General features: G+C 37.6%; 1 protein-coding gene across 2 annotated transcripts; it reads right to left on the bottom strand.

Annotated features, from left to right (window-relative positions):
* Positions 1-3,112: 3,112 nt before the first annotated feature.
* Positions 3,113-55,028, bottom strand: acvr2aa (activin A receptor type 2Aa). 2 transcript variants are annotated; one of them, XM_079617564.1, is made up of 11 exons: positions 53,830-55,028; positions 32,263-32,473; positions 30,316-30,467; positions 21,670-21,824; positions 11,257-11,400; positions 10,523-10,666; positions 9,644-9,789; positions 9,222-9,336; positions 6,355-6,493; positions 3,855-3,985; positions 3,113-3,766 (listed from the first exon to the last, which is right to left on the bottom strand). In XM_079617564.1, exons 1-11 carry the CDS (start codon positions 53,882-53,884, stop codon positions 3,572-3,574), a joined length of 1,587 nt encoding a protein of 528 aa, XP_079473690.1. In that variant the 5' UTR covers positions 53,885-55,028; the 3' UTR covers positions 3,113-3,571. The 2 variants fall into 2 exon arrangements, with proteins under 2 accessions (XP_079473690.1, XP_079473691.1); XM_079617565.1 differs by having other exon boundaries at positions 30,358-30,467; positions 53,830-55,025.
* Between the last annotated feature and the right edge of the window lie 1,683 nt (positions 55,029-56,711).

Raw genomic sequence — 56,711 nt, 5'->3', positions numbered from 1 at the left:
TTACAATCAGTAACACAAAGCAAAATATATTTTTTTTAGATCCAGTGTTTGCTTAAACATTTATCAGTGGAACTCTTCACTTCTGTCTTTAAAACAGACTGAAATACGCATGACTATTTTCAGATCAGTTGAGTAATTGAGACACAGTACACATTTGAGAGCAGTCACTATACTTTATTTGAGGGGAGTAGTAGCATAAAATTTAATCTGTACATTATGTAACAATTACGTCTGATCAGGCCCTGAATGCGTTAAATACTCGAGAGTAAGGTGGACAAAAATGGCATGTCCAGCACAACAGTAATACAGCTGCTCGCACCTAAAATAGAGTTTTGGTAAAGTGGAGACATTCACTCAATGAGAAGAAACATTGTCACTGAAGTGTGTCTGAGAGAAAAGACAAAGAGAAGCTGCTGGTCGAATCCCAGGAGCAATTTTTGCAACGCTGCACCATGTTGTCAGTCGCGCTACACTGTTTGTTCAATCTTTTGAACGCTGTGAGTGGAAGTCTGAGGTAAAGGATTGATTCTTTTGTAGTGTTTTATCTGACCAGTTTTAAAAACAGAGAAAGCATCACTTCTCATTTATCCAGAAAAGAAGAATGACAGTTGGGCCATGATATAAATTAATAAAACTAAGATACAGATGTACAAAATTAACATTAAAATATTTAATAATAATAATAATAATATCAATAAAGGATTTCTTTCTTTGTGACATAAAAAAACCTCATGCTCTTTTCACAATCTTAAACAACATTCATATGTACATACGGTGCATTTTAAATTGAGTCTTCTACTAAACAGGGGGCTTTTTTTTCTTTTTTAGTTTGGCTTTTCATCTTATTCAACCTTCTTCCCAGATTCCCCAAATAAAACACCAAAAAACAGACAAGGGTACAGGACAGCACCTGGTGAAAACACTCTACAGGCCAGCAGCAGTCACTCAGGCTTAGTGAATCTTCTGTAGTGTTTACAGTCAAAAAGTCAAATTGCAAGAACCTCACAGGAGACGCTCTCAGACCAAGAGCACTCGTCCTCCTAACCCTAACCTGCAAAGAACTTTAGTTTGGGCTTATAACCACCTGGCCTTCAATTTTGCACCTACAGAGTCCAACAGAAGGCCTTTGAAAGATGGCATGGGCCCTTATTACTTTACCATTCTGACAGCAGTCAGATGAAGTACAACAGAATGAGCTGGCTGAGAATGCTACAGTAGAGAGATAGAAAGCTTTCATTGAAAGGGCTTGATTGCATACGGTTGTATGAACCTGAACATTGTCAAATGCATCACATGGGGTATCACGAAAGGTAATGAACCAAAATGGCAGAATTTGTTCAGACAAGCAACAGAAATCCGATTTTGTATCATACTCGAATCCGTTTAGATATTCGTAGTGTGAATGGGTGAAAAAAAAAAAAAAACGCAATGTTTACAAACCGGATTCGAACCACATCCACGTGTCTGAAAGTCTGAATGGTCAGATCAGATCTCAATAAATATTTTCACCATTCAGGATTTGACGCGATTAATATCAAAAGCCAAATGAACAAAGTCACTGAGCCACTGAATCATATGTCAGGTTTTTTTCAGACAGCCGAAATCTGAATTGGTGTCCGACTCAAATCAGTTTAGTTTGTAGTCTCAACGGGAAAAACAACCCCACATAAAAAAATTTTTTTACAAGCCTGATTCAAATCAGACCCGAATGTGGTTTGAAATTAGATTAAAATCAGTTAAATTGTGAACAGATTTCAGGCAGACTTTTCATCATCTGTGATGCAATGTGATAGTAATGAATGACTGATATTGGGACAGATATTGACTACACTGTCTGAACAAATGGATCAGATTTCTTGCAAAATGACAGTTGATTCTAAAAATTGGATTTGAAAATCAAAATGGATTTAAGTGCAGTGTGAACAAAGCCTAAGAGCAGCAGCAGAGAAGCTGTTCATTTGAAAGACTGTCGGCCAGTCGGCAGAGAGTTACTGCATGTGTTCGGTCCCCATTACAGCATATTATTATCTTAATACTCTCAGACAACCGGGCATCATAACATATGCATAGCATGTCGTAAGCTTGACGTCAACTTTAGTTCATGATGTACATTATGGTTTAAGCAATCAGCTAGGCGCTTATATTTTTACCACACTGGAAGTGGCCTGTGAGCTGTGAAACAGTCCCTGCTTAGGATGTTATTGCACATAATATGACCACACTAATAAGGTGTTATATATCAAGGGCCCTTGCATACATAATACAACAAGGGTAACCAGAATGGCACCAGAGGGCACAAAGCAAAGGGAAACGCTTCCTGAGACATACTGAGATACAGTTCTTGTAGAAGTGTGTAGAAGGTCGCCTGGCTGCTGATCTGAAACCAGTTTGACGTGACAGACAGTGATCACAGAAGACCAGGATTGGAGGATTCCAAATGAAAATGGAAATGAGTGATGCCCCGAAGACAGGAAATACTTCAGATTAACGAATAATGAAGGGGTTTCCATGACTGCTAAAGGGATCTCATGCACAAGCTCCATGTTATAACAAAGGTTTGAAAAACAAAGGGGAAAAAAAGAAAAAAGAAAAGAACACGAGGCATGCACATACGTCAATGTTGTGAGGACACCGCAAACCTATATTGGTAAGTGCTTCTGTATTATTTTCACAAAATTCATATTTTCAGGGATTTTTTTCTTCTCAACAGGTCTCGATAAAGGTCAAAACGGTCACAATGCTAAAAAAAAACAAAAACAAAAGTATCACATTTTAAACAGCAGGGCAACACAGAGAACGACTAAAAGAAAGAAGGCAGAACACTGGTTTATGAATGGCCATCGTTTCTTGGCATAATCTGTCATATAAAAAAAACTTTTCCCCGTATTTAAAAAGCTTCCGTGCCAAATGGAGGTCATCGAAAAGCCTCTTTTTTTTATATCATATAGTGTTACAAAACAAACGTATTATTAGGATGAGAAACTGAGGTATACCTTGTCGAGAGGTTGGTGGTTATCTGACAGAAACTCTGAAAGCTTTCAGAGAAAACACGTGTTGATTTGGGTTGTATCGTCACCCTTTCTGTTGATATCTGTACAGCAGCGTCACACTACACATTCAAAAAGCTGTTTCTTATTGGCATTACAATAGTCATTCATATGAACACATTAAATGTGTTTTTTTACATGGACGTTGCCCTTTTTTATACTGAAATGACACTAGCGCCGTGCGGCGGAGTCTCGTTTACTCCTTGAACGGGAAAGTTTCTTCTCCAAGCAGAGAAACGACAACAACGTTTTTGATGCCGGCTTATAATCTTCCGTCCTTGCCGGAGCGCCCCATGGTACTAGTTTATATATACACACACATACATTAACGTAGCTGGCTCCAGGTGTACCTGTATTAAACCCAGATTCGGCGCAAAATGTATAGTCTGCATTTGCTCCAGCCGAAAGTACAGGACAATCATCCAGCATGTCTGAAGCCGGCTGTCAAAACAGCTGTCGACCACCATTCCCGACGCGTGTTTTCTGTTCGGTCAGCCCGCAATTCACATGCTTATATCCTCTAGTCATAGACTGGACTCCTTAGGGGGATAGTCCACGTTGGTCACCATGGTTACGACGGTGACTATTTCCTCTGGGGCAGAGATGCTGGTCTGCCGCTGCATTTGGACCACACGTTCCTCGACACATCCCGCGGAGAGACGCGCCTCGGCCTCGTGGTCCCAACACTCCTCTATAGTCTCGCACAGCATGGCCAGACCCTGTGAGACAAATCAATGCGTTTTATATCAAGCATAATATTCACTCAATTAACATTTTTGGTGAGGTTTTAGGATTGACGTTATGTACCGGATGTTTCTGCCAGCACTCCCTGAGAGTGGGCCGAAGCTTTTTGTGGACCACCACCTCCTGCATGTCCTCTAGAGAGGGATGTTGGCCCACCTCCTCCTCAAACGGAAGCATGTACTCGTCAACTGGACCTTCAGAAAAAATGAACAAACATCTGCTCAGATCAGGAAGTCCAAACTTGGTTCAGGGAGCTACAAGGGGTACACAGAAAATGTGCAAGACAAAAACAAAAAGTGAATTTTTTAGGTATATGGACCTAAAACATCTGTTTGGTTTTGATTATTATCATCTCTATCGCGGTCACGCTCACGTGACATTGCAGTTCTTCATCATCATGAATGTTTATTAACTGCATGCATTTAAACTCCATATCAGTCTAAGCATCTGATGTGGTTTTCTGAGCGCACACATCCGAAGCACAAGCAGACAGATGGATGTCAGACGGCGCATCACGCAAGAATTAAACTGAGTTCTCTTTCACGTCTTATTGCGCTTAAACTGTCAAATACACACAAGGTTATGCCAAAAAACACAAAGTTCACATAACGCAGTCGGTTATGTCTGTGAACGTAAACAGCAAGTGAAGAAATCACATGTGTATATTAGATCTGTGTATTTTAGGCTGCGTTTACACTAGCACAAAAAATCCGGCATGGTGCAGCAGTGGTTTCATGGGGGGCGGAGTCACACATGGAAATGGGCTGGCAGATCGCAAGTCACACATGCACACGCGAGCACAGCAGGCTTCATTTTTAGGCTCTCCAACATTTTATTTCTCCATTTAATAAACAAACTATTCAGTCAGATAGGTATTTGTTGTGAAAGAAATGGTTACAATTCAAGCATTTTCAAGGATTTCAAGCACCCGTATGAACCCTGTTAATAGCACGGCCATTCAAAATCAGGGTCTATCATGTGCGTAGTAAAAAGATAATCGAAAATAATTTTGGGCGGGAATTAATGTAAACACAGATATCGGATACCAGTCCTGTCTATAGTTTTGTGATTTGTGCATTAAGACTTGCAGTGTAAATGCAGCCATAGTGATACTGTACAGTACCTACTGCTATGTATGCTGTTAATATGAATCAAACAACAAAAGAAAAACAGAAAATCACTCACTGCTCTTGATTGAATAACTTAGCTTAAAAAGAAGCTTTAATAAGAATGCATTTCTTACTTGAATGCTGCTGTTTAATGCTCTGGCGATAAGACAAACATTGCAGACTGTGTGCAGATCACTGAAGGCGGGGTCTATGCTAATAGAGCAGAGTTCATCCGCAATAGTGGGCGGGGCCTAACCATATGTGACGTCACTGCTAGAATCTGCAAACGGCTTATTCTGAGACACTGCTTATGATTTATGGGGATTTTTAAAAAAATGTGGGTGGACCATTTACCACAATACCGGCATACATTTATGTTTGGTTTTACTACATTTACAACATTATGTGTTTCGTCTCTGGTGAGACGAAAGTATTATAATATTAAATCAACATTCTTTTGTGTTATCCACAGAAACGCAAAATAAACAAAGGGAAGAGAAGCTTTGGAGAAGAGGAAGTTGAACAGAAAGACGTTTAACCACCTGATCTGCCATCACACACTATCATCCATTCAATCCCATCATGCACTGAACTCAATCTGGTGTCACAACAGTCTGCTTCACCGTCCACACCTAATCAATACTGTTCCATTAGACCAGACAGAGATAATCAATAATGGCGAGCATACTGCACATACAATGACAGGCTTATTCAGGAGCTCGAGTGGCAGTAAAACATACAGGAAATGTGTGTGTGTGTGTGTGTGTGTGTGTGTGTGGTGTGTGTGTGAGAGATCAGGGAGTGGTGCCAGACTGTTACAACTCTAATATCAATGAAATTTCTACTATACAAGTAAGGGATAATACACAGCTAGGTGTGCATTACAAGATTTTAATGGAGGCAAAGACCTGTCTGGAAGTGTAAAAATTATGGTTATTTTCGTCAGTTATGATTCGTTAAATCTAGCGTTTTGCACAGACACGGAGAGAAAATAATGCAGTAAGATCACATTTATTTGAATGAAATATAACATTTATTTGAAAGAACTATTATAGCAAGAGAAAGAGACTGCGTTTGTGAATTTCCTGTGTCTGTGCAACGTCTTTCTACTAATAGTGAAACTTTGAGTTTAATTACTTCTAAAACAGCGATGTTACCATAACCATACCACTTTGTTGCTGATTAAAATAATGCAGCGATTCAGTCGCAAAACTAACTTATTAATAAAAGTCACAGGCCAGTATTGACAACAAATTTCTGTGCACCTGAATGTTTCTGTGTGTGTGCTGCGATATCTCCAATCTCTGTTCGAGTGTGTTTGCATGCTTCAATGAAGGCAGCATGTTAATACAGAATGTGATTAAACTGTCTAGAACAACCTGTGCATTACATGGTTTGAATGCACACTTTCCTGCCAATAAGAATTGAGTATTCAAAAAGATTGGCATTCGTACCATCAGATGCAGTGCAGCGGGCCGCCAGCTCCCACAGCACCAGCCCGACGGCATACATGTCTATCCTGAGGAAAGAGTCTCGCTGGAAGTTGATGGCCCCCTCCAACACCTCCGGGGCCATGTAACGCCTGGTTCCCACCTGGAGCGCACAGAGAGACCACCTTCTGATTAGCACAACAATAAAAACGATACATGTAAATGCATATAGTCTGCCTTACAGCATAAGGGAATTATGGGCTAGGATGCAACTGCCAGAGCAAATTTTACTTTAAAGTATGTGAGAATGTTTGAATGATCTAGATGCTTAAACATACCCAGGGTGCGATTTGCCGGGGGGGATGCGTGGGATTTCCCCCTTTCTGGTCAATGTATCCCTGCCTCTGCTTAATTATTTGTATCCCCGGTGGGGATAAATTTACCCCCCCCTCAAAGTGATCAGTGCTACTACACTAACGGCGAGACGGATCACAAAACTTATCACGGATCCGTGGTTTTATTTTAAAATGATTACTCACTCACTCCTGAGCGTCTGGCGCGAGTGATTTCAATGTTAAGTCAATGTAAAGACGCGTTTACGCACGTCTAGAGGTCCTGCGGCGCGAATGAGACGTTTAGCGCGGCGCGGGGCTTATAGCCTCATTTGCGCGTCCAGTTCACGCAAATGAGGCGAATTGCTAACAGATAATGCATCTGTCTTTTCTATCATTTCACTGTAGCTCAGCATCACGATGTAAAGTTAACGTTATTGCATGATCACAGTTCTGTCTAGTGCTGGGCGGTTTGACCAAAAATGTATATCACGTTTTTTTCCAAAATTATGCCGGTTTTCCCTTTATGACGTTTTTTTTTTTCACGCATAATCAGGTGTTCAATGCATTTTCTACTGGTTAAGAGAGGAATTACTGCAGTAAATTGACTTAGGATGGTCTATTTTACTGTCATTAGTGAATATTGTAGAATAATTCCACACTAGTAATACAGGTTTGCATGGCCCCAGAAAATTATGCTGTTGTTTACAAATAAGAGCTAGTCATGATTCTAATGAAGTGAGGAATCAGAATGCAAAGACAATTGCAGTCAAAATACGGAACTTTTACTGTGCAAATTTCACAAAAATATTTTTTATGCAAATGTGATATACACATAAAAATAAACAAATCTTTTTATAAATAATTTATTTAAACTTCGTTTTTTCTTTATTTAAATTTCGTTTTTCTTTATTTAAATTTCGTTTTTCTTTATTTAAATTTCGTTTTTTCTTTATTTAAATGTCGTTTTTTCTTTATTTAAATGTCGTTTTTCTTAATTTAAATGTCGTTTTTCTTAATTTAAAATTCGTTTTTTCTTTATCTAAATTTCGTTTTTCTTAATTTTAAATTCGTTTTTTCTTTATTTAAAATTCGTTTTTTCTTTATCTACATTTCATTTTTCTTAATTTTAAATTAGTTTTTTCTTTATTTAAATTTCGTTTTCTTTATTTAAAATTCGTTTTTCTTTATTTAAATCTACCCTTTACTGTGTCAGTAATTTGTTAGTCAGAAAAATATTAGATTACCTTAAGTTAAAAGTATTGCTTAATTTAACAGACCTGTGTGTGTGCGTTTTATATCACTAGTGCAGTGTCCGTTCTCGGAGCATATAAGCCCTGCCCGCTTGAGGTGCGCCGCTTCCCGCTCGCGCTGTTCTGTAGTTTACTAAAAGTTGATTAATTCTGAATGTGTCTGAATTCTGAATGTTGCGTCTCGCGTGTCCATTTATATTGCACCAAATGCGACACTGCACTCCCTTGTAAAGTCAATTGGATGAACAGTTCTCGAAACCGTTTTTTTTTTTTTTCAAAAACAACAGCCCAGGCTCCTCTTTTTGGCACAAGTTCTTCTGTGTCATGTTCTACTAGTTCTGCAGCATCCATCTTCCCTGTAACGTATCACCAGAGCACTGCTGTGTTTACCCTCACCACGCCTCGCAACATTGTAAAGGGTCTGTCTGAAACAGTGTCGCGCAGCGTAAAGTTCTTTCCGAACGTTGTGTAATTAAATACATCGGTATGGCGGTATATAAAAAATTAATATCGTAACGAAAATATACACCGGTTTTCGGTATGAACCGGTATACCGCCCACCACTAGTTCTGTGGAAAGATTGTGGGGAAAGATAAGCTATTTGAGTAAACATATTGCGTTAGGCTACTTCATGAGTTAATAAGAAAAAAGATTTTACAATTCCTGCAAATGCAGTGATAAAGTTCATGTTGCATGATTTATTTTTATGAATAAAAATGTTTCAAAACATCCTCCCCTCTGTTTTTTCCACAAATCGCACCCTGAACATACCTATAATAAAATTATGTATATGTAGAGGGGGAACTAACTACACTTCGGTACCGGCAAGTCGCTACAATAAAAACAGTATTGCTACAAGTCCTTCTACAATCTTTTCTATTGTAATCTTTTCTTTTCTAATGATTTTCTATAGTTTTTAATTGTTCTATTTGTCATGATTTTATTACCACTTGTTTACTTGAATAATTTCTAGGAAAAACTTCAAGATGTGTTTACTTCATCGAGAAACACTCCTGCTAAATGCCATGTTATAATTGAATGTGTTATCATTTATATTAACATTTATATTATAATTTAACTTTTTACATAAAAGAGTGTGTTCAATGTTGTGGCATTGATAATGAAATTTCACTGTTCATTCGATATTGACTACTGACATTTTGGTCTATTCTGTCTATTATGTGGACAGCTGAGATGCAGCCTCTGATACACCTCCACAGAATCATATTCATATTTAAACACCCTTCACACAGCCAACCCTCGCACGAAGGGCGGCACTTCAATCAGCACCGGCTCCAACACTTACCTGCCCATGCGTGTCCCCAGCTGACTTCCCTGCCTCAAACTTCAGAGCCAGACCAAAATCAGCTATACAAGCCGTCAGGTTTGTCTTCAGCAGAATGTTCTTGCTCTTAATATCCCTGTGCATGTATAATACAAGTTTAAATATGTAAAAATTGCTTAAATTGATCACAAACAAAGATATTTTTAAGACTGCTTCAGCAGTTTGTGTCTATACAATGAAAGTCAATGGGGTCCAAAACAACACTGGACCTCATTGACTTTCACTTTATGGACAAAAAAAACACAGAGACCCAATTCAGAAAAATATTTGTGCAAGTAAGTCATACAGGTTTGAAACAACATGCGAGACAAGATTTAAACCAAATGTCCACCGTTCAATATATCTAAGAACGACAATGTTTTTTTCAGTTGTATATTTCTAACCTGTGTGCGATGGCCGGTTTGTGGCCATCTCTGTGTCCTGGGAAGTCTGAGTGCAAGTAAGCCAGTCCTCGAGCCATGGTCTGAGCGATGTGACACAGCTCGTTCCACGTCACCACGTTGGCCTTCAGGTAGTCTGTCAGGGAGCCCTGCACACAGACAGCAGAGACGTGTGGATCAATCATGGCTGTGCTTCAGCCTGCAGTATCAACAACTAAAACATTTTAACTCGCAATAAAAAGTATAAACTCAGCAATAACACAAAGACTGACTGCTGATAAAGTAACTCACTTTGAGCACTATTGTAGCACATATTGTCTAAAAAATATTGAATCATCTTTTTATGAAAATTATTTATTTTGTATAATTGGATCCTACCGGGATCCATTCATCAACATGACATATGAAAAACGTTTCCTTTGTAATGAATCTTTTGTCATTTCATTCTTTCTGCCCCTTAAGAACATCTCAAGCAGAAGACCTTCATAACAAAATCTTTTATAGACACAGTAAATTTACCACATCAATGGTGTTAAAAAAAATAGCCATGCAATGTGATGTACCGTATTAATTATCTTTCTCATTTATCACTCTTTTTTTGTCATGTTTATTTGAGTGTTCAGCTACTGGGATTGGTAATTTCAATAAGCAAAACTCAGGTCTTTAGTCTAAAGTTAAAAGTCTTAATAAAAATGTATACATCAAATAAATAAAAGACTTTAAATTTCATTAGCAACACTACAAAACAAGAATATAACGTAATCCCTGCTGATAATGATGGCAGAGAGATTTGTAAACTTTGAGAAACTAAAATATGGATCTAGAAATGTTCCTCCTTTTAAATGCAAGCCAATGCTGTCCAGCCCTCATTCAGTTTCAGACCTTTTCATGGTAAGCTGTGATGAGCCACAATTCAATGTCCAGGTTGCTCCCTCTCTTCTCGGCCCCGATGAAATGCAGAACGTTTTCATGCCTCATGCCAGGGAGATTGTAAATGTCATACTCATTCTGCCAAGACAGCTTGTCCTGAGAAAGACACAAAGTACACAGTTATTAAAGCATACTGGCATGATGGGCAAACCCCTAAACGCTGCTAACTAACCATCAAAACAATTGACATATCGAGTCTTAGCTGACATTCACAATCAACTCAGATTATTTAAGTAAGTAGTCATTTACAAGAGCAAATTATTACATGAGTGACTGATAGATGAAACATGATTTAAACTCTAAGCTGTAACTCTAAGAGAGAGACAGGTCCCGTTAGGTGTGTTTCAAGAAATATATATTTAATCTTTATATAATTTGTATATGTATTGTGATTTAATTAATGCATATTTAACTTTTCTATTGGAATATATTGTAAAAATGTATTTTTTTCCTGTGAATTTTCAGCAGTCCTTTCTTCAGTGTCACATCCTTCAGAAATCATTTGAATATGCCCAATTTTTCTTTTATTATTTGAAATAGAAATGCTTTGCAACAATGTAATGTTTGTGTGCTTCACAGGCTGACACATGGCTCAGCTCCACGTTTGGCTGTGTAATTGGTTAAGCAGGTTAGATTAACTCATCAGCTTTAGAAGCTGATTCCCTGGCCTTGGGTCCACGTGGTACCTGAATGGGGAATATCTTCACTGCCACATAGTCATTAAGCAGCTGAGCCTTCCACACACAGCCAAAGCGCCCTCTAGCTTTGATTTCCAACAACTGCAGTGGCTTCTGAACCAGGGTGGGAGACGGCGGCATGGGTCCAGGGTCCTATAAAGACAACAAATGAGGAAGTGTAAGCTATAGGGTTGGTTAAACAGACCATCTGTAGGTGTGATAACTGCTGTATACTTCATCACTATGGTGACCATCCTCAAACAGCATGTTTCACATCGACTCTCTAAATAACACTCTGGCTGTGCTGATTTCTAAACACCCTATGTAGGGTTATTAGAGTGACATCATTAACCACCAAGGTCATTTCAATAAGATGTGTGTACAGGGAAGGGCCGTTCAAAATGACCTTTACAGATGGACACTGTCCGGAATTCAGACCCTGAAATTAACCCATGACTCTTATCTAAAACATCATCTCCGTTTTGTTGATTACTGGTTCCACAGGTGAATTGTGATCCCCACTTTAAAAGGAGTTCAGGGTCGGTTCATGCTAGATTTTATTTTCTATTTTATGTACATGCAAACGCAAGAGAATGGGTACACAAGCACATGCAAAGAATTTGTCTTCACTAAACCCTGACCTGTGAATAAGCATAGAGAAAATCTGTATGAGAAATATAGGATCAAAACATCCAGATTGAACTCTTGGTTTAAAATCAAGCACGGAGGAAACTCTAATTTTGGTAGTTTCAGGTCATTTTTTACATACATTACCATCCGAACGTTTGGGGTCGGTTATATTTTTTTAAATGCTTTTGAAAGTAGTATCTTATGCTCATCAAAACTCACATTTTTTATACATACCGGTACTTTAAAAAATAGGTAATATTTTGAAAATGCTTTAAAAAACAATGAATTCCTCTTATGGTAAAAGCTAAACCTTTGATCAATTTACTGTGTCCTTCCTTAATAAAAGTATTACTTTCTTTCAAAAATAGATACAATCTTACCAACCCTGAACCTTTTAATGTTTGTGTAAGAGAAGTGAAGACCACAAGCTACAGTTCAGAAGAGAAACTGCATAAATTTAAAGTTCTAAAGCCAGTAATCACCAATACATTTTTAATCGAATCGTGAGATTCCAAAAGATTCCCACCCATACTATTGTGCCAGATACCATATATGAAATAACACATGCAAATAATAATACTAGCTGACTGTGGTGATGTGGTGGGGTAAAGGTGGACCCATGTCAAGCAGCTGAGCTGCATAAAGCTTTGACAGAAGGGGCTTATGGGAGTTGAAGTTCAGAGCTTGTTAAACATAATCCACAGCTTCTGTAAGTGGACCACAGATGTGATAATCAGCTGACCTAGTTTGTGGGTGCTGTGAAATGCACTGGCATGCCATTACACCTAGAAGGATTGAACCTTTCTGAATATGCCTTATGCAGGCAGAGACCATTTAGCAGTTCATCTAAATGCATGAGTGTGTGCTGTCTACACCCAACATGACCTTTTCTGACCAATTATTCTTTGTCAGCAAAACACAATAGGCTGTTTCCCGCTTATCAAATAAGCTAATCCCAGTTATTCAAGTGTATCAGTGTAGGAAAGCAATATAGATGGCATCTGTAGACACGAACCCAAACCCTGCCGCTGTGCTGGCTGAGCCTGCCATACTGCTCACCTAATTCCCAACAAATTTCACACTGAAAATATTTTACAAAATATAAATATAAAGACAATACATTTAAAAACAATAACAAAACATAACTGATTAAATAATGACATAAATATAATTTTACTGTAAGATATAATTTTTTTTTTAGCAATGATTATTTTCGCAATAACTTAAATGTTGCAATGCAAACATACAGCCTCAATATAAGCAACATTTTTTTTATATATACTAGGAATAAAAAAATTATCCAGGTACATTATTTACAGGTCATCAGAACTTTTCCACTGTCGGGCCAGTGCGAGCCAAGGCCGGGCTGGGCTAATAGCACCGACCCCAAAACCACGCTGCGTTTTCCACCGTCAGGCCAGAAGCTCCGCAGCGCTTCACTAAAACCCGCCCATAACACGCCTCTCTGGAAAAAACGTCACACAAACCCATCATTTCACCAACAAATGGACGTTTTATCAGAAAACGAATAAAAAAGAAATCACTGGAAACTAGCGAGATTGCAAAACGATCATGATAAAAGCGACAGTTTGTCTGCATTTTTGTTGTTGACTTAAAGATTTAAAACCCAAGCATCGATGTTTTACCACATTTTTACAATAATAAGCGATACGTTGATCATTAGGAATTAATTTGCCAAGATTGCACATTAGTCACACAGAAAATAAAGTGGTATTTACCGTTATCACAAAAGAAAGAGGACAAACGTACTTAGTCGCGTCTCTTTCTGTTTATTTGTAGTCACAGGACATGTTTACATCACATTCAGAAAGAATGATAATTTCTACAAATTTTCCACCAAAAATATGACCTGAGGAACTTTAGCACTCTCTCCAGTGACAGTCCCAATACAGTTATATTTTCAGTCAGAGAAAGAGAGGAAGCTCCTGAATAAAAGGAGTTGCTTTATGTTATGACATAACTGGAGCTAAATATGGATCAGAGAGTCCGGTATAAAGAGACGAGACGTGCTGCTGACAGATACACGATTGTGATAGCCTATATGATATGTCTTGATTTCTTCAAGCGTTTCTATTTACCATGTTTACTATGGTAATTGTTAGTGTGCATAGTCTTTTGCATCGCATATAAATATTTCTGTCTTATACGGTGATCAGAATCCACATCGGATCACAAACAGAAGTTATTTCAAACACTCGCTGCTGTCTGAAAGTTAAAATTTAAAATGCTAAAATTATTTTAAAAGACTTTAATGCTGATGTTAGCTGGTATATGAAATCATCCACGGCACTGCCGTCTCTCAGGCTAACTCCACCCCAGTTCAGGACCACTTCTCAAGCCCAAACTGGTCCGCTTTGGACCAAGGTTTTCGGCAGGCCAAAAAACCCTGACCATTGGCCCCGACGAGGGCCGATCAAGCCCCAGAAGTGACAGTGGCCCGTCAGTGGAAACACGGCTAGTGTTAGTCTTAAGTGCTTGGATAGGGAAAAACAGCTTTATTTGGCCTCCCTTAGAAACAAGTGATCAATAAGTAGGTAAGATGAAGAAAAGCTGTCCACAGAGCACCTGCTGAAATGTGGTTTGGAGTTCAGGCAAAAGTAGGACAAATGGAGAACAGGCATGTTTTTAAATGTGGCCTACATTTCCACCAACTGAACATGGAGGGGGGTGGAGGGGGGAGAAGGCACCGATTGTTCTGAACCGAGACTCCTTAGCATATGGATCTGGGTTGTTAACTAACTTTTTTCCAAGTCCTCAAGGAAACAAATGCCAAAGAAAAGTACATCACATGACTGTGGGTGGGAGGAGACGAGGTTAAAGAACAGAACATCCATCATGCAGAGAAGAAAACAAGAAACAGTCGAATACTTCTGAGATGGCAATGCTTTGCTTTTACACAAACCGAGAGAGCTGACAAGTAATGAGGGAGGATGGCGGTAAGGGAGGGACGTAACCCTCACCCTGACCTCACACACCTACACAGGTCAGGGTCATGTTTACTTTTCCATTTGCCCAAACGTCAGTCACTAAACAGACACCACTCATAAACATGATGACAATAGGTCTTATGGGAAATGTAAATCCCATGGGGCAGCAGACGTGGATGGAGGCAAAGGCTGACATTTTTAAAGCATTCCTTTTCCAAAATAGAGTAAAAGAAAGAACAACACAGGTAATTTAAGAGGGCTATCCGTCTACCCAGATGCCTGTGGCATATATAGTATTTCAGTGAGCAGGTTACTGGAGTTGTTTGTGTTGTTCAAAGTCTGAAAATAAAGAGACCAGTGGAAAAAGTCCAACGGACATTTCTTGTAAGGGTGAAGCATTCATACATGTATTAAGTCTCATAGTGACCACAGATGTCTTAAGTACCCTATAATTTGCACAACTGGTTTAAAAAAGATAACTTAAGCAATACGTTTTTAGATATATTTCTTTCTCATTTGCTTTCTTGTTTTATACATGTATTCTGTAAAATTCGATCAGTCAGTTTGTTGTTGCATTCAGCCCACAAGGACAGAGCTCACAGAAACACTTGCCTTCATTATTATAAGGTACATCACATTCTCATTACATTGAATTCAGATGTAGCTGATTGAACATTTTGATTGTTACATTTTTGGCGATGCATGTCTGAATAGTTTTAATAGATTAAATAAATCTGAAGCAAATAATGTTATTATTGCACTCAAAGCTTTAAGTATTGTAAATTTTCTGTGTGGAAAAAATAATTTGATTTCTTTAACAAAAAAGCCTCCCCATAAGGTCCATGACGGTTTACCAAGACTAAACTTTTTGAAGAAAGCAAGTGCATTTGGGGGGCTTTTTTTGATCTCTTGTGAATTACTTGTATAAATTATACAGTTGTTCATTTGGAAGACACATTAAGACCAAAGCAATACACAGCGGTTTGCTATAACAAATGGAAGCGTAGGCAGCACATACCGTATTCAATGTAATGCAAAATCCTTACAGAACTAAATAGACATCTAAGTGCCAGAGTGCATCTTATCAGTTCTGAAACAAGGATGGATAAAAGCATCAATGTGATGTTTTGTAATAAATCATCAGAATGGACTAAATCTGTGCAGCAATTGAGCAACGTTCTTGGACTGCCCAACATTACTGTTCAAGCACCCTCTGGGAATACAAAGTGATTAAAAAGTTTTAAAAGGGCAATATCTTATACTTTTGCAGTATTTTATTCCCCCCCCTGAAGTCCACTTATAATGTTAATCAAGGTTTCCTGGACCAAAAGTTAAATATTCAGGTCATAATTCAGTTTTTCCATTACATTTTAAACTTTCTGGCCCTAGGAATAAAACAGACTGCTTTTGCCGTTAGGGTGACATTGAACATGATTGCTGGAAAAACACAATATAATCAATATAATCAATATAATCACTATACTGCTGCATTTCTTGCTGAGAGGGGGGGGGGGGGGGGAAATCCAGTTTTACATAACACGACCCTTATAAAACTAGCAAGGCATTTTTAATAGTTTACCGTTTAGGATTTATTTAGCTCATGGACGAACATCTGTCATGAAGCACATTCACACAAATGTAAATAAAGCTCAGGACTCATTAGGGAATAATCTTGGTTCATTCCAGTTTTTAAGAGTTTTGCCTCTCTGGCAAAAACTACCACACAGATTGGCAAACGAGTGTTGCACAGGCCCACAGCTTCATATCCATTAAACTGATCAAACCACAGATTTTTCATGTGCAATTTGTGTGCTAAAAGAGAGAATGTCCAAGGAGTGACGCTGATGCAATATGACAGTTTGCTATGAATCTTTCAATATGACTGCAAATGTTTCATATGTTAAAGGGATAGTTCACTTTAAAATTAAATTAATTCTGTCATCATTTATTCACCCTCAAGTTGTTTCAAACCTGTATTAATTTATTTCTTCTGCTGAACACAAAGAAAGATATTTTGAAGAATGTCAGTAACCAAACAGTAGTCTGTACCCATTGACTTCCATAGTATTTTTTTTTCCTACTATGGAAGTCAATGGGTACAGACTACTGTTTGGTTACTGACATTCTTCAAAATATCTTTCTTTGTGTTCAGCAGAAGAAATAAATTAATACAGGTTTGAAACAACTTGAGGGTGAGTAAATGATGACAGAATTTTAATTTTAAAGTGAACTATCCCTTTAAGTACAATACAAACACTTTAAGCTGTTCCCCATTCCCACATTCATAACATTCATCTTTGCATACATTTGCTGCATGCTTGGAGACGTGCATTCATCAATCTCAGTATTGCCGTTTTACCATGCACCTAAATCAAGGGATCTCTGCCTGAATCCCTTAAATCAGAGGGGATTTCGTTTTTGTTATCCGTGCACTGAAATTCAGAACATCACAGATTGATGAGGCAATGTGCAGGGATAAACGCAAAATAAAACCAGTGGGATATTATAGGAAAATGTGCTAACGAAAACAAAGGGGTGCTTTTGATAGCAATGAAAAAAAGGTTTAAAATGAGGTTCCAACATAATCTTGAAAAAAAAAAAGATGAATGAATCAGGCTTCTCTTACCTCTATCATTATATGAAAGGCGTGCTAGTTGAGGAAGGAAAGAGGAAATCAAGCGTTAGTTTTAGTTTAACGTATATGAGATGGAAAGACGAGATGGGGAATTTCATGGTTTCTGGAAGAACGAGCAAATCTCTTTTACGATTTCAGTAAGAACTCTTACTTGCTGGCCAACACAATATATTTCTACAGGTTAACCCAATTTTGTCTGTCTAAAATATTTAAGATTTATGTCAAGCCAAAAGATAGGAACAAAGGATTTTATTATAGTCTAAAATCTAAAAAAGTAGTTTTTTTTTTTTTTTTAATACTTCTACTTTCTTTTGCTACATTAATGTGCAGAAACTAAAAGTAAACCATTCAGAGGTTGACTTGACCGAAAACGGGCCAACATAGCAACACTGACTGAATCAATGTCTTATGTTTGGGATGGGACAATCCGGGATTTTGTATTTCTGCAATTCAGTTTGGTGCAGCTTGTGCTGAAAAAAAGCACATATTTCATCTTTAAGATGAAAAAGGAATATACTGGTTCAGGCGTGGGCCTCAAGTAGATATTAAGTAGTAAAAATCTTGCCTTATGTAGAAGAATTTCTGGCTTGTGTGCAATTTTAACTTTATGTAAGTGAATATAACTGGAAAGAATGAGCCTTCTGCCCCAAGGACACCACTCAACAGTTGCTGCTCGCACCTGAGGCCAAATCTGCATGTTACAGCAACTGCCAGACTGAGATACTGAGAGACTAAAGCTAGGAAAGTTTCAGAATCTCAAAAAAGAAACCACCAAATATATAGTTTAAAGAAAATGGGGCATGAATCGTTGTTCAGGGAGTACAACAGATCTCCCTGCATTCTCATTCAGAGACTTAATACTGTACCATACTCTTCTCAAAACAACCAACACTTAGCACACATTTTTGTGCAGGAGTTTTTTTTGAAGCTTAAATAGAAAATCATAGAGAATATGGTGTTTTCAGAGCCATTATGCAACAGAAAGCACATCCTCCCTATCCATACCAAATAATAATTTTTAAAAAGCTGCGAAGAAATATATAAATGGCGGTTTAGATGAAGACAGAAGTGGAATCATAAAATATGATGTATTGCCATAAACAACACCAACATAAGTTTGTAGAACTGAGCATTGTAATTTGTAATGCACAAGAGCTAAAACCTGAATATAAAGAAATGTAACCAAGGCAATGAGTTGCACATGAATGCAGGAGCTGACCTCATGGCCCTAAACACTGCAAAATGCAGTTGCCTGAATCTCCGTTCTTTCCTGAAACAAGAAATTCCCTTCCTCACCATGAAGCCAAGCACTTAATGCGGTTAAAGCACACAGTGCTCTCTCTCTTGAGGGGCATGTTGGGTCTTGGGCCCTTGTAAGAAAACTGTTAAATAAGCGTCTCTCTGCCTTTTAAATGGTACAAGACTCTAAAGTGGAGGCTGGGGGCCAAATGTTTCAAACGAAGACATTATTTTTAACTACATGCTTTAAAATGGCCTGAGAATTGATGGAGGAATGTTTCAATCAGAGCTATTCAAAACAATGTTGATGACAACAACTGATAAGGGCATCATAAAATGATTCTCATTTGTGTTGATGCATACAGCATGCATTACATCCCATGTAAATACATACAGCAACCACCATCAGGCTACCATACAAATTTAAAGATGGACCCATTTTAATTTAAAGATTTACAGTGCATTTAGGAGTTTCAGAGTAGATGTTTTTTTAGAGATAATATCAGTAAGTGAATGAACTGACCAAGTTACAGGGAGACAAGAGAGTAGTCTTTAACCAAACATATAGTCAAAGTCAAAAATCTTGTGTTACTTATATTCACATATTTAAAACATTGTAAAGATTAAGCTCAAAGCTTCGTGTAAAAAGGAGGGATGCCCCGATCGATCGGCTGCAGATTCTGATTGGCAGATAATCACGTTCTATGACTCGATCGGTAGTTACTACAACCCGACCCCAATTTGATGTAAAAGGAAAAAGAAACTGAGTGTGTATGATTACCTGCGTCAGTCAATCTTCAGGTCAAGTCTTTCGTGAAAAAATCAATCAGCAATTTTAAGTGTATTAGTTGAATAAACGGTTTAATGACTCACTCATGGAGACAGTCCCTTGGCACCACCTACTGGCGTAACAACGTAACAGCACTGACTGACAGCCTGCAATTGTTCAGTTTTAAAGTCTTGTAGGCTTTTTAATAAGCCAAAGTATCCTAATATGGATAGTGTTTTGCGTAAGCTCGGTTTGTAAAGGCCTATTAAAATGTTCACTGTAAAATAAATATCAAGATCAGTATCGGCTGATCAAGATGACAAAAAAAAAGGTAGACGGATATCAGTATCGGCAGCAAAAATTCGAATCGGTGCATCCCAACTAGAAAGGGAGGTTGTAGCAGCAATATAATGTATCAATATCAAAATAAAGCACAAAGTTATCCATCAACAGAAACTGAGCAAACTTTTGAAGGTAATGGTTTCATCACTGAAGAATAAAGAGAATTTTCTGCACTAAAATGCGAAATTCAATGAAACAGATTTTCAAAGAAATTACATTTTTAAGCAATTCAAAACAAGCAGATTTCTTTGTGGCATTTTGCGAAATGTCAAACTTTCCATTACAAAATAATTTCTGGCAATCTCCCAACGTTTGTGACGCAGTAGAGTGACAGCTTGTTCTGGAGGAAATGATCGATCAAAACAAAAAGTAAGTTAATAACCTACCATTCAAAAATGTGGAGTAAGATGCATTTACTCACAAAGGCTGCATTTATTTCATCAAACATAAATTATCATTTAAATATTGTAAAATAATATTTCAAAATAAAATACCTGAATTTTATTTCATTTAAAATGTAATTTATTCATTTGTTTGATCAAAACTTTATTATGAGTTATGATGGCAAAGTTGAATTTTCAGCAACTATTCCTCAGTATCACATGATCCTTCAGAAATCATTCTAATATGCTCGGTATTTTCAGGTTTTGTTGATGAATAGAACATTTAAAAGAACAGCATTTATTTAAAATAGAAATCCTTTGTACCAAATGTAAAATGTTTAATGTGTCCTTTCTTTAAAAAACAACAACATATGACTGACCCAAAACCTTTAAACGGGAGAGTAAATAAATAAATCTGAAATAAATGTTATTTATTTAAGAAATTTTCTTTTTCAGCTGACATCACCAAGCCTTATTTTCAAACACGTTCCCAACCACCTGTCATATACAGACTGCTTTTCACAATCCAATTAAGAATTAAATTGCAACTATTTTAGTAGTTACAGAAAGGTTACGGTAAGAATATACAATTGTGGAAGTTGCACACACAGTTTTAAATTGACTAAGTGTTGTAATAGTCCCCGAAGACTTCTGCCTGCTGCATTAAGAACTAATAAAGCTTCCAACAAATCAAAAACAAGTTTGGGCTGACTATGATATTTGATATCAGCAGTGCTGTAGGGATTGTTTATCTGTCAGATCTGACCTACATAACACTGAAACTCAATCGGGAAATTCCAAATGCTCACCTGACTCAAAGGTAACCCTTTGTGCTACCATGCGGTCCCATATATCATCCCAGCACACGCTTGTAAATGCATCTATTCTGACCTGCCAAAGATGTCCTACAATGTTCAACAGTGAGGATTTTTTCCTACTGGCTCAGAGTAGTTCAGATTTTCACTTCACTGGCTGAATCTATAAAGCTCTATTGTGTAGTTCAGAAGTAGATGTGAATCTTAACACTAGTCACACACAGGGGGTAAAGGTCACCTGATTGCTCGTGTCTTGTGTTATGTCATTTTTGTTATCTTTTGTTTATTGTAAGAGAAGAGGGCATCGAAACACAACAGTGTCCTGACAGATCTCGCTTGATTTTAGCTGACAGTGTGTTTGAGCTTGAGCTAGTGTGACATTGAGCACATTAGATCCCTGAATTCACTGTCATTCACGTCAACAGGAAGTTCTGCCCAGGGGAAATAACAGCTCCCCAAAGCACAGTTTCTAGTGATATGAAGATGTCCTGATACACCGAAACTCAAGAGCTTCACTGATAAGAGCAGATGGATTTTACAACATTTTGTTGCATGTGATACATTTACATTAGCACACACACACGCACGCATGCACTCACGCTCTCATTTTACTAAAAGTTAATCAAAATACATGCATTATATACGAAAAGTATCAGGTTACCTGGGTAGGCACCAGGACAGGTGGATACGCCAGCTTGTGATGCCGATACATCCAGAAGGAGAGCAGGACAATGGCAGCGATGCCCATGATGGGCACGATGGAGTACAGGAGGGTGCTGAACAGTGGTGGCTTTTGGGTGAAGGGGTTGGATGTTGCTGGGGAGATAAAAAGAATGAGAGAAATCAGTACCAATCAATACTTTTTATGTACTTTTAATGTTCTCTACCATTTAAAAGTTTGGGGTCTGTAATTTAAAAAACAATGTTTTTCAAAGAAGTCTCTTATGCTATTCTATTTTCTATTTTATTATATTTTATATATATGTATACATAAAAAAAAAGACCTTACTGACCACAAACTTTTGAACAATAGTGTAATCTTCTGTGACCAAAATATTACTAACTAGGAAATTACTATAATTCACACATTCTGTCATGAGCTCCATTTACATTGAGTCCTTTAGCAGACGTTTTTGCCATTGTGACTTACGAATCAATCACAAAATTACAAAAATATGAAACATTAAAAATTCTCAAGACCCCTGTGTTTGATTCAATGTGCTCGTGTAAAAGCCTCCTTCCATACAAATACAGTTACACTTTATTTTAAGGTGACCTTGTTACAGTGTAATTAAACATTGAATTACTGAGTCATTTTAACTAACAACATATACTTACTATGGGGTTAGGATTATGTTTAGTTTAGGGCTAGATGCAGTGGGTTATGCAAAAATGACAGCTATTTACTATAGTAACTACATGTAACAAGGACACTGTAAAATAAAAGTGTGACCACTAGAGATGCTCCGATCAGGATTTGTGTAGCCGATACGGTGTTGTCATCACGATCGACCGATACAGATCCCGATCATTCAAGCTTTATATAAGTAATAATTAAGCTCTCTGCTGAATGTCATTGTTTTTTCCAAATAAGTAATACCACAGACATTATTTACAGCAATGCTATAGATTGTTCTATTAATTGAGAATAAAAATAAATAAGCACAACAAATATTAATTTTACAATGAGCATTTTAATAGGCCATTAAAAACAGGGCTTATGCAAAACTCTATCCATATGAGGATACTCTGGCTTATTATATAGCCTACAAGACTTCATGTCAAACTGAACATAATTACAACCCATAAGGTGTAATTAAACATTGCTCAATATGTGACTGAGGACAAAAACAAATAGAAACACTGCAAACTCCTAAATTAACAAAATGAGTAGTCTGATACAAAAATTATCAGGAATATTATTCAGCAATTGCTGAGTATTTGAGTCATTTCTTCTTAAGTCCTACTTAAGTAGGTAAGGCAGGATTCTCTTTATAAATTTGAGCATTTTGGGGAGAGAGTCTATTCCTCTTTATATCCAAAACATATGCAAGATGTACTGAATTGTTGCTCACCATCAACACTCGAGTGCTAAACTTCAAGCATGAGAAATACAACATGTACAAAAACTTTGCATAATCTTCACAAAAGTGATTTAGTTAAGAGCAATGAAAGACTGTTTGATTTACATGAATGGCAAAGACGGCAGCAGCTTTATTAGCCCGCTTTCACTTTAACACCGAATGCACTGTTTACGTTTACGAAGATACTCTGGTATTTTGACACACAAGTGTGTGTATTTGACTGTTCAAGCCCAGTAAGATAAGTACTCATATCGTCATATGCTGTATGAGCAGCAGCTTTATGTGCGTACGTTCCAGGTGTGTGCGCTCAGAACCAGTCTCTCAGACAGCGCGCGAACATATCAGATGAGCACTGTTTCTGCCTACTGCGTGCGAGCGGTGTCAAATCACTTCTTAAATCAAAAGGCTTAAAAATGCATTGTTTCTTGAGACCGCGTAATAACTGTGCCGCTAATGTCACCAATTTCCAATCAGTTGGTGGGATCGTCCTATTTTAGTGACTCCCGATCAAATCATAGAACGTGATTATCAACCGATACCGATCTGCGGCCGATCGATCAGAGCATCCTTAGTTACCATTTGCTTAGTGTATTTGCTCATGTATGCATATAGAGAGTCCACATTCTAAGCTATTATTATCATCATCAAATTAACGGGTTTATTGAGTGAACTGCTCCGCTGAAAGGCCTAAAATAAAATAGATAAATACAAATAAATAAATAATAATAAAAATGAAATAAGTAAATAAAATAAACAAAAAAAATCTGCATTTTCCTCCTTTTTAAAACATATATGCTCTTTGGAAACAGCTGAATACCACACTTCATTATTATTGGTTTAATAAGAGATATGAATGTGAAAAGGGATGATATCAGCATTACTAAGCAGAATCTCAGATTCTAATTCCCTCAAGAGGAACAGCACACGAACACAAGAAGACAGCTGTGAAGTCTAACATACACCTTCTATACGTTGCATTAGCGAGATTCACAGTGTGCGTTGAGAATCTCTCACTGCATACTTATCTTAAGTCCCGCACCTTTTGAACTTGCTAATTACAATTCTTACACGCCAGCCTTGTAATTCAAGGTTGGTTTGATTCCCTGAAGGCTACTGACAGATCCTGCCTTGTGCAAACAGTTTTATTTCCAATGCACATGCGTCTATGCAAATGCACATCACGAGTGTGCGCTTGAGGGAGAATAGAGTGTGTACTTAGAGCACACGGTGGTCTTTGGTTTCTCTGCATCTAGTGCCAGAGATCGGACTGGTCCGTGGCTGTTCGCCAGAGATGCAGTGATCCCTCACCCTTGTGTTATGGCAGAGCATTTCCCATTCGCCTGGGTTGACTGCGGGACCATGTGCGCAACCCACCCGGTCGAACTTCGGCTGAACCTGTATTAGCTTTGGTCCAGCAGAGATCCCATTCGTGATGCCATTTCTTCCCTCTCGTGCCAGCTATGGACTTGGAAGTGGGTTAAGGACTCTAGATTAATCCACGAGCGGAGGAAAAAACACATCCACCCCCAACGAACCCACTCTCATCCGACCCTACTTCACCCTTCCCCCACTCAGCGGGCAGAATGGCCACATGCAGCCGCGGGGCAAAAAAGTACCCAGTCACAAGGTCATGAAAAGCACACAGCTCCATGCTCGCAGAAAGCGAGTTCTGAGAAACTCCAGTGTGCTTTGTGCAACTCTCCACGTCCTTGTGGGTTTTTGCATTTCATATCAAGATCATTCCATATGGAGTGAGTCAGTGCTGGAAATAGACCCATTACATAAGCATGAGTGAGACCCCCCCAACCCACCTCCTCTGCTACTGAAGTACTAAAGACTCTTCTACCCACCACATTTGCACTGATACAGACAGTTGTTGTGTCAAAACTCATCAGGCGGATCTCAACCAGTGCTGTATGCAACTAAATCGGGAATCTTTTACAGCGGCCGCGGGTAGATGATAAATCACGATTGCTGAAACGTACAACAGCCCTCCTGCAGGGAGCTGAGAGCAGTGGCTCGCTGACATGCCTCCATCCCTCCATCCCTCATTTAGTTAAGAGGATGTTGATGTCAGTGTTTACTCAGAAGAGATAAAGCGACCAGATCAGCCCCGGTAATCTAAAAGACACGGTCATCTCTGAGAGCACGTTATGCTGTTAAAAGCCCAAAGACAGCAGCGCAAACTGGTGCAACGAAAGCTCTGATGTCTTTATTACAGAATCACTCAATAATGGTTGTTTAGGTTGTTCAATTCATGTATTTTTGTGGATCTACTGCAGAGGATGAAGAGCTACACAGGCTCAAACTCTGTAATGTTAAGCTTAGTCAAGTTACCATGTAAAATTAAAGTAGTGCTATTTATTTCATACATTTCCAAAGGACTTAATATAACAATATTTCAAGTTGTATTTAGCACCAGTTTGTGTTCCAATGTGATGCTGTCAAATTGATTGTGATTGTATTTGTGCACATTATAGGTCACTCTGTTGCCAACTTCCCAAACACGCATTACGTCCCACAACACAGCTGTTTTAGCCTTACAATTTGGTCTATGCTAAACAGTAACAAGTACTATTTTTGTAGCATATGAAGTTGCTTTTCTTTTCTTTTACAAAAAAACAAACACAACTGTTGTTAATGTGTATCTTTAACAACACATTTTGAAATGATCAATAGCTAGGCAATTAGACTGATGTAATTCTCACAAACCTAAAGCACACATCACAGTATTCTCTGTAATTAACTAACACCTGTGTTGACATGTAGTTGTAACACTTTATGCACAACAACATATCGACAGAAAGTTTAATCAACTTTACATCAGCCAAACTTGTTTATTATATACACTACCATTCAAAAGAATGCTTTTGAAAATACTTCTATTCGGCAACAATGCATTAAATGGATCAAAAGTGACAGTAAAGTTAATTTAATGTGACAAAAAAAGTGTGAATTTGTTAAGTCCTGCTGAACAAAAATGTTATGTCCCAAAAAACAAACAAACATTTAAATAGAAAAAGAAATGTTTCTTGAGCACCAAATCAGCATATTAGAATGATTACTGAAGGATCATGTGACACTGAAGACTGGAGTTGTCAGGGTTCTGCCCTGGCAGCTTCGTCTTTTGTATCTTTGTTTAATGTTTCCATGTTTATTTTGTGCCTGAGCACATGGCTTTGTCTTTGTTTATTTTGTGCCTGAGCACATGGCTTTGTCTTTGTTTATGTTGGCCATACGCTCCCCTTGTCTTGCCTCCTAGTTTCCCCTTACCATGGCTCCTCGGTTAGTCCTTGTCTGGTCCTCTTTCACTAATAGTGTTCACCTGGTCCTCGTTTGCTCCACTCCCTTTATATTGTATCCTTGCTGCTTATCTTTGCTGGATTGGTTATCAAGTATCGTGTCGCTCTCTGTAGCTTCTTATATCCTTGCAGTTTTTGCTTTGGGGTCATCTACTAACTTCCCTTTATTTAGCCTTCTTTAGTTTTCTTGAGCTATTCTATTTTTTGTTTGGTTCTGTCTCTCAGATTTATAGGAGTTAGTTTCTGTTACTTTGCTTTTCTCTTTGATTTATTATTTAGCCTGTGTTTTCACTTATCTGATACCTAGCTTTCTCCTGTTGTTGACTTGTTTTACTTTAGTTATTTACTTAAGTGTTTTGTTGTTAGTTTTCTTCTAGTTTTTCAGTTACTTAACTACAGTATTTGCCCTGCCTTGTACTTCTCTAATGTTTTAGAGGTTTAGTTCTTGTCTTGTTTCTCCCCTGTTGTGTTGTGTGTCTGTGTGTGTTTGAGTCCTGTCCTGCCCAGCCTGAGACTGCACTGACTGCTGGTTACTGGGCTGCTCAATCCTGTGCCCGAGTCTCCTGTCTAGACCTCTGTTGTGGACTGTCTCTGGACTGTGCAGCTGTTACACCCTATTGTTAATAAATCACCATTCACTGCTAATCTCTGTGCTTGGGTCATGTTATTTCCAGTGGTTCCTGACAGGAGTAATGATGCTGAAAATTCAAAATTGCCTACAAAAGGAACAAATTACATTTTAAAATAGAAAATAAAGTTTTTGTAATTTAATTGTAATAATTCCGAATATTAGGCTACTGTATTTCAAATAAACAACATCTTTCAAAAACATAAAAAAATCTTACCGATACCAAACGTTTTCTGGTATAAGTATTAATAATAATATTGATATCGATCAATTCAAGACCAATGAAATCTTTCTGCCTCTAAAAAAATAAATAAAAATTAAGCCAGGAATTGAATGTTCATCTCTTGCTACTGTACCAGCTCCATCTAATGTGTCTTAGCTTGTTCACACAAGCAAGTCTTTTTCTTTGATGTCAAAAATCACTTGCATTTATAAAAGCCTCCAGTACCCGCAACACCACAACGATCAATTGAGATTTTACAGAGGAACCTGCTGCTCTAAAAGAACTTCAACTCCACTAAAGCAAAGCAAAGGTTATGAAAAATGAAAAAGCCCGATGAGCTGCATCAATAAGGTGACATATGAGACAGACAACAAGCTCTTCATTCAAAAGCGGAATAATCCACAGCCATTAAGCTGTGCAGTAGTCACGAGAAATGCAGATGTGTATAAGAGCCAACACATGCAGCACTTTTGTCAGTGGAGTTTTGGTGGCTTGGTAAGCATATCAAAGCATTCCTTTTGATCAAAGAAATAGAGAATTATCTGAACAAATGAATAAACATAACCAACATTATAAAAGTCCCTAATATATGTAGCTTAAAAGCACTTCTGCAATTAGATTATTTCAAAAATCAAATGTTAAAACTGCATTTTCTACATTCACAAGGTGGGCACAATGGATTCACTGGCCCTCATTTATCAATCTTGCGTCGAAACGGGCGTATATGTCCTCCTCTCACCGTCTGATTTATGAAGCTGTGCGTACCTTTGAAATTCAGGTGTACGCAATACCTGCCCTTGATAAATGCCGCGGCTGAAAACGATCGTCATTAGATTAACACGCCCCAATATATTCACGTCTCCGCCTCCCCCACGCCCTCATTTTACGCCATGGACACACGGAAGACGGCAAAGAGGAGAAACTTCTCCGGTGGAAATCCAGTTTAAATCGCTGGTTGGTTGAGCAAATTACCTATCACAATGCATTATTTTACAGCACGTGTTTTGAAACTATTAGCGTTGAATTTCGCATGACGTCACATGTAATGGGGTGTAGCTACAATAGTGATGATGATGTGAATTGCATGACAATTTGTAATATTTTTCTTATTAGTATTATGATTTTGATTATTAATGACGCTTATTGTTATTTAGAAGAAGAATGTCATTTCAATTATTTTGTCAGTCTGAATTATTTTTTGGTCATTGAAAGCCTTTCATTACTGAACCCAGTCCGTGCGCACCTGCCGGGCTTAACTCACAAAAATAAACACTGAAGTTTATAATTTCTATGTGGTTGTTTTTTTACAGTGGGTCATAATATATCATATCTTTAGTTTGTCAGTGCGTTTTGTGGTGTTAGGAATTGTTTTTCTGCGCATTTCAGCACTAACTCAAAACGTGCGTACATGTACACCACCTCCTGAGCTGGCGTAGGATTTGAGCTTGCCGTACGCCAACGTCCATATTGATAAATCGCAAAGTCACCGTGGTTTTGGGTGTACGCCAGGTGTACGCTGGAAATTTGGTGTACGCACTTTTCATAAATGAGGGCCACTGGAACTGTGCAATTATGCAAAAGCAAAATTACGAACTCACGAGAAACTATCAAACCCAAAAAAGCTCACAGAAACTGCACCTCAACAATGTCAGTAGCTACGTTTACATGGACAACTTTTGAATTATGATGAATGAATCCGAACGTAGTGTTTACATGAACTCTAAATAAAGTGATGGGGTTGATGTGCTCGTTTATATGTCACAAGCTTCAAATCGGAATTGATTTATTTGGCATCCACACACTGCACGAATATATAGTTTACCACCGTTTGCGCATATTATCCTAAATTGCTTCTTTTCTTTGATTTCGGGTCCTAATTAGGAGACAACGAGCACATGAACTGTTGTGGCTTGTTGCTTTTATTAAAAAAGCAGCAAAAGCGCCCATTCCCGCACCCAAAACAAAGCATCTGTGGATGAGAGTCCTAAACAAGGACTGGTTCGATGTTGTCCTGCTCCACTTACACACACAATGAGTGGAAGGAGAATTTAAGAACGACTCGACAGTCACTTATGCCACTATTCAACATCAACAGCTTGTTCCTTGCGTCTTTATGCCATTTCAACGCCATTGCACATGCGCAGTACTTTCCAGTTTCGGTATTCAATCCGATCAAGTGTTTACCTATCCTCTCGATCGGATTAGAAAAAGGTTTCAACCACCCCTAACAATTGGATTTGGCCAATTCATTCCGATTGATGTGGTTAGACTGGTTATGTATGACACTTTTTTGTGCCAGTAGTCCGACTACAATCAGATTATTAGGGTCCATGTAAACACAGCTACTGGATATTACATACAGACACATTGACATAGGATATTAAAAATACATGGAAAAAAGCATGCAGAAAAGATCTTCAGTTGCACCATATGTTAACAACAGGAACTAATAATGAACATTCACACCACTGACAACACTTTGAACACGTCGAAAATAAAATTAGGCACACTAAAAAAAACAGCACCTTCAAGACAACCAGTTGATTTAATATAAACATCATAACAGTTATATCATATGTTATGATGTTCTGGCAAAAAAAGAAAGTGGATGTTTACATATTACATGTATATACTATTCACAAAGTTGTCTTCTGAATGTGCACATTTTTTACGTTCATAAATAACATGAAGCACAAAACACTGATGTACAGACTATCAGAGTGTTCATTATAACGCAACAAAAACACAGTTGTTAAAGGCAGGTATGCATTGGATTGTGGTGCTAAAACATGGCTACACAAACACCTCATAATTCAGGATATGAAACATGAAAAAAACTAAAAAGGATTGTAAGCATACGAAAAACACAGCGAGCCTGTTATGACTTTTGACATGAATAGTCATGAAAAACGCCTGAGAGGTGTTTTGAGGTAATCTGATGATTTTGATGATAATGGGGGAATATAGGCTATGATGAGACAAAGACAGAAAGGAGAGTTTCACACTGACAGAATCAAACGCCAGCACAATTACATCAAAGGAAGAGGTATAACTGAAGAACTTCCAATACCCTTAAAGACTTTGCTGTTTGTGTCGCTGAAGGGAGCCTTACTCTGAACTGGCTGCGTGTCGGGGTTGTAGAAGAACTTCTCGTTACACATGTTGCCCTCACAGCAGCAGAAGAACACATCTGGGTCCTCCTTCTTCTCCACACACTCGGTGCTGTAAGATAAAGAACAAGCAGAGCGGTCAGTCCACAACTGATGTTCAATTTTTTTAACCACTCAAATACTGAAATGTTTAGAACACAATTTTTTTTTTCAAAATTGTATCCGTTCACCAAATAACACAAAGGACCACACAACAGTACATACTGATTACATACAATTAATTAAATAATTGTTTTTATGTAATTCATTTGATTATAAAAAAAAATTGACTGGCAGAACTTTTTTTCCATAATGTTTGGCAATAAAATAAAGATTGCATCACATTTGGGGATTATTGAGACATGCGTGCTGCAAGGTTTATTTGGATTTCGCTCGGGTTAGAGTGCAAACAAACGAATAAATGCACATGGGCGGAAAAATGTCTGAGCCAAAGAAATACTTTTTAAAATCTGGCAGCCCTCATCAAAGCAGAGCTCTCAGGTTGGCTTAAAGAAGATAAACAAAGCTTAGCAGCATACCAATAATCCTTAAGATACACACACAGGTTCAAATGAAAAAAAATAAAAGGGGAATGGATGACATTCCAGAGGCATTTAGTCAGAAAAGTGATTTGGTTACTGTCTTGCGACGCACACGCGCCATTAAGCAGTCGCAATACTTGCTCAGCTACTTAAGGACTTGACATGGCAGAGCAATGTGCATGAAAAAAAAAACAAAAAAAACATAAATCCTTCCAGCAAGGCAGGTAAACGGGTTCAGCAGCATGTTAGGACAGGAGAAGTGCTGCTTCCTTTGCACGCTATCAAAACAGCTTAGTTAAACTTTAGGAGAAGCACTTCCTGATTTACCAGCAGTGCTACCTGTCGCATAGGGGCAGATGCATTGATAAACCTGTTTTTAATATCTCCCCTTTTATGGCCGGAGGTTACAAGGTTCACAACCAAGCCTAAACATGGAAACACGTTTACACAAGACTTTATCTGAAATACTGTGAAATCTTGAGAAGGAAGTATTTGGTTAAATGAATGTGTGGCATATTCTCTCTGTAATGTGTAGAGCATTGAGCATGGGCAATTTAGACTAAGTTAAACAATGCTTTAAAATGAAAAAAAGTATACACTACTGTTCAAAAGTGTTCAGTCTTCAAGTGTCACTTCAGAAAGCATTCTTATTATAACCAATGTCAAAAACAGTTGTGCTGCTTTAATGCTTAAAAAAAAAAAAATCTGGATTCTTTGACATAAAAAGTAAAAAAGAACAGCATTTTTAAATAGAAATCTTTGGTAACTTTAGAAATGTCTACTGTTCCTGTACAATGTAATACATCCTTGCTATATAATAAAATTATTGTTTCTTTAAAAAAAAAAAAAATCTTACTGAGCCCCAAATTTTGAATGGTAGTGCCCCTCACACTGCAATATTTTTACAAAATGACAATAATTGTACAAATGCTGATGCAAAACAAGTGAAAAACTGCATGTGAGGAGCAAAAACATCTCTACTACAGTTACAGTGTTGGAAACTATATAGGCAAAAATGAATGCTGACCGGATGGCCAGTGCTGGAGGGTTTAACCACGCCTCTGTAAGTTAAATCAAAACAATCGCTATTTGGAGGGGAAGGCTGTGACATATGAATACAGTTAGCACTGAACATGACACTTACAATGATGCTGATTAATACTGACGGAGGCTACCAGTCAAGAAGCCTCACAAACTGCCGAGTTATCAGTTTGAATCATTTTAACAAATCATTCAGAGCGAGCACTGAATAAACATTCAAGGTTCACTTACTGCAGCACAGGTCATCGTCTCTTTTATTTATATTTGGCTCAAAATGATTATTACCTGTCATAGCAGTTGGCATCATCAAGCCAGCAGCCTTGCTTTACTATTTCAACTGATCCTGACACATTTCGCCAAGTTGCGAAGCAATGAAGCCTCTTGTCCTTTTCTCCCACGCAAGACTCAATACCGCTGCGGTTTCCTCGGTTCTCCAAGCTGGGGTTGTAGTTGTAAAAGACACACTCTTGTGTCTCGGAGCGGCCGAGAATGGCACCTGGGAAAAAAACCCACAGGGGAAGCTGGTTAAGACATGGACTGCCTGCAGTGGAAACAGACACCTGCTGTACTGATCTCTCAGAAGACTTTAACCACAACCCAAGTTTAAAGCTCAAACCCCAACTGATTAGCAGCTGAAAATCAATTAAAGATGACAGACATGTTTAACACATTTAGACACATTTAAATAACCCAAAAAAGTGAAATCCACAGATGGGACTTTTGTTTTCAGAAGCTACTTATGAGTTACCATATGGTTAAAAAAAAGAAAGCAAAACACTGTGTTAAAGCAAAACATCGTGGTTAACCAAAAAAACAAAAACAAATGTACGGTAGCGAGTGTGATGAACACAGAAGGGCCACTTTGAAACAGGATGTGGCGGAGGGCGGTTTCCCAACTTTTTCCTAAAACAACCGCAACTCAGATCGTGTTTGAATATAGAAGTGATGTGATGAGTGTTAAGAAATTATCCAAAACACACCCCATGTCATCACCATCACTTAACACACAAGACAAAAATCCAGAGGATTTCATGAACAAAATAAAGAGCAAATAGTGGATTGAGATTCGAATATAATTCTTTACTGGCTAATCCTGATCAAAGACACTTGGGATCTCGTGCAGGTTGTGCAAGGACGTTTACATAAGATGCGTTCTTCTTGCACTCAAAAACATTTAGACGGAGCGTAACAGAATAGAATAGAGCAGAAAGTCAGGTGTTAGAAGCACTAGTTTGGCGGCAATATTGCATCTATGGGAACATTGGTGATCCAGACATTAGGCTTGAGCTGATGTTCACATAGTGTGCCACAAGGAACAGTTTATGCTTTGGGCCAAGTATTTGAGGATTGGTAGCACAGGTTTAGTGGCAGCACTTTGTCACAAACTGCACTTTAGTATGCTCCAAAAATACATACCACTTCTTACAGAAAAAACAATAAATCATTAAGTAAAGTGCATTTCACAACTACATACAAGTAGGGAAGGGCGGTATACCAGCAGACACGATTAACCTGTAGAAACCTGTCAACCGGTAGATGTTTTCGACTATCGTCTCCATCTCTGTTACGCTGACGTTGCTGAGCTACACGGTCACGAAAGCTTATCGTTTGCTTGCATTTTAAAGGATTACGGTGATTTTAAACCACTGAAGCTCAATTAGCAGCGAAAGACCACTAATTTTGTGCAGCACGCAGACACTGTTTCTCAGCACTGACTAAGAGACGTGCGCACATGAAGTCGCTGCTCATAAAGCGCGTGAGAACTGAACAAAATGCTTTTTGACGACTAATTGGACTTGAACGGTTAAATACACATACTTACTTATGTCTTTGGAAGTAAACACAGCCATTTATGTCTTAAGTGAATGTAAAGAGTTCACTTAAGAAATTGCACAAGTATATTGGATCCGTGCAGTCGGTCTTAAAGTGACAGCATCCAAATTTACCCGCTGTCGTTATTAATGTTAATCAAACAACAACAACAACAAAAAATACTCTCACTGCTCTTGACTGAATCATTTTGTAACTTTAATAAGAATAAATGTATATTTAATTTACACAGTGAAGACTATGCAGTGTTTTTTTAAATACATTTGATTACTTCATACAGTTTATTTCTTATTTCTAGTGCTTGAAGTTTTTCAGATAGGTCTATTTCATTTGTGTCTGTTCAATTGTAGTTTGTTTTCCTAAGCATGTTAGGCTATATGCTTGTAATTAGTTTCTTTCTTTCTTTATCACTTTTTACTTGTCTTCAGTGAGCTTGAGTTTTTTTTTTACTTAGTATTAGTTGTTTGTGAATTATGAAATTTCAGTGGTAACAAAAATGTTGATATCATTAAAACCTATATTGTGATTTACAGTCTTGAGCACCAAATCAGCATATTAGAATGATTTCAAAAGGATCATGTGAAATGTGAGACTGAAGGTATTGATGCTTAAAATTCAGCATTGCCATCACAAGAATAAATTATATTTTAAAATGTAGAAAACATTTATTTTAAAGTGTAATACAATTTCACAATATTACTGTTTTTTACTATATTTTTGGTCAAGAAAAATCGTACCCCCCTCAAACATTATTTTGAACAGTAGCGTATCTATGTGAATACATGCAAAATCACATAAAGCTCACTGTTTGTTCATATGCCAATGTAGTTACACATATCTGCAACAGGTTTTGTTTGAATGAAAATCATTTTAATAATAAAAATCAATAATAATTTGTATAAACAATACCAAAAATAGGTATTGTTACAGTTAATCACACTACAAAAACAATATTTTGAAGGAAACATAGGAGTCAATTTTTTTTCTGGTGGGAATTAATCTGCTAATTGCCATTCAGTGGGGATAAATCCTCAGGATTTGTTCCAGAGACACAAGTTACCATTATTGGGATTAGGAGGAAATCTTCTGGAATTACTGTCACATCCACACCAAGGCAGAGAAGAAGACGCACAATGATCAACAGAGGACGAATCACATTTACTCATCTTAAATGAAAAAAGGAGCACCACAAATTGCTCCAATGCCTTGAGCATCTGTTAGGAAACATCTAGAATAAATTAAAAACTAATTACAAGTGGCAAACATAAGGGAATTACTCACCTGCCCTCTCCACTAACAAGTAGCTAGATGGCTCAATAAATCTTTGACCTATATTCTACGACTGCTCTTCCTGACAACAGCCCTTGCCCCTCCGCTGAGCTGCTCTCGGTTTTTAATATGAGACGCTGGGATACACAGACTCCTCTGAGTCAGCAGGGTTACATGAGGTAAAATGGCAGAGTGCACTGTAAATATATGGAGCTGGTGGAAGAAGCTTAAAAACACTCCGAACACGGCCAATGAATGCCAGCCAACGGTATGAGTGAAAATACCACATCCCATAATGTTAATAATGGATCATCTCTGGTGGTTTCCTGCACAAAATAAACTTGATGACCAACACTTTGCCTGTACATTAAAAACAAGCTGCAACGACTTGAAAGGTTTTGACTAGTCGAAAAAGTGGGCTGTTGATGGCATGTTTGGTGCTTCTCAAGCTTGCATTTTCCATCTCTGACATATTTAAACTCTTAGCATGGACAAATAGAGATTAGCCTACCGGTATACGTTACACATACCAATGCATTCATGTACATTTTTACTCATGAACATTTGTAATGTAGCTATATGCTGTAGGGATGTAATGGCTGAGACCAATACTGAACATGCTTCTATTTTGCATTTTTTATGGCTTAACACTTTAGTTTATGGTCCAGTTCTCACTATTAACTAGCTGCTTATTTGTACTTATAAAGCAAATATTAATGCCTTATTCTACATGACCATATACTACATCCTTACAGCGTGTCCTAACTACACACGCCGCGACGCCCGATAAAAGGTATCTTTTCCATGTTAATCAGAGTTTTTGTCCTAACCAGCTGCGATGGCGACATGATACGATTCTATTTTAGAAACGGTTTCTATTTTTCAGCGACATCGCGGCTGGAACAACAAACACAAAGTGTGGCAATGATAATCTCAGGTACTGTTTATGTGCTTTATTTAATGTTAAAAGCATGCAATGAGACTTTGAATATAATTTAGTGCTCCCAGCTTTGTAGCTGTAAAAGCACAATGGATAATTCACCTCAGATCTTGAAATGAAACAAATGGAAACAAGAACGTTCAAACTCTGAACAAACAAGTGTATTCTTTGACAAAGATTGTTTTAGTAACTCGGTAGCCTATGTATTTTTAATAATGTTTAAATGGTGCAATATTTGTGAATTTGATTATGTAGCCTAATTATTCATTTTCTTGCGAGTGCCGTCAAGATTACTCTCTGGTGCTGTGTGCTTGCCACGAGACTCCGCCCACACGCTGTTCTGATTGGCTGTGGGTTTGATTGATTTTGACGCATCTCGCAGTCGGCGTCGCGTCTAGTGTGGACAGACAAATTATTTGTCGCTGGAGTCTTATCGCATCACGTCTGGTTAGGACACGGTGTTAATCCTGCCCAATCCTTAAACTTAACAACTACCTTACTAGCTATTAATAAGCAGTAATTAGGAGTTTGAGGCAAAAGTCATAGTTAATAGTTAGTGAGAATTGGACCCTAATCTGAAGTGTGACCAAATAATGTTTTTTCCTTATTACAAATTTATTATATAACCACCATACATTTTTTTAATTGAACTGAAAAATGATTTGGGAAGATCCAAAGAGCATAATGTCTTTTGTATGGATGGTCAGATGCTGTTCTTCCATTCAAGGTTCACATGATCAAAGTCACAAATTTGATTATATGATAAGTGACCTAGAAGTGCAGAATGTGTATTGCACATAACAACTTTTCTGTTTTAACCACGTTGTGCTGTGAGTGTGACAAATTAATCTCACTGAGAGCGAGACTGCACACCGACTTTCCTATCAGACACTAACAGGGTTTACATGGACCCTAATAATCCGCTTGTAATCAGACAAGTAGCAGAGTTGGAATAAAAAAAGTCACCGGAACCACGTCAACCGGAATGAAATGGCCAAATCTGATGAAAATTTAATTTGGATTGTAAGGGGTGGTTTAAACCTTTTCTAATCAATTCAATAGAACAAAACACTTGATACAGCGAAGTACGTTATTTTTCTATCAAATTTTCATTTTTAGCTGTCGGTCAATGGACCATTAGATAGAATTATGAACCATTTTAAACTACCACTGCAACAAAACAAATGCCTATTTGTTTTTCTAAATGTGATCTAGAAGACTGACTGCCCACATATTTGCATTTCCACACCGAATCTGAATGCTTATTTTTCAGTCATGCCTAGTTCCTTTAGTAACGGTGCAGACATCAGTACTCAACTACCATACCTGTGTGCAGGAAAAGACACATAGCGACTAGATGTACTAATGTACTGCATCAGACACCAAGGGGCCTCATTACATTTGCCATTAAAAAAGTGAGTTGAGTAATCAGATTCATTGGTTTAAAACACATAAAATCGTCCATGTAAACACACCGAAGTGCTTTTATGTGGTCTAGGACAATTGAATTGCAATCAGATAGCTATCCAATTACTTAAGATGCAGTTTCATGGCAAGAGTAAACGGGGCTCAAGCAGTGGAGGAGGGTGGCATGAGGCCACCCTCACAACAACTGCCATTGCTGTGGTGTATAAAGAATAAAAGTCAATGCTTCAATTGCTATATGAATTAGAGATGCATCTGACGACTGGCCATCGATTGAAACTGGATGTTTTTTCTCCAAAGACACGATCGTCAACCAGCCATTTTTTTTGTTTTATTTCGTCTGTTTGCTACGGACTTGTATACAAAATGCATTGCAATAATTTCCCAAAAAGCCATTTGTGTGAAAATGAGTAATTTGTGCCAGAGACGGGTCACAATGAAGCAACCCTCTACAGTCTACACACACCATGGCAATATAATATAATATATACAGTATATAAATATTATAGAATTTTTTTTTTTATAAATCAGCTTAAACTCCACAGGAAGAGGCGAAGTCACGTAGTCCGTGAGGGACAAATCGTTAACGGTGGGTTCTTGTGGTCATTGCAGTATATCGGGCAAGAAATCCAAACATTCTTCTTTCATCCATCGACCTCAAATATGGCTTATCATTTGAAACATGCAAGTAGCAATTTTACATAACTCTAACGTTAACCTAGATAAATGTGCGCTATTATTAAGCGCATATCCAAATTTTCATGTGGAGTGTGGACGCTGAAGTACAGCGCGCTTAACTGTATGACATGGAGGAGCGGGCATGATCACTTACATTTTTTCAACTTAAAATACCCCGTCATTATAGAGTAAATTACATCATTCCAAACTGTAAAGGGTTTACTAGATTTTTTAAAGGTTTAAAGGCAGGGTAGGCAATTTTCGGAGAGGCTAGCACTAGCTAGAGATAGACTGATATTGAATTTGTACAACTTCCACGATACCAATTATTTGCATGATTATGTGCCCGATAATCGATATATAGAACCAATATTTATTTGTTGTTTTATTACTGTTTATGACAATTATAACAGCACTGAAATTAATAAACTATTTTATGTAACACTTTATAAATACTGTAATTTCTGAAATTTCACTCCCTCATTGCATACAAAACAATTATACATCAATAGAGTCTGAAAGAGTGCAACAAATAAAATATATAGTGCACTTTCACTATACTGTTAAAAAAAAAAAAAACATTGATCAGGTAGGCTAAACAAACAGGTCACCAAATTTAACATGTAAAAAGAATAAGATTTTTAATAAGTTAAAAAGAATAAAACATTCTAAACCGCCTGAATAAAAAACATTACTTCTTTAATGTATTTTAATAATCCCAGTTGCATCTTTTTAATAAATAATAGCATTAATGTTAACAACAGGCAAAATACATTTACAAAGTATAGGCTAATGTTTTAGAGAACATTATTAATGTCAAATAGAGAACATAATTAAATGACAGGGGAGTCTATCAACTGCCCATAAATATAAGCATTCGTTTTAAGCTACAGTTTTAAAAGGTTTAGGCTATGTGTTGTTTGATATAAAGAGTAAAAGAACGGAACAGGCAGGAATATTCACTGGAATACAAATACATTACGTATGCATGCAACCATGCATTCGCTGGAATACTCAAACATTGCCAGAAGGAAGAAAAAAAAACATTATCTCATCTGGGATGTTATTAGAATTATTAATAAATGTTTTGTTGGTCTAGATAGATTATGAAATACCTGCGCTGTTTTTATCTGTGCATTACATCTGTGCTTCTCTTGTTGAGATCATAATTAATTTCCACAGAGCCCAAATTATTTAGATGTTTATAAGGTTATAAAGTAGGCTATATGTTTATGTATTTAGGGAGTTTTAAACGAGTGGATTTTGTTTAAAGTTACATACAGTGGCCAATGGCCATGTTGGAACACTTGATCATCAACCCGTTGAGTGAATTCATGTAAACCGATTATCGGCCGATCTCTAGCAATAGCGAGCTAGCTTTGAAAGCATAAGATCCCACCTTCTCTTCAGAGCCCTACCCAGACGGTGTTATACTACCTCATTCCTCAAAGGACATACCATTACAATAATAATGAAATAAACAACTTAATGAGAACCGACCTGCACCACCTGACTGCTACAGATTCATTTCGGTCTTGATAGTGTTGCCATTGAAACACATAAATTGGAGTCACGAACCACTCCAAGTATAACGTCACAGGTTTCCATCTCTACAAATTACAGTAGTTATGGCGTGAACGCAGCATAAGCTCGTTGTTTTGGTTAAGGAGGAACTGTAAAAGGTGTCTGCTGTTTCACCTACACCTACAAATCACCTACTACCCTGCCTTTAAAGGGAGGCGTGACCAACAATTGGGTTAATGAATATTAATCAAGCAATATTAATTTTCTGCATTCACTCGAACTGATTTGCTGAAATCAAAACAGGGATGCTAGCCTAATAGTTGAGCGCTTGCACATTAGTTCGGCCCACTACCGTAGAAAATGGCGTTAGCTTCTGCTTGTTCTTAAAGACTGAATAATTCCAAATGAATTACATTTTGACAGGAAAAAAACAACAAAGAAAATAATTTATGCAGCACGTCAACTCTACGTTGCATGTAAGACTCTCTTACTCTCTCTCTCTCTCTGTATGTGTGTGAGAGAAACACAGAGCGCTCTTGGCTAAGAGACTGCGAGTCGGGCGCCTTCACACTACAGTTTATGGTGCGTCAAATGTGCTGCCATTGAGATAAATTGCAATAGTGCGCTTTAAAGACAGAGCAAACCTCTCTTAAGCGCTCAGTCAGAATGTTCAAGATAAATGCGAGTGAAAATATATCTGTGCTAAACTTAGCCTCTAACTCAAACACTGCGAGTGAAATCTAACAATTGATTAGCCATTGGCTATATTAGACATTCATTAGTCACCTAGCATGAATATGTGAGGGATTTACTCTCATCATTGTAGAGGGTTGTGAAGACAGAGAGAATACTGTACCAGGCACAGCGCGAAGCTTGAAATATTGGAAGAAAAATATAAATATTGAATTGTGGGTTTATAAATTTGTATCTTTGAAGGGAACTGCCTGCTTTTAGAAAAGTTGATGGAATTTGATTTATTCTCCTCCCTTCGTATAAATCCGTATTAGTGTTTACAGCGGTAGTGTTTACTGCTTTGTGTACAGCGGTAACCTAAGAAACATTATATTGCTGTTGTTCCATAAGCGCCACCAAACTGTCAGAGAGTAAATTTGCATTTTCATTCAGTCCGTCTGCTGTTTTTGCTTTGTGCAGTTGTTTTATGTTGCATAATTTCACAAAGCTAAAGTCAGACCATGTTGTTTTTGCTTTTTCAATCTTGAAATTATACAATCTAATTTAAATAAAAAACAACTGCTCACACTACATGTATCATTTTTGTTTGGATTGATTAAAATGGAGTGGTTGCATCTCATTTCAAATGGCTACAGATATTTTTTGTGTGAGGTCAGTTTGTAATAGAGCAAATAAACAACAAATAATTTTGCTATCTCTAGAAATATCTGAACTGTAAACCATCTACTAATGTGAGCTAGGTAATCTGATTCCAAACATTTTATTGGTGCTGTTCTGACCACATTCAAATAATCATTTGACTGAGATATTAAAAAAACTGATTTCCACTCTAAACACTGAATTAGTCTGTGTCCACTTTAAGCCAGTTTTCAACAGCCCACCAAACCTTTATAGAACTAAGCTGAATATAATGCATACATAAATATGCAAATTTGTAAATAAATGCTGAACCTTAGCCTATAAACCATCTCAAATAAACAGAACAACAATAAATGTGCTTTAAAGAACGTGCTGCATAATTGAGCTGCATTTTAGGCTATGTGCTACTATTGAGAAGCTCAGACAAAAGCCCTCTCAGGCAGTGTGAGACCTTGCACTTTACCATTACAAACACACTTCCTGGCATTCATGTCTCTAAAGTTCCTTCCAAGAAATGTTCAAACCCGGCGGATACTAATAGAATGAAGCAAATATTTGAGGAATTGTTGCACATTTTAAAACTAAACTCCTCCCAGATTCAACAAGCTAGTCATCAGGCCCAAAATGATTTTGTCTGCATTAAAAAAGAAAAAAGAAAAAAGTGAGTCACATTTAGTTTTTGTAATGTTTCTCAAACAACAAATACATTTAATAAAAAGTTTCATAACATGAATTATGAATATCATGAATGGGGTCATACAATTAAAAAGGTCAAATTAGGCTATTTGACGAAACGAATAGACAAAACGAAACGAATAGACCTTGAAAAACAGTCGAGAAGGCCTGCAAGGTTCGTCTCTGTGATATTTCCTTGTATGTCACAAAAAAATAATTTGAGTTCTGTATCGTGTAAAACAGGTTTCATAGCTTCCAGTTCAGGTCATTTGCATACTACATTACATACCGGTACATACATATTACTTAAAATACTTTCAGGAGCTACACAGTAGAAATTACTGTTAGGATTATAACATTTTAAAACTTTAAATATAAATGAATAAATATATATATATATATCCTACTAGAGCTGCAACTAACGATTATTTTGATAATTGATTAGTTGGCTGAATATTTCTTTGATTAATCGGATTAAAAAGACCAATTTTCCTTTTTTCTTTCTTGACAAAAAAACGAAACGATTCCACGTCCTGGCCAAAGCTGATCTTCAGACAAATTTGCCAACTGGTTGCTATGCTATGAAAACATAGTAAATATATCTACATCTATGCTTTGTAGTTTGTACAAAATAGTTATAAAGCAAAAGGTCGGTTTAAATCACTAAAGTCATTAATCAATAAAGATAATAGATAAAAAATAAAAGCACAAACTCAGTGTTAACAAATACAGGAACACACACACATTCACTCTGGACACAGTAATTATACTAATTGCAGTAATAATTTCTTTATCCTGTAAATGTTAAAAACGTCTTACATTTATTTTCAATTACACACAGTTATCTCTTTACAGTGCACTCTCATAAAATACTTGAATAACAAATACGCAGACTGTCAGGATGAGCATTCATGCAAAATGGAAATACTCACGTGAATTTATAACACAGATAAGGATAAAACCGAAAAACTAAAGTTTTGCGCCAAGGAAACACATTAAACAGCACACGCATCTGTCAAAGCACCTGACAGGCAAGCCATGTTAAACATTACGCTTATGCATTACGTTGGAAGCTTAAAATGAAGAATTCTCATGTTTTGGGCAGCTTGGATCACGCACCTATCCCTCAACAGCTCACTCTATTTCCCCCACTATTTTTAGATGCATTTTGTCCAAAGAAATGTGTTATTCAGTACTGTAATTTGACGTGACTGGCGGAAGTTTTCAGTGCACGGTGGGCAGCGCGACTAATCGATAATGACATTTTCGTTGTTGATGATTTTCATAAGGGCCCGAGCACCGATGGTGTGAGGACCCTATTGGAATTGCTCCGTTTATTATTGATTAGTTGTCACAGCCCTAATATATATATATATACACAGCTCAACTATTTTGTCAAGAATTTCAGGCTTTTGAAACTCGTTTCATCATTACAATTAGGGCTGCACGATTATGACAAAAATCATAATTGTCGATTAATCCCTTGAAATTGTAATTGCGATTATTAATTACAGTTATCACAATTTACATTGAATGATGTTTTGGATATATATATACATATAGTCCAAATAACCCAAAGTGAAAATAAAGTGGCCCTTTGGGCTTATGGAAACAAGTTATGGTGAATACACAATACTAACATGAACTGTTAATGAAACATGGAAACTTTTCCTGATGAAAAGAATGAACATCATGAAAATCCTTCTCAGCTAGTACCGGTAGTCCTACATGACATACCAGTAACGTGATTTATTGGCATTTTACTTTTATTTCGTGACTTAGGCTATTAAATTACAATGTAACGACGTTGCATGCTTGTAGTTTATTTTGCGCTTTATATAGTGAGACGATTTAAGCGTGCGCCGCCGCATATGTGCGTGCAAATTGAAGAGTGCTCGCTCCTAGCGCTGAATAACGGCTGACAGGACAGGAAAGTCTTTTTATATCAGTTTACACTTACTTAACTGGTAGTTCCTATTGTGCTGGGTTCTCTGAAGTGGTCGTGATTCTCCTCTCACAACGTAACATGCTCTAAACACACTTCTTAAGCACGCAGAATAATGTAAGTGGACTTTTTTTTTGTAATCGCGGCTTTCAACGATTACGAAATCGTGGCATCCGTAATCGTAATCACGATTAGAAATTTGGTTAATTGTGCAGCCCTAATTACAATGTAACTTGTATTTTACATAATTTTGAATAAGCGAATAGATCCGGACACCACTGGATCTGCCAATATATACAATTTTTGCAGTTAAGTCAATCAGCTGTCAATCATGTTTAACATACTTTTTGCTGCAAATCCCTTTAATCTGCTTTGATTCCCCTCCACCACCAAAGGACTGTCTGAAAGCTCATGACATGACATGAACGATCACACTGGAAAAAACAAACTGGATCAGCCTTTGTTTCTGTGCCTAGCTGTCAGAAAGCAACTAGACTTTGTGTCGCACTGAAAGTTCATACAGTGAAAATCATGAACAGAAATGTTTGAAAACACTTAGAAATCTTGTTCAGGGGTTGCGAACGCGTTGAGATGACAGGTTTAATCTGCTATCCTTTGAAAAAACATTCATATACAGAATATTTAGGCCAAGCAGATTTTTAACGCTAAAAGCCCTAAACATGTCTGCTGTTACAGTGATAAACTAATGGGTTGATATATATTTACTCTATCATGATTTTACTGTCTGTCAATAAGAAACAAGAAAACAATGGCACGGGTCAAAGCAGACTGTTAGAGGACAAAGGCAGCACATTTGATTTCAAATAGCCCTTCCGTCAGCAGTGGTCAACCGTGGTTGTAAATTATTCACAGTGGCATCTGCATCTTGGGCAACAGTGGCTGCAACCTGCCTATGTCATGGAAGTCCAGTTAGCGAGGATCAAAATACACTGCAAAGCAACACAAGGTCAAGCTATCAATCACACATTAGCACTTTAGGCGGAAATAAAAGAGGGAAGAATCAAATTATAATGTGTTTGTATCATCAAGATTACATGGATCAATAAGAATAACTTTAAACGAAAGACTTTCCATTTTTAAACTCTCTTCCTGCGTACGGAAAGTCCATTCTTCTTTTGTAGTCCATCTGTTTGAATATTAGCGCTGTGACTTTACTTAACGGGCTGAATGAGAATTGTTTTATAACAGTGCGACAAACTGCCCAGCACATGGGTTCATACAGACATTTGATACTGGGATGAAAACATCCATCCGACTGGCATTAAAGAAACATGGTGCAGCCGAGAACACTGATTACATCTGGGTAAAGATACTTTACTGAGATAAACCAAATAAGGAAGACTAAGGTCAAGTACAGTAAGGCAGAAGTTGTAACAACTGCTTATTTTGTATGTTTTCTTCCTAATGCTACAAGAATGCACACATGATGTACAGTGTGCCCACAGTAAACCAGGATATTTGAGCAGATAAGAACGAGGCAAAGAAAAAGAACAAGAAAAAGCTGAACCAGCCCATATTGCACTGTAAAATAAGAGATCACATATTTAATAATACAAATAAGTATAATAATTGTTATTATTATTAAAGCTGCACTGAGTAGTAATTACTCCCATCTATAGCGGTAAAATTGTATATGACTACCAACTGAATATTACTTTCTGGCCCCTCCCATTCCGAGGGTGTTTTAACTCATACGGTGGCCGTATTATTTTAAATCCGCTGGCAGGACGCGAGTAATCTCCCCCTCGCATTCGTCACGGTGCAACTGAGTGTAAAAACGCGAAAGGTGAAGCTTGAATTTCCAGGTATGTCCCTCTTTGGATAATGCATTTTCAAGATGGAGGCGCAACATTATGGAAGCTTATGGGTAGCAAATTTCAATTTGAAATGTAATATGCAAAATGGCAATGCAACATGTAAAATGGCAATGCATTTCTGTATTTAAATTTAAATCATTTGTGCAACGTTTGGTGCAAAATGAAAATTCAATTATATAACTTACATTTGCCATTTCATACACTAGTTTTAATATGTAAATTGAATACATATTTTAACGCTTTATAAGTGCTTCTTAAGTATTACAGAAATTATTAGATCTGCTTAATTGCATTTACACTCACAGTTAAGAAACTTGCGATTGCATTTCCATTAAGTGTCCCGCAATGAATGTAGCAATTGATAACAGATCATACACAATAAACACATACAATTCACAGATCTTGTTCATACAGCGTTTTGTTTTTACGAGCGTGACAATTCCATTCTATAACCAAACTGACACCTGCACATTTTCAGGACTCTCGACCGCATTCTCGACAAATCCGTGCTGAATGAACGAAACTGCACTGGACAACTAGTTGTCTGCCAGCAGTTCATATAATGCGTTCATCCGCAGATCCACCAGAGCTGCAGTGGGTGTGAGCTGTGAGGCACGGCTCAAACGTAGGCCTACTCTCCCCAATCGGTTACTAGTAGGGGTCGGAATCTATTGGAATCTCATTGAATCTAATTTTGATTTGATATTTGCATAGATTTGATTTTAGATTTGATTCTAAACTTGTTTTTGAATCTTAATTAGCCTAATTCATTTTCCCTGAAGCCCTCCTCCTTATATATAACAAAACCTGTGCCCCCAATTGTATTTGTGTAATTAAACTTTAAAGTTTTGTTGAATTATTTTTTTCAATCTCATGCTTTTGTTTTGCTTCATCAATTAATTTATAATATCTCTACATATTATTTTTTATATTGAACTATTTTATTCATAATAAATTATGAATTATTTCATGCATTATTTATGCTATAAATAAACGATTTTCTGCCTTTTAATTTTTTAGGATATTGGTATTATAGGATATTGGCATCATTGGATTTTTTTCCCCTCTGGTAGTTTTTGCCATGTTTATTCTGTTTATTATTTTGAGTGAAGGGGCAACCCTTCACCTGAAGCTTTAATGAAGAGAGTGAAGAGTTGTGAGTGAAGCGAGTAGAAGGAGAGCAGCAGTATGCAAACTGAACAGCAGCTACTGTCAGTGTAGTTATTTAATGTCGTTTAAATGACATGTTTACATGACAACAATGTACTAAAAACAGATGACAATGTTGTCAAAACTATCCCCGCTCACACGGATCTGCGAAAATGATTAAAAAGGCTGTATTATGTATGCCAGGTCAGTAGTTGGCGATGTCACTTTGTCAAGATACACTGTGTAAATACGTAATACGCATGTGCATGACGTCCCGCTTTTCACAAATTCACCTTTTTGTCGTTTACAGTGAGACGCTATTGTCCCCTGTTGCAAGCCTATGCGCTCTCTAAACTATTATTAACAGACATGTATAATATAATTTTTTTACATTTATGAATCGATTCAAATCGCCAGAAGATAGATTTGCTAATAATATGTGAATCGAGTTTTCCCCCACCTCAAAGTTACTAAGCATTTAAAGTCCTTGTTGGTTTGTTTAAAATATCTGATGGATGAACTCACGCCTCGATTGGACTAGTTAATTTATTAACACACTGTCAATTGTGATAAAACTTCCCATTGTTATGGACATGGACATTTTTGATACTATTTATACTATCTTTGAATGTGGTTGTGAGTCCTAAAAAAATGAGCAGGCGCGAATTAAGCGGCGCTTTCATACTACTAGCTATTAGCAACAGCTCTAGAGTTTTGTTTTGTGTGAAACATGGCAGGGGATTAGCAGGGATGAACATAAACAGTGCATAACTACACACCTCGTTCCAGCCCTATCTGACAGATCTAATTCTGTGAATTGTGGCGCAAACTAACATTGCGCCACCCATCGCATGTTATAGATCAACAAACATAATCATTATAAACGGAGCAAATCCAATAGGGTCCTCTCACCATCGGTACTCGGGCCCTAATAAAGCTGTTTAAACGACAAAACACAGTCACACATAATTAAGAATCTGAATCAGAGATCCTAAACAAGCAAGAAATCCAATCGGCACCCTCTGCTTTAAAATCTAGCGTAACTTTGGCTTTATGAAGTTGAAGGGGAAAAGGACCTGGATAAGAGCCACACTTTATGCAAGTAAGGCTTCAGATTGCAACCAAATGGGCGACAAGACCACCACGTTGTCCAATTGATAAGAGCTGCAACTTCTGTTACATACGAGAAACATCAAAGGCAAACAAAACGAAATTGAAACGAAACTGCTCTATCCGTTTGAGCTGCGCTGCGCAGACTGTTTAGCGCAGCGCGAGCTCAGAACAGGTTTACTCGTGCATGGGCCGATCTCAATCATGCGACGCTGTTATTACACAGCGCTGGGAGATCCAGTGAGAAAGTGTTTGAATTCACAGCAGAATTAATAATATCGCATCGAGGTCTAAGTGAAAAAGCATTCAAATTTGGCACAGAATTCTGTTATAAACCAAATATGTCAGATCAAACGGTGCTGACGTGGAAACCAGGCAACAAGACATCATGACTTTGCGTAAACATACACGCCACTGCCAAGTTGCTAGCTATCCGCGTGTATGTCTACGCCCTAGTATGGGTAGGTTTAGGATTAGTTGTGGGGGGTAATAATTTGTCAGGGAGTCAAAATTCAGCACAACATCTGTCAAATGTTCTGAGCGAAACGAACCATCATCCCCGGATGTGATTCTGCGTGCATGTCTACGCCAAAACGACCCATTATCCCCAAATGTGATTCTGCGTGTATGTCTACGCCGAAACGAACCATATCCCCAGATGTGATTGAAAAACACGCCAAAAAGCGATTATGCGTCTTGATAGCACGAATTGGCGTGTCATATGAATACGATTTCACTTTTCTAACTTTACTTAGTCTGTATTGTTGCTGTTTGAGCAAAAACAACTTCTGCAAAGTTACAACGCTCAAAGTTCAAAGCAAAAGGAGATATTTTATTTTAAAGAAATGGCTTTTTAAGGACTAGGCTACAACAAACGACTAGCAGGGACTACACGACATTCCTCCCTAAAATGTACATAAACCCCGCCCCCGGGAACGCGATTTAAAGATTATCAAGACAGAATATGCTAATCAATGACTAGAAGATAACTACACATAAGCTACATAAATTCACCAACTAACCATTCAGAAATGTTGTCTACATGTTGTCACTTCTTCTCGAGTCTCTCCATCTTTCTGACTTCGGCTTGAACATAAAAGGCTAAAAGTTTTAGAAATGTTCAGTGTATGTCTGTGCCAACTATTGGCCAACGCTGTTCATGCGAGCACCGCGACACATGCGTGTGATGCTGATGCAGGAGCTGGCCAATGGTGAGCCGGCGTTCTGAAGTAGAAACCGGAAGGGGTTTTTTACTACACAAATAACATAGATCTGACACCAAAGAGAAGACATTGACTTCACAATAAAGTCGTTATTTTTATTTTATTTGCGCACAAAAAGTATTCTTTACCTTTCTGGGCCTTGAAAGTTGAGAGGAGGGTGAGTAATTAATGACAGAATTTTCATTTCTGGGTAAACGTTTTTTGTGTTTAAAAAACACAAGCTGGGGGCTCAGCTAGACTTTTTTTTTAATTTCAACTTGTGTATGAAAGGGTTAATCCAAATGACCATGTATAAAGAGTAAATTAAGTTGACACATTATTCCAGAAATTGCAAGAAATTTTAAATAAAAGGAAGAGAGCAACCAACAGTTTATGACTTTTTTTCTTCTGCACCTACACAAACAATAGCATTGTAGCCTACACGTACATTCACACATTACATACAAAAAAGAACTAAGCAAGCATGGTGAATGGTGAACATACTTTTTGAGTGAAAATCTTTTTTTTTTTTGTCTCACAACAAAAACCAGCCACTGTATAATCCAAATGCACATTTATTGATTTGCCCATCAGCAACCCTGTTGTGGCTGTAAAAGAGGATTTCTGGAGTAAATGAATGTTATCCACAACACTGAAAGATCTTTGTTTTGGGGATTTGTTTTAGGAGTTGTGTCGCTGTACAATGACCCCAGCTAAGCTGTCAGGGTGTTATACAAGGGAAATAAATGTAACCCCTCTTACCCACAACAGCTGTGCTGACAGATTACAGTGAATAAGACAGTGGAAAAGCAACCACCATTACTTCTATTCTGCACTCCAGACAGTATAGTCTAAAACAGTAACACAATCACAAGCATACAACGCTGTGCACAAATATGTCATTTTAATGCACACTGCCAAATAAGGATGCATTCTGGAAGGCACACAAACTTTTTTGTTTGCTTTAAATGTTAAACTTGCAAGGCACTTAATTCCATTAAAGCTCCCATGAAAAACAGCTGACCATGGCATTTACTTATAATGGCTGGTAAATATTTACAAGAAAAACAGATACAGGAAACAGAAGCCACTAAATAAAGTTTAGAAGCCCAACTAAGAAGTATGTGGTCAACATACATAAAATAAAGCGCCATCTCCATTGGGACGCGCCTTTAGAGAGAAATGCACCTTTCATACAGATTACATCATTTTTATTTGAATTGGTTAATTGAAAAGTAGCTAGACATTTCAAGCTTTCTATAAGCCGAGTTTCGGTTCATTTTTGTGACGCGGTCCAGTTCACAGAGATCGAGACGGGCAGAAAGTAGGCACATGTAGGAAACCTCATGAATTCCGGCCGTTTCACACCGCAAGCGTGAGCGGCGCGTATTTTTTTCAGTCAGCATGTTAATCATTGAGTGCATTCACACCAGGAGCACGAGCGTCGCGTGAGCAGCAGTGAAGCGGGGGTTTCGGCGCCGAGTCTATTTCTGTTGCGCTGCTCACGTTCAATTAAAGTGAAAGCACACTTTTGATGGACAAAATAAATATGATTTCACACAAAGTGCCCAAACTGCACAGAATTTAAATGTCTTGTGTGTTTTAACAAGAACTGGAGTAGGCAATGTCTACTCAAAAATATGTATAGAAAATGTATTAATTTAAACTTGTTTTATTATTCAGTTTGGGTAAAAGTATATGGTGTTTTATAAAAAAAATAAAAAACAGAGTAAACTAGTCAGAAATACACAGTATAAGCTTTCTTTTAGTTTCATTTTAATTAACTTCATTTCCCACACCAGGAGTAATTCATATAGTTCTTTTTTATAGCGATTATCTGTTAAAAAAAATGTCTATGTTCTATGCAAAATGTTCTATTAAAGAAAAGATAGAAAATAAATATTTGTGTGTGCTGTAAAGTGGTTAGAAAAAAAAAATCGGAATCGGCTAAAATCAGTATCGGCAGGTCAAACTCATTGAAAAATCGGAAATCGGCCTAGAAAATTGTAATCGGTGCGTCTCGCCTAATACTTTAGCTTCCATCATCCACACAAACACTTGGATATGTGCCTAATTATAGCGCTGATTTATCTAGATTAACGTTAAAGCGAGCGGTCAAGTAAAGTTGTTACTACTTACATGTTTTAAATGATAAGCCATATTTGAGGTCGATGGATGATAGGCGAACATTTGGTTTTCCTGCCCGACATACTGTAATTACCACAAGGACCCGCCGTTAACGATCTGTCCCTCACGGACTGCGTGACTTCGCCACTTCAATTGGAGTTACTAACTAACCAACTAATAAAATCTTGGTCGACTCAGGGTGCTTTCACATTGGCAGTTTAGTTCGGAACAGGGCACGGTCGGTTCGCATGAAAAATCACTAAAGGGAACGCTGTTATGCAGACCCGGGTGTGCACTGGGGTACTGAAACCGAGAATAGGAGGAGGTGGTCTGAGTTCAGTTGCATTTGAACTGTGCCGCGGTTCGCGTGAATGTGAAAGCTACAAGGACTCGGGAGCGCACTTGTTCAGGAAGTAAAGTGACCTGCGCATGCGTTTTAGCTGATTATGATGAATTTATAAATAATATGTAAGGGATGATAGTGTCGATGATTTACCTTGGATACGAGCGAGAGTGAGCCTGCAGTGTATTTGCACATAGCGTGTGGAAACAGGGCAACAAATGAATGAAAATCCACTGTCTCCTCAAAAGAGTCCGTTTGCAAGCAGAAGAAAGACAACTTATGCGACACACACACACACAGTAAACCTGTGTTGTGTTGTTCACTCAGCTGCGCATAATAAAAATAGAATTAATAAAAATCACAATGATATCATGACCCGCCTTCTGCACACAATCAAACCAGGGTTCATGAATCAAGTTGAGTGTGAAACCAGACGCTAAGGGGGGACCCGGGAACAATCGCGCCCGGGATCGGACCGCAGCAAACGATCAGTGTGAAAGCACCCTAAGTCTCTTAGTCAACTATTAGGGTTAGGGGGCAGCCCTAGTTATCATCCATCAGATCTGAGGCTCTGTGACCACCACTCACAAAGTTAAACTGTTATTATGATTGTTATTTCTGTTATTAGCAACAACAACAACAAATGTGTCTTATTTTAGGTTTTACTACAACTTCAAGGTAACAGGTAGGTACCAGTGGTTTTATACTTCTGTACTGGCATGGATGCATTAAGTGTGTTTGCTAACGGCTACTGCTTCTGTCTACAAATTGTAACCGTGCCAAAACTCAAGTGTGGATTTGTAATGCATCAATACAAGCTACAAGCGTAAGCTTTTCACTCTAATGCTTTGATTTCAACCAGAGCACATAGGCTAGTTTAATCTGATCGCTCAAAGTACTAGACTAGAAATTTTAAATAAATAAATAAAATCATACAATTCATATTATCCTGTCAGACATAAAACAATCCATTTGAAAACAATAACAAATAATACAGCATTGCACCAACTACGTAAAATAATCTATATTAGAAAAACACTGTTTCTATCATTCTGCATAGATTAATCTATAGAATCTCCATTAAATAAATTCCACTTTAAGCTTCCCGTTTTTCTGTGCTTTTGGTCAGATGTTGCCAGTTGTGATTTATTTTAAGAGTTGTGGCTTTTAAGGCATAATTTACATTCGGCTGGGCAAGCGCTTACACTTGATTCTCTCAGCAGGCATAAACTTGTGTCTTGTCAAAACTTATGTGAAAACTTACATGCAGCACACAAAATCTAACTTTTCAATTAGTATGTATCTGAACAGTAGCAAAAATGGTCCAAAATCTCCAAATGCAGACAAAACATCCAGTAACATCCTGAAGTAACTCTAATAGGCATTCAGTGGTGTAACAAGTATACAACACAAATCCATAAACACGATTCAAACAACAATCAGGTGAAAGGTTCCTCATATCACTACAAGCAGGTCTATAATGGTGTATATGCTCGTCCCATTAGTTTACACCGATTCCTCTGAGAAAGCATGTGGAATGTGACCCATAAGATACAGTTTCTTATGTTACCCAGATGCTCATGAATATTTCTGCCTTTAGACTGATATAAATACCGAAGCGATGCGCTCAAATATAACATTGTATTGATTAATTGTCTCTGTAGCCAAAAGAGTGCAGTGCTGTGTGGGCAAGTGCGATCCAGGATGAGGGATGTAGTGGGAACACAGAGTACAGGCACAGATTGTGCCTCTTATTTCATTATAACCAAAATTCAAACCATGAACACAGAGTCTGTATAGAAACAACCCCCGTTTGCCTTGCTATTCCTTAAATATATTTCTGCATAAATATAACCATAAAGGTGCACATTAAATATGCTCATGTAACTTCAGCCATATCTTATCTAATGTTCTCACATGCAAATGTGACCTTTGGCCTAGCCGGCCTCATCAAATGATTTTATTCCTTTTTAAACCACTCATGAACTAATATACATAAATGTAACGGTCCTTAACCATGAATAATTAAAAAATAAGAGCTACCAGTAGAGGGGGTTTACATGCAACATATAAAACATGCATGCATGCATGAGCAGCAGCCAGCACAATGCTATTGGTCAATATAATATGAACATACAGTAGTTCAATACACCACTAGTGTGTTTTCTAAACTTTACTGAACAGGTCTTCATGTTGGAAACTTGTCAGACCAGTCACTGAGAAAATAAGCAGCACAATCCTGGCAGAAAACGCTGCTTCTTGTAAAGTGCAGGCTCAGATTATATTCAGATGGTGTTATGTAGCTATTTTACGAGAAACCAGTGAATTCGATCTCAATGCGGAGTAACACGAGAAACAGCCTCCGGTGGCACATACATACACACACAAACATGTCATGAAATCATGATACAAACGAACACTCTGTACATGCATATTGCATTTAAAGTTGTTAACATATTACCCACCTGAGGAGCAGGAGATGAGGAACACTCCAAACGCCAGCTTTGTTGCAGGTCCCATTTTTCAATCTTCTGTCTTGTCCTACAAAATCCAAGAGTCTCTGCATTCAAGTTTCCCCTCGAACTACTGATCAGCAGTCAGTGAAACACATCCATGTAACCGAGTCAGTAATATATGGCAGTGCACAAATCCAATGGCAGATTATAGTCCTCAGATTCAGCGATTGGGAAACGGCATCAAAGTGTCCACAAGTGACAGTTCATTTAAAGCAGACGAGCTTTTCGAAATAAAGTGATCTATGACTGTCCATGCAGTTTTCCTGAAAACCCATATCAATAACGAGGAAATTCCAACGCGTACTATATACAATGTTGCCCTGTCGAGCGCTCAGAATAAACGAGCCCGTTCAATACGATCTTTCAGTAAATGGACCAGCTCCCATTTCCAATGAACAGAACTGGACAACCTATGCATAGAACCTGCCATAAAATATGTATAAAATATTGTTGTTAATGCAAAGGAACTAATAATTCAAGCAGAGCAATGCCTCTAAATCACACCCACCTGAAAAGTCTATGGCAGTTCACTAAATGCATGCACATTTACGGGGATAAAAATGGAATTAACATCCCTAAACGATATTTCCACATCACGCTTACTTTGCTTATTTTGAAAAAAAAGAAAAAAGATCTATATATTATATATGTAGTACAACTGATCATAGATAAATGGGGTCACGCGCACGATTCAGCGCACGCGCGAGCTCAAGTTGACAGTGAAGGACTTAAATATGGCCAAACGCGCTATTTCCACATTCCAATCGGGTGTTAATGACTCAAACCTGAAATTACCAACCTCACAAAGCTTTTCGAGAACTGCTAAGGTGGGTAGTTAAAACAAACACTCGTTTTAAACTAAGACATGTCGACGGCTGAATAAAGCTTAGCATGTACAGCCTCCGAAATAACTTCATCAGCCCCGTCGGGAATATGACGCCAAAAATGAGACGGAATTGACAGATAACGTCACTAAATGTAATCCTTCAATATGTATTTTTCCGGTGATCGCAGTCGGTTGACTTTTTAGAGCGGTCGGAACTCAGTTTATCGCGATTTCACTCTCCGTTGCTGTCAGTCACCGTTGGCTTACTGTATTCAAGATGGACGCCCGGGCGGATTGTTTTTGTTTTTTTCTGTCTTCCACTGCCGTTACCCGCCCATTTTTTACGTAAGCTCTGACCCGTAGCGATTGACAAGCTTTTTACCCAATCAGAATCGCATATGTAAATAATTGAAACCAACCATAGTGCTGGGTTCACACATAAACACAGCCCTCTCTATGAGGGGTTTGTATGTGGCAGTAGAGTGACGAAGGTAGGCAGTAAATATTCACTGTATGTTAATAGTAGTGTAGGATACTATCGTACCTGTGTAACACCCTCTAATTTTTCAATTTAAATGCAGAATGGTCTGTTTCAATTTTATGTTGTACTACTTTGGTAGACATTGGAAAGACCGAGGCTAGTTCTCACATGGGGAAGTTGTCACCATTTTTATATCATAATAACTCTATAGCCTAAGATTATGAGTCTAAAGTCCAATTACAGAAGAGAACAGTTTTCTCTATGCATAGAACCCGCCATAAAATATATCTAAAAATGTTATTGTTAAGGCAAAGCATCTGATATTTCAAGCAGAGCAATGCCTCCAAATCACTCCCACTGAAAAGCAATAGAAAAATTAAGGCTAAATGCATGCACATTTACGGGACACTGTGGTAACACTTTATTTCTATAATCCACTTTAGACATTCTACTAACAAGTAAAATTGCAACAGGTCAACTATCAGTCATTATAGTCAGTAGAATGTGTGTTGGGGGACCATCAATATAAGGCGTTAGCAGATTTTAAGTAACTTTGCAAGTACATGCAAATAATTCTACTAACCATAACCCTACCCTAACAGTCTACTTATAACCTGGGAGTTAGCTGACATGCATTCTTTCTTTTTTTTCTTTCTTTCTTCTTTGTCTTTTTTACTCTAAATGTGGTCATAAAAGTGTGTGACTCTTCAAGAACTAGATCTGGACCAGACTGGATTGTCTTTTTTTATTTGTATTACTCTGAACGTGGTCATAAAATTCATCACAATTACTCAAGTATTATCTCACTCTGCAGGAATTAGTGATGTGGACCATTATTTTTTTCACTTCAAAATTATGGTTCAGACTCCAGATCACTAGTTCTTGAAGAGTAATTGTCTATAACACTTGAGTAATTAGGAATCCATTTTATGACCAAATTCAGAGTTATTAAAAACAAGAAATTGCTCATGTCTCAGATACGTTAATGTTGTGATTCATAATTAATTGGTAATTCTTTATAATTTTTAATCTAATTAGTTATTAGGCCAATCTCATTAAGTAATTATTAATTAGCCTACCTAATAAGGAACTATATCTCAGCCCTAAATGTGCTATTTCTTACTGATTAGGCTAGTTAATCTTGTTTTCATATTAGTTATAGCTGAAGTGTTAATATACTAATTTGTCTTGCATTACTTCCTGCATAGTTACCTATTAACATTATTTTAAAGTGTTATCCATAATTGTTATACTATTTAAATTTAGCAGAAAAGCTTATAATCCAGTTGTTAAGTTTGGCATCCCTGTTTCTGTGTTCAAATGCTCTAACAACAAACGTGCTATACACTTATAGTGTGCAGTACAGAAAAATAATATCTCCATAATGCTAAATCTCAGTTGGCCAGCAGTGATTCATCTTTTCTGAATCTCTAAAATATTGGTGTCTGGAGCATCTTGTTTTAAATTTGTGTTATAATTGAATACTGCTTTTTCACCGTTTTTTAAGATAATATTCTCACTTGA

This window comes from Phoxinus phoxinus (genome assembly GCF_949152265.1).
Source record: "Phoxinus phoxinus genome assembly, chromosome: 7".
NCBI lineage: Eukaryota > Metazoa > Chordata > Actinopteri > Cypriniformes > Leuciscidae > Phoxinus > Phoxinus phoxinus.
Note: the sequence above shows the minus strand (reverse complement) of the source record. Positions and strands in the feature narration are given on the sequence as shown.

Coding starts and splice junctions, on each gene's coding strand:
- acvr2aa (XM_079617564.1), bottom strand. CDS start 53,884: ATGGGACCTGCAACAAAGCTGGCGTTTGGAGTGTTCCTCATCTCCTGC. Junction 11,401..21,669: donor CTGTCCTGGTGCCTACCCAG/GTAACCTGATAC, acceptor TTGTCTTTATAG/GACCCTGGACCCATGCCGCC. Junction 3,986..6,354: donor CCGCTGCACTGCATCTGATG/GTACGAATGCCA, acceptor TTTTTTCTGAAG/GTCCAGTTGACGAGTACATG.